This window comes from Petromyzon marinus, unplaced genomic scaffold (genome assembly GCF_048934315.1).
Source record: "Petromyzon marinus isolate PM22_M1 ecotype Great Lakes invasive population unplaced genomic scaffold, UKy_Petmar_22M1.pri1.0 PM_G_Scaffold_39, whole genome shotgun sequence".
Taxonomy (NCBI): Eukaryota; Metazoa; Chordata; class Hyperoartia; order Petromyzontiformes; family Petromyzontidae; genus Petromyzon; species Petromyzon marinus.
The window spans coordinates 1,553,475-1,625,032 of record NW_027422972.1 but is presented as its reverse complement, the minus strand read 5'-3'; the positions used below and the strand labels follow the sequence as shown (position 1 = coordinate 1,625,032).

Here is a 71,558-nt window from a genome sequence, read left to right as displayed (position 1 = left end):
CCTGTGATGCTGAACCACAGGAGGCTCCCCCACGTGCTCTCCGTGGGCAGCACGATCACCACCATGCCCACGGCGGCCGTCTCCGCCACGGTGACCGCGTGCTGCCTCAGGGCGAAGGCCGCGGGCGTCTCGGGTGGCCGTGGAGCGGCGATCCACTCCACGTGGAGCGTGGCCGTCGACGACTTGGGCGGTCGCCCCCCGTCCGTGGCGTGGACCTGCGGGGCCGGCGACGCCGACATCGGCGAGTTCCGTTTCAGCGGTCGAATCGTCGCGGCGATAAGAGGCGAGGCGGGGGGGGGGGGGTCCTTGCGTCGAGTCGGGGTTACCTCGTCATGCGTGTCTGCGTGAGGAGGGAGAGGAGGAGGGAGAGGAGGAGGGAGAGGGGGAGTAGGGAGAGCAGGAGAGGAGGAGGTAGCATGTGGAGTGTGCCCAGCACCGTGATTGAGTTGGATGTCCCCGCAGGCTGCCGCCTGCTCTGGCTGTAGACGATTCCTCGCGCGCGGTCGATGGCAAAGTCTCCAACGTCGTGCCCCCCGCTGATGACGTAACGCAGATCCGCGTTGATGCCCCGGTCGGCGTCGGCGGCGTAGACACGGGCGACGGGCACCGCCGGGCCCGGGGTCGGCGCCGCCGCCGCCGCGACGACTTTGACTCGCGTGAGGTTCCTGGGGAAGCGCGGGGCGTTGTCGTTCTCGTCGGAGACGCTCAGCGTCACCGCCACCCTCGCTTCACGCGGGGGGACGCCGCCGTCCACGATGGACACCTGGCGCCGGCCGGCGGGAAGCACACACAGACACGCACAGACACGCACAGACACGCACGCACAGACACACACGCACAAACACACACAGACACGCACAGACACACACAGACACACACAGACACGCACAGACACACACAGACACGCACGCACAGACACACACACACAGACACACACAGACACACACAGACACAGACACACACAGACACGCACAGACACACACTGACACGCACAGACACGCACAGACATGCACAGACACACATGCACAGACACACACGCACAGACACACACAGACACGCACAGACACGCAAGCACAGACACACACAGACACGCACAGACACGCACGCACAGACACGCACATACAGACACGCACGCACAACAACAACCGCCATTCGGCCACTAAGTGGCAGTGATGTCACCATGACGCTTGTGCCAGGCTAGGTGCACGTTGAAGCCACGTGAAGTATCGAACGCCCGCTGGCCGGAGGTCACGGGGCAGACCCAGGTGCCACGGGTCGACTGAGATGACTGGCTGATGCACCAACTGTGTCCCCTACTGTACCACCACTACCACCACTACTACCACCACCACCACTACCACTACTACCACCACCATTATCACTACCACCACAACTACCACCACCACAACTACCACCACCACAGCCACTACTACCACTACCACCACCATCACTCCACCACCACCACCATCCCTACCACCACTACTACCACTACCACCACCACCACTACCATCATCATCACTACTACTACCACCACTACTACCACTACCACCACCCACCACTACCATCACCACTACTACTACCACCACCACAACTTCCACCACTACCAGCACAACTTCCACCACCACTACTACCACTACCACCACCATCACTACCACCACTACCAATGCCACCACCAACACGACTACCACCACCATTACTACTACCATTATCATCACCACCACCAATAGCACCAGCACTACTACCACCATCACCACTACTACCACCACCACCATCACTCCACCACTACCACTACTACCACCACCACTACTACCAGCATCACTACCACCACCGCCACTATTTCCACCACTACCACCACAACTTCCACCACCACTACTACCACTACCACCACCATCACGAACACCGCTACCAACACCACCACGACTACCACTAACACCACCACTACTACAACTACCACCACTACTACCACTACCATTATCACTACCACCACCACTACTACTACAACCACCACTACCACCACCACTACCACCAACACCACCACCACCACAACTACCACCCCCACCACAACCACCACCCTCACGGTGACTCTTACCTCCAGCTCGTGCTCCGCCTGCCTCTCTCTGTCCAGCGGCCTGCTGGTGGTGTGGATGACGCCTGTGACGAGTCGTTCACCAGAGGTGAACCACAACCCTCCCACGCCGGCCGGCACACGCACACGGTGGGGTGGGGGGCGTCAACGTGGAGACGGGGTGGGGGGGGTAGCTCGTCAGTTGACAACTTAAAGACGACATCACCACGTGATGTCAGGCTATGTTGGGTCACATCGTGCCAAATGGAAATGCGTCGATAGTAAATGTTGTTGGATTTGCTCTCTATACACTACAATACACTACAATACACGCTATACACTACGCTACACACTGCTATACACTACACTATACACTACTATACACTACACTATACACTACTATACATTACACTATACACTACAATACACTACTATACACTACAATATACACTACACTATACACTACGCTAAGCACTATTATACACTATACAATACACTCTACACTACTATACACTACACTATACACTTATAACTACGCGCTGTTGCGTAACCTGCATTGCCACCAGGGCAGTACAGCATTACCCCTGGGTACAACGGTTGGGGTCAGTCGAGGTGAAACAAATCGTGGCCAGGGTTTGGTACGAACCAATCAGACGGTTCCACGTGGGAATGTATGATTGGTTCTACCTGGCCACGAAGGAGTATAAGACGGGTGACCCAACGGACCTTGGGGAGTTCTCTCCCTGCACAAAGACAGAAGACTGGGCTGAAGCCTAGCTAGGACCCTGGACCAGCCTTCCAGCCCTTCTAAGGGCTAAGGCTCGGCAAACCCAGTGGTCAGGACCCACCGGGCCAGCGGTGGGTCAGATAGCCTCCCCTAGGTCCTAGCCGGAGGACTAGGATAGCGGTAGACGTGTGAGTCCCGCCAAGTCCGGAGGTTGTACCTCCTTAGGTATCAAGGAGGTTAGCGGTAGACGTGTGAGTCCCGCCAGGTCCAGAGGCTGTACCTCCCTAGGGTATCGGGTGAGGGGACCGAATATCCCTCTGTGTGTGTTAAGCGTTGTATAAGGAAATAATACAATAAACAGAGTGTGCCTCCTAAAGAAGTCTGCTCGTCCTTACAACACTAAACTACAATACACTACAATACACTATACACTACGCTATACACTACGCTATATACTATACACTGCACTATACACTACACGCTATACACTACTATACACTACGCTACACACAACACAACACACTACGCTACACACAACACAACACACTACACTACACACAACACTACACTATACACTACACTATATACTACACTGCTACACACTACACTATACACTACTATACACTACACTATACACTACACTATACACTACGCTACACACTGCTATACGCTACACACAACACTGTACACTACACTATACATTACTATACACTACACTACTATACACTATACTATACACTACACTATACACTACGCTATACACTATACACTACACTATACACTACGCTGCAAACTGCTATACGCTACACACAACACTGCACACTACACTATCGTTGTAAATGTTGTGGATTTGCTCTCCACCCCCAGCACCACCGCCCCCACCTGTGCTGGTGTTTATGTTGAAGAATCCCTGCGGGTCTCCGCAGACGATGTTGAACGTGAGGCCCCTGCCCCGCGCCTCCCCGGCGGTGTCGGCGGCGGTGTTGGCGGCGGCGTCGGCGTTGTCCGGGTCCCAGGCGTCAACTTGTGCTGCCGCGACGCCCCCTGGGGAGTTCTCCGCCACCTCGGCCCGGTACCACGGACGCGACGCCCGTGGGGGGTTGTCGTTCACGTCCTGGGGGGGGGCGGCGGGACGGGGGCGGGAGAGACGCACGGCATTCGCATCGTGTCGTTTTAAAACGCAGCGGTGCAAACGCACGCACTCACACGTGCGTGCGTGCGCGCAAGTGCGCACGGGTTCCCGTACCTGCACCTCCACGTAGACGTGCAGCGTGGCGAAGCGAGGGACGAGTCCGCGATCCGTAGCGCGCACCGCGAGCCAGTAGCTGCTCGCCGTCTCGCGATCCAGCGGCCGCGCCGTGACGATCGCCCCTGCCGGCGCGGGACACGGCGTCATTAGCCGCGAGGGTTTTTAGTTTTTTTAGTTTATTTATTTTGGTTATAGCCCTGTGAGCCATTCGGCGCTTGAATCGGGTGCAACCACAACAAACAAACAAAAACACGAACAAGAAAAACATCTTACAGTGACTATGTGTGACTGTGCAGGATGAGGGGGGGAGGGAGGAGGGAGGTAGCGGTGGTAGCTGTAGAAGTGGTGGTTGTAGTGATAGCAGTAGTGGGTGTGATCTACCGGTCTCCGGATGAACGCTGAAGACCCCCAGGTCGGACCCGTCCACGAGGGAGTACCGCACCTCCCCGTCGATCCCCCGGTCTTCGTCCGCGGCCGCGACGGTGACGACGACGGCCCCCGCGGGGGCGTCCTCCCGCACGGCGGCGGCCGCCGCGAACTCCGTGAACCGCGGGGCGTGGCGGTTCTCGTCCACGTCCGCCACCTCCACCGTCGCCCGGCAGACCGCCGGCGGCGGCCCCCCGGGGTCGCCGTCGCGCGCGGCCACCGTCAGGTCGTAGCGGCGTCGCCTCTCGAAGTCGAGCGGCCGCGCCAGACGCAGGGCCCCACTCGTCTCGTGCACCGCGAACGTGACGCCGTCCTCGTCCTCGCCCCGCAGGGAGTAGCGCGCCTCCCCGGCGGGGCCACCAGCGTCGAGCCAGCCGAGGACGGCCCCCACCGGGACGTCCTCGGGCACGCGGAGGCGGAGGGGGGCCGGCCCGCACGCGGGCGCGCGGGTCGCGGCGACGGCGACGCGCGGGGCGTGGGCGTTCGCCCGGCTCACGTTCACTACGACGCGCGCCGAGCCGCTCAGCCCGCCGCCGTCGACGGCCGTCACCTTGAACTCGTGCGGCCCCGCGTCGCCGGGCTCCGTCAGCCTCCTGGCGAGCGTCACCTCGCCGCTCGCCGGGTGCACGGCGAAGGCGTCCGAGCGCTGCTCCAGGGTGTAACTGAAGCGCCCGTTGGGGCCCTCGTCGGCGTCCGTGGCGGCGACGCGTAGGAGCGCGGCGCCCGCCGGCGCGTCGTCGGCGACGCCGGCGACGCCGAGAACAGCGGACTCAGGTCGTTGCGGTCCAGCACGTGGACGAAGACCTCGGCGGACGCCGCCCCGCGGCCGTTCTCGGAGAACGCTTTGACCCCTAGCGTGTAGCCGTGGCGCTCCTCGCGGTCCAATGGCACGCCCCTTGTGCGGACGCGCAGGAACCAAAAGTCGCCCACGACGAGCCCCTCCGCCTCGAACGCGGCCTCCTCGTCCCCGGACACGACGGCGTACCGGGCCCCGGGGGCCGAGCGGCCGACGTGGATCCCCATCTTGTCGTGGCTCTCCACGTACGTGGCGGGCGCGGAGTTCTCGTAGACGGTGGCATGGTAGGACGGCCTGGTGAAGCGCAGGGGCGACCCTGGCGGGCCGCGTTGCCCGGCGAGGCATCTCACGCACGGTGGCAGCAGCAGCAGGAGCAGCGGCAGCGGGAGGAGCGCCGAGGCCATCGTGTCGGGCGTCGGGCCCTGCGCCTGAGAGCCGCCGACGACACCGAGCCGCGGTCGGAGAGGCGGGCGCCGTCAAAGTCTCCGGGTTCGTTGGGCGCTCCCGATGGGGTGTCGGTCCTCCTCCTCCTCTAACGTGTCAGATCGAGACCAAACACAAACCAAACAATTTTTCTTTTTGCCAGGCAAGGCGCCCCGCTGAGTTACCGGATAGCGCTTTTTCAGAAGCGACCTGGCCATCGTAAACGATAGCTCGACAATGTGGCTCATCAGCATCGTCGTCATCATCACCATCACGTGGACATTTACAATTACAGCAGCAGACAAATACTCAAAAGGGACGTTTCTACAACCACCGCCATTCGCCACTAAGTGGCGGTGGCGTCACCACGACGCTTGTGCCAGGCCATGTGCACGTTGAGGCCACGTGAAGTGGCGAACGCCCGCGGGCAGGAGGTCACGGGGCAGACCCAGGTGCCACGGGTCGACTGACTGAGATGACTGAGATGACTGGCTGATGCACCACCTGTGCCCCCTACTGTGCCAACCTGCTGTGCTTTAGCCACCCGGCGCTCCGCTCGTTGTTGTGAGCGTCGCTCCTCCGCCCTCCGTTGTTGTTGGAGGGCGACTGCCTCCAACTGCCAAGTAGCGTCCTTCACGAGCCTCCTCCACAGAGGCCGATTATGACACCGCTGGTACCAGTCATCGGCATGTCCACTCAGCTCCACATCCTTCTGTACCACGTCATTCCATCTCTTCTCTAGCCCGTGCCGCGCCCGTTGAGCTCCCTCAATCCGGCTGAACAAAAGCTGTTTAGGCATGCGGTGACTGGACATGTGGGCTACATGACCCAGCCAACGCAGCCTTGCCTGCCGGAGGAGCTCACCGATGGGACTTTGTCCAAATCATTCAAGGGTTTGTAAGCTCCTTACAGAATTCAGCTTGGTTAAACCAGCATAAATTTTTCCAACCGGTGAAGATGCTCCATTAAGGGAGTTAACGTTTCGCAAGCATAAAAAAGGGAGGGAATGACCGTGGCCGAAAAGACCTGAAGCTTCGTGCGGAGCGACAGACCAGGTAGCTTCCACACAGCAGCGTTACGCAAACGATGAAAAGATATTGCCGCTCGACTGATTCGGAGACATCTGCTGTCAAACGGGAGCCGGTCATGAGCACACTGCCCAGGTATTGGAAACTCTCCACTCTCTCCACAACCGCCCCATCACCTCCTTCTGTTCGCCCCCTTATTGGTTACTCACAATACTCCTCTACACTACTGTAGAGCCAGACACTACTACAGAGTCACTACTGGATACTAACTTGATTAGGCGCTTTCGTGATTTTTAATTAACCGACCGTCTGTGTTGCTTTATATAGTTTACAAATTTTGCTAAACCCTGTTTGATTTAGTGTGATGTTCCGTCTCTCTGTATCCCTTGGTATATCTGTGTTAATTCTCCCTACTTAAGGTCTGTCTGCTGTTATGTTTCCTCTACCTGATGATGATTGCTTGTGTTGCGATCGAAACGTCGTATGCTATTATATAATTTTATTTTTTTATTACTTTTTTATTATTTCTACGTGAATTTACCGAAAAAAACAGTCACTACATACTACCCACCTGTATGTAGGGTGTGTAGGTATCTATGCCTACACAGGGATGTGTCCCCCTACCCCAATATATATTAAAATTACGGCCTTGCCACACACTACACATTCTTATAATTTCAAGACCACGCACTACACATAAAAAAAGACCACACACTACATCGATATATAAAAGGCAAAGTTGTGATTGTGTGTGTTGTCTGTTCAAAATGTTTAGCGTACTTTCCGACATGCAACAAACTTTAAATTTGCCATGTGGGTACTTTCCAGACTGTACACCGTGCTAACATTATACAAATACACTTTTGTTTCTTTGGGGGGTGGGGGTGCAATAATGCATTTAGATTTTGCACGGCAAGTGAGCTGTGACGTCACATGTGTGTTGTGGTTCGAGCAGCCAGCGACCCGGGTTCGATTCCCGCCCATGGCCACCACCGGTGACGATTATCTGAACCGGTCCTGGGCCTCCCCTAGGTCGACTCAGCCTCAAACGAGTAACTGCTGTGCGGTGTGTGAACATCGCTAGCACTGGGGAGACAAAGGCGGCCGGGCGTGGTGAATCCAAGTCCCGGGCGAAGCCGGGCAGTAGCAGCTAGTTGTCTGTATATATATAATAAAAGGGAAATGTGTGGATGTGTGTCTGTTCGAGATGTTTAGCATGCTTCCCAACATGCTATAAAAAACTAAAATTTGGCACGTGGGTAGCTCCCATATTCTAGATTTGAAGCTTTCGTGACTGCAAGGATCCATACTCTTTGGTTCTATTCGGTAAAGTCACGTAGGTAACAAAAATAAAATAACATAAATCACGACGTTTTGGCCACAACACCTGAAGAAGGCCACTTGTGTTGTGGCCGAAACGTCGTGATTTTTGTTATTTTTTGCCTACGTGACTTTACCGAATAGAACCAAAGAGTACGGCTCCCATATTGTACACAATGTCAAAACGTATAAAAATAAGACTTTTTGTATATTGGTCTGCAAGGCTGAACCCCTACCACGTGGCGTGCCCCACGCGGCGCGCTCCACCTCGACAGCTGTGAGCAGCGTGCCCCACGCGAGAGTTCAGGTGGCGTACGCCTCGCTCCTGGCCCATTAAGCCACTTGGCCTTCTTCTCCCGAGTTGCAATACTTGACATGGCACGCGCCACCTCTCAAAGTTTTCACTCTTTTGCGGATATCACCTAACTTCCTGGGACTCGTGAACCGATATAACAGCCTGCAGAGCGGCATTGAAAATCAGACAAATATCTTGTTGGATTCCGTTAGTGTTTTATAAGAGCAGGCCCCGTGCTTACGAGGCCTAGGGAGGCCATTTCATTGTCACGCAATTTGTGGAGGGGTTTTTTGTCTACTTGGGGGGGGGGGGGTGTGAACATTTTATCTCGCCGCGTCTGCAATAAGAGCCAGTAGCGTGTTGTCTGGAGCTTGGTGTCTGTCCTCACGCAACCCTCTAGGCTCAGAATCACCAGCGGCACTCAGCTGTTTAATATTACGACTAGGACTAAACTATCGATTTCCGTGAACGGGGACAACTTTGAGTCATTAATATATCAAGACCACACTTACAGCGTCAAGTGCAGTGGTAGTAGCAATGGTAGTAGTGGTGGTGGTAGTCATGGTGGTGGTAGTGGTGATAGTAGTGGTGGTAGTAGTGATAGTAATAGTAGTAATAGTAGTGGTAGTCGTGGTAGTAGCAGTGGTAGTAGTGGTGGTAGTAGTGGTGGTGGTGATAGTAGTGGTGATTGTAGTGATAGTAATAGTAGTGATAGTAATAGTAGTGGTAGTAGTCGTGGTAGTAGTGGTGGTAGTAGTGGTGGTGGTAGTCGTGGTGGTGGTGGTAGTAGTGGTGATAGTAGTGGTGATAGTAGTGATAGTAATAGTAGTGATAATAATAGTAGTGGTAGTAGTCGTGGTAGTAGTGGTGGTAGTGATAGTAGTGGTGATAGTAATAGTAGTGATAGTAGTGGTAGTCGTGGTAGTAGCAGTGGTAGTAGTGGTGGCAGTCGTGGTGGTGGTAGTTAGTGGTGGTAGTAGTTGTGGTAGTAGTGATAGTAATAGTAGTGATAGTAATAATAGTGGTAGTCGTGGTAGTAGCAGTGGTAGTAGTGGTGGTAGTTAGTGGAAGTGGTGGTAGTCGTGGTGGTGGTTGTGGTGATAATAGTGATGTTAGTAGTGATAGTAATAGATGTGGTAGTCGTGGTGGTGGTAGTTAGTGGTAACATAGTGGTAGTTAGTAGTAACATTGTAATAACATTGCCACTCGCCTGCAGGCTTGTGAGAGTGAACGGCGCGACGTGGAGCGAACAGCTGCACCAGCACGAGACGGAGGCAGCGGCACACTGAGGGGGAGGGGCAGCGCTGGGGGGAGGGGCAGCGCTAGGGGGGAGGGGCAGCGCTAGGGGGGAGGGGCAGCGCTGGGGGGAGGGGCAGCGCTAGGGGGGAGGGGCAAAGCGAGTGGGTGAGTGAGTGTGTGGCTGTTTGGCTGATTGGGTGAGTGGGTGGGTGAGTGAGCGGGTGGCTGATTGGGTGAGTGGGTGGGTCAGTGGGTGGGTGAGTGGGTGGCTGCTTGTGTGAGTGGGTGGGTGGGTGAGTGGGTGGCTGTTTGGCTGATTGGGTGGGTGAGTGGGTGGGTGAGTGAGCGGGTAACTGATTGGGTGAGTGGGTGGGTCATTGGGTGGGTGAGTGGGTGGCTGCTTGTGTGAGTGGGTGGGTGAGTGGGTGGGTGAGTGGGTGGCTGAATGGGTGAGTTGGTGGGTGAGTAAGTAGGTGGCTGATGGGCTGATTGTGTGAGTGGGTGGGTGAGTGAGTGGGTGGGTGGGTGAGTGAGTGGGTGAGTGAGTGAGTAGGTGGCTGATGGGCTGATTGGGTGAGTGGGTGGGTGAGTGAGTGGGTGGCTGATTGGGTGAGTGGGTGGGTCAGTGGGTGGGTGAGTGGGTGGGTGATTGGCTGATTAGGTGAGTGGGTGGGTCAGTGGGTGGGTGAGTGGGTGGGTGAGTGAGTGGGTGAGTGAGTAGGTGTCCGGCAAAACAGCCCCCTACCTCCTCGCGGTGCCGGACGGGCAACTCTGTCGTCGACAGTGCTGTGGGGAGAGGGCCAATTCCGATTGGCCCCTCCCCTCATGGCGTCTGTGACCACCACAGTGGCTAAACGGGGGCTCTGGACGGGTGCGAGGGGCTAGTAACCCCTCCACCTTCAAAACATTACCACGAAACCACGACTTAAATATGTAACTAATAAGCTTGTGCCGGAGGCCCCGGAGGGACAGGCGTCTATGACGTCTCCTGGCCAAACCCCAATTGGCGGAGCCAGGAGATTGAATCTCTACCCTCGGGGCTCCTCCAGAAACAACGAAAAGCCACTTCGTGTGGCCACGTGGAAGGTTCGAATGCTCACTGCAGAGGAGAGGCTGCCACTCCTCTGTCGGGAGCTGGACCGGTACCGCCTGGGTCTCTGTGGCATTCAGGAGGTCCGGTGGACCGGTTCTGGCTCCTGCCACCATGAGGGGTAGACAGTCCATGAGGGATGGGTGGTTACTTATGCCCCCACCGAAGACGAACATCCATGGAGGGATGCAGGCAAAGCCGATGAGTCAGATGCCTTCTATGACCTCCTGTCACAGGTGCTGGCTAAAGTGGCCCCTCGGGATACAGTCATCTTGTTGGGTGACTTCAATGCCCGAGTTGGTCATGATGCTGGCACCTGGTCTGGAGTGATTGGAGGGCATGGGCCAGATCAGCTCAATAACAATGGTAGGAGGCTGCTAGATTTTTGTGCAGCCCATGGGCTTGTAATTACCAACACGCTGTTCCGGCATTGGCGCATCCACACAACATCACGGATGCATGCCGAGTCCAAGCAAGAACATCTGCTGGACTACATAGTGACGGACCAGCGGATGCGAGCCCATGTCCTTGACACCAGGACCTACCGTGGAGCTGATCTGCCCTATGACCATAGACTAGTCATCTGTAAGATGCGCCTGTCATTCTTTCACTCCGGTAGTGGATGTACATCCAGGACCCCATTCCAATCTAAAGTGGCCTGGTCTCAGTTATCTGATGAAAGTTGCAAGCGAGAATTTCATCATGTCGAGGGTAAATGGGCGAGGTTTAGGACTGTGACTCATGCTGCTGCAATGGTTGCTTTGGGTACGCGGTGCAGACCTCCCCAGAGACCCTGGCTGACAGAGGTGTTCAGGATGGTTGAGAAAAAGCGACAGGCCCACTGTCATCGGCTACAGAATCCCACGTCAGAGAATGAGGAGGCTTACCGCAGCCTTCGCTCTGAGGTTCGGAGAGCCGTGAGGCGCTGCAAGGATGGGTGGTGGTCGCGGGTTGCAAAAATAACCTGCAGCGCCACACCTATTACCATCATTAGGGGAAAAAACGGTGGTCCAATCTCTGACCCCCAGGAAAAGGTTTGTAGATGTGCTGAGCATTTCTGTGAGGTCCTGGGGGAGGGGAAATCCCTCAGCCAGGAAAACATCGTGGCACAAAGTGGGGATGACCCTGCTGAAGCTGCAGTGCCTCAAATATTGGAAGACGTTACCCCGTGTGAGTGGCTGGCTGAGGTGCCATCTGTTGAGGAAGTACTGAGGGCGATCCGGAGTCTGAGACCAGGAAAGGCACTGGGTAGAGATGATCTCCCAAGCGAAATGCTGAGGGAGGGTGGCATTTGTGCACAGACTGCCCTATATGACATCATAACAACAGTCTGGACCTCTGGACAGGTTCCGCAAGATTGGAAGGATGCCCTGGTGGTCCCCCTCTTTAAGAAGGGGGACCGCACAGACTGTAACAACTACAGGGGCATCTCACTCCTCAGTGTGCTGGGAAAGGTCCTGGCAAGGATTATTCAACATCGCCTTGCCAGGCACGTTGAGGAGAGGCTTGCCGAGCCCCAATGCGGTTTCAGGAAAGGGCGGTCCTGCACAGATGCCATATTTTCTGTCCGTCTGCTACAGCAGAGGTGTAGGGAATTCCAATAAGACCTACATCTCTGCTTTATTGACCTGGTCAAGGCCTATGATACCATCAGTAGGCCTGGGCTCTGGGGTGTTCTTCGTGCTTTTGGAGTCCCTGACCCTCTGCTCACGATCATTAAGGACCTTCATGATGGTGAGTGGGCCCGGGTAAAACTACGTGGCCGGGAGTCAGAGCCATTCCCTGTACACTTTGGGGTGCGACAGGGATGTCCTCTGGCTCTTACATTATTTAACATCTATTTTGACCACGTAGTTCGTGAAGCCTTCAATAGCTGTACCGGGGGAATCTCCATTTGGTACAGATATAATCGGAGGCTGATCGATGTCCGGGTGCGATCAAGGGATGGCTACCTATTGCTCAACCACGTTATGTATGCCAATGATTTGGTAATAGCTGCTCATTCAAAGGAGGAGTTGGAGACGCTGCTGCTGGGACTGGAGCGTGCCACTAAGAGATGGGGCCTTACTATCAGCCCCACCAAAACCAAGCACCTGCCTGGGTATTTTGTACCATCGGACACTCCAACCCCACAACTCCCAATCGGTGATGGGGCAGTTGTGTTTCCCATACCTGGGCAGTGTGCTTACGACCGGCTCAGGTTTAACAGCAGAGGTCTCACTCCAAATAAGTTGAGCGGCAATATATTTACATCGGTTGCGTAATGCTGTGTGGAAGCTACCTGGTCTGTCGCTCCGCACGAAGCTTCAGGTCTTCTCGGCCACGGTCATTCCCTTCCTTCTCTACGCTTGCGAAACGTGGACCCCCCTAATGGAACATCTTCGCCGGTTAGAAACATTTAGGCTATCCTGCCTACGATCCATCCTGGATTTAACCAGGCTGGATTGTGTAAGGAGCTCACAAATCTTTGAAAGATCTGGGCAAGGTCCCATCGGTGAGCTTCTCCGGCAGGCAAGGCTGCGTTGGCTTGGTCATTTAGACCGCATGCACAGCCACCACATGCCGATACACCTTTTGTTCGGCCGGATCAAGGAGGCTAAACGGGCGCGGGACAGGCTAGAGAAGAGATGGAGTGATGTGGTACAGGAGGACGTCGAGCTGAGTGGACTTGCCGATGACTGGTACCAGCGGTGTCAAGTCTTTGTGGAGGAGGCTCGTGAAGGACGCTACTGGGCAGTTGGAGGCAGTCACCCTCCAACAACAATGGAGGGCGGAGGAGCGACGCTCACAACAGCGAGCGGAGCCCCGGGTGGCTAAAGCACAGCAGGTTGGCACAGTAGGGGGCACAGGTGGTGCATCAGCCAGTCATCTTAGTCAGTCGACCCGTGGCACCTGGGTCTGCCCCGTGACCTCCTGTCAGCGGGCGTTCGACACTTCACGTGGCCTCAAGGTGCACATGGCCTGGCACAAGCGTCGTGGTGACATCACCGCCACTTAGTGGCGAATGGCGGTTGTTGTTGTTTAGGTGGCTGTTTGGCTGATTGGGTGAGGTGTATAGTGTAGTGTATATTGTAGTGTATATTGTAGTGTATAGAGTAGTGTAGTGTATAGTGTCATGTATAGTGTAGTGCATAGTGTAGTGTATAGTGTAGTGTATATTGAAGTGTATAGAGTAGTGTATATTGTAGTGTATAGTGTACTGTATATTGTAGTGTAGTGTATATTAGGGTAGTGTAGTGCCTCCATAGAGCCCAATGTATTAGCTTACCGTCCATTCCCCTGTTAACGATAGGCTGTTGAAGGTACAGTAAAAATGTATGAATGCATCCATTAACCATGTTTCTTTTAATATTACCTGTTTATATCTTTATGTTTTAATATCTATTGTTTCAATATATGAAGTACAGTGGCACCTCGGTACACGTCGTTAATTTGTTTCAGAAGGTAGGAGGACTTATACCCAAAATGACGAATACCAAACGCATTTTTCCCATAAGAAATAAAGGGAATGGAACTAATCCGTTCCAGAGTAAAAGAAATGATATTTTATATGGCATATTATACATTAATGGGGTTGTATAAGATAATTTAGACACTACTTATTACTAAAATGCATACATAAATTAAAATAAATAAATATAAAAAATAAAATTTAACATCACTTTGCCTTGCTGAGAGGAGTTGATAGCCTACGAGGATGGTGGTGAGGAAGGGGAGGAATCAGTGACTCATCCCGACCCAGACAAGTTCGAGCAAGCGCATCGTACCTCAAGCAAGACGCCGTATCACAAGACGACGTATCACAAGACGTCGTATCACAAGCAAGACGTATCACAAGACGTCGTATCACAAGACGTATCACAAGCAAGATGTATCACAAGACGTCGTATCACAAGCAAGACGTATCACAAGACGTATCACAAGACGTTGTATCACAAGCAAGACGTATCACAAGCATGACGTATCTCAAGCAAGACGTATCACAAGCAAGACGTCATAAAGTCACGTAGATGAGTTATTTTATTTTATTTGAACCTATCAACGTGACCTGAAAGACCCAATAATACGTACACTAGCCTACTGTACACTACACTACCATGCTCCTCTACACTATCCACTACGCTACACACTACACCAGTGGTTCTTGACCTGTGGGTCATGCACCCCCTGGGGGGTGCGAGACATGGCCGGATGATTTTTTAAAGTGAAATCGTCAAACTCAAACGAAGCCACGGGGCAACGTAAGTAAGAACTTTGTTTGGTCAAGCCCCCTCCCCCTACGTTGTTATTAACATCGTCACATGTCTAACGATTTCAGAGCCAAAGGGGGTGGGTGCAAGGCTACAGTAAAGGTTCAAGAACCACTGCCCTTAGGTTACAACAGCAGCAGCAGCAGGAACTCTTGCACTGGGAAGTTCAGCATGCATACATACACGAGCACAGTTTTGTTTACCATCTTTTTAATAATTCCCTATAGCAAGAGACAGGCACGACTCTATTGTATACACGCACGTGGGGTGGTCACACGTGGGGGGGGGGGGGGGGGTGGTATAGTGTCCCCGGGTAGGCACTAGGCCTGAACGATTAAATCGATTTAAAATCAAACAATCGCAATTTGAAACAATGCGATTAGCAAAATTGCAAAGGTTGCGATTTTTTTGCGCTTTGACGAGTCCTATTACTTTCTTAATGGAATTGTTTTGTTATTATAACTTCATTTCACTTAACAATCGTTCTACGTTTCATCGTTCCATTCCAATTAAAACGTTTTAAATGAATACACGTCGGACTTGCGATTCACATCTTTTAAGTTCTCATCCTTGCATTAGAATATATATAGAGAGAGCAGTTGATATTGTTGATGGTATCACGTGCTAATGCTCCATCACGTGTTTTACATCTATTACACAGTGAATATTGAACTGAAGCTTCACTTGACAATGAGGCGCGTGTCGCACAAACGACTCGCCCCACGATATTCTCCCTCGCGGGCGCCCCTTGGGTTGTCGGCTTCCCTGCCTCTGTGCTGGAAAGAAGTCGAGCAATAAACGATGCCAAAATATGCCATAGGGGCACGGTTAATGCCGAACCATCCTGAATCTGCAGACTCCTCGCAATCTAACAAGGCATCCGTTAAACAAACTAAAAAAGAGGCGTTGTCCACGATTAAATTAGTTTTTTTTATTCGTCGGAAGTTACAACCGCACGGCTCAAAGTGTTGGCTCAACGCGCATCCTCTTCGCTTAGATTGCGTTTCGAGCTGAAGAGAGTGAATCTTCAGCGGCGCACTGCGTGAGAATCCTAAAACACAATCAACAATCCCACGACGGCTGGGCAAAAACAACCGTGACTTTCTAAACTAGATCCCCGCTCGCTGGCAAACGACCGTGACGATTGTCTGAACCGGTCATCCCTGGGCCTCCCCCCCAGGTTGACTCGGGTTCAAATGGGTACCTGGCGCGTTGTGCAAAACATCAACACTGGGGAGACAAAGGCGGACGTGCGTGGTTTGCTGGCTACCTACCACCTCGTGCCCGATGCCAGCCTTCACAACACGAGGTGCCGCTGGCTAACGCCGCTTGCTCCAACGGTCGGCTAAAGGCTAGACGGGGTATTTCTGTCTTTTTAGTTCAACCGAGTTCAATGCGCTGTCAAATAATGAATAGTTAAACAATGGACAAAGAGCTTTCGTGAACGGCGCGCAAGCGATAAGTGACACGGGCCACCACCAGGGTTGTACCAATAATCCACGCCGAACGGAATTCCTTTCGGGCCACGAGCGTCTCCTCGTTATCACTTCGAGCGTAGACCTCTAAGACTGTGTGGGTGGAGTGGGGGGTGGGGTGGGGGGTGGAGTGGGGGGGTGGAGTGGGGGGTGGAGTGGGAGGGTGGGGTGGGGGGTTGGGGTGGGGTTGTGGGGGGTGGGGTGGGGGGTGGAGTGGGGGGTGGAGTGGGGGGTGGGGGGTGGAGTGGGGGGTGGAGTGGGGGGTGGGGTAGGGGGTGGAGTGGGGGGTGGAGTGGGGGGTAAAGTGGGGGGTGGGGTGGGGGGTAGAGTGGGGGGTGGAGTGGGGGGTGGAGTGGGGGGTAGAGTGGGGGGTGGGGTGGGGGGTCAGGTGGGGGGTGGGGTGGGGGGTGGAGTGGGGGGTGGAGTGGGGGGTGGGGTAGGGGGTGGAGTGGGGGGTGGAGTGGTGGGTGGAGTGGGGGGTAGAGTGGGGGGTGGAGTGGGGGGTAGAGTGGGGGGTAGAATGGGGGGTAGAGTAGGGGGTGGGGTAGGGGGTGGAGTGGGGGGTAGAGTGGGGGGTAGAGTGGGGGGTGGAGTGTGGGGTAGAGTGGGGGGTAGAGTGGGGGGTGGAGTGGGGGGTAGAGTGGGGGGTAGAGTGGGGGGTGGAGTGGGGGGTAGAGTGGGGGGTAGAATGGGGGGTAGAGTAGGGGGTGGGGTAGGGGGTGGAGTGGGGGGTAGAGTGGGGGGTAGAGTGGGGGGTGGAGTGTGGGGTAGAGTGGGGGGTGGAGTGGGGGGTAGAGTGGGGGGTAGAGTGGGGGGTGGGGTAGGGGGTGGAGTGGGGGTGGAGTTGGGGGTGGGGGGTGGAGTGGGGGGTGGAGTGTGGGGTGGAGTGGGGGGTGGGGTAGGGGGTAGAGTGGGGGGTAGAGTGTGGGGTAGAGTGTGGGGTAGAGTGGAGGGTGGAGTGTGGGGTAGAGTGGGGGGTAGAGTGGGGGGTGGAGTGGGGGGTGGGGTGGGGCACCACAGTGCCAGCTGTCCCGGCACACCCGGCTGGTCACTGCTGTGCTCGTTACGCCGCTGCCGCTCCACCGGCCGCTCCGGCACCTCGCGGCTCCGCCTCGGCCAGGGGCTGCCCCCGCTCGGGAGTTGTCGCTGCACGGCCCGCCAGCGCTTCCCTCCTCCGCCGCAGGTCCTCGTGCGCCACACGCGAGAGCCGGGGGTGGGGAACGAATTCAGGGGCCGAGGCGCAGGAATGGGTTTGTCGCTGGTAGGAACCTCCTGGTGGTTACTACACCGGCAGCAGCAGCGGCACACAGGAGATTGTTGTTGTGTCCGTCCGTCTGTCGTACATCCACAAATGGGAGGGGTGGAGAGGGGAGGGTGGGGAGGGTGGGGTGGGGAGGGTGGGGAGGGTGGGGACGGGCTGGGTGGAGGGGGTGGGGAGGGGCTGGGTGGGGAGGGAGGGAGGGGATGGGTGAGGGTGGGAGGGGTGGGCCTGGTTGGGGAGGGGCTGGTCACCCCGTGGTGCCCTTATAAACTCAACCCAACGTTCCCTACCGGCTCCCTCCGGCAGGAATGTGTTCTCACGCCGATGTCGGCGCGGCGGCCTCTGCCCGGGGGGGGTCACGTGCCGGCAAAGGCGACTTCGCCTGACCCCATCCCCCCTACCCCGCCGTGAAGGAGCGGACCGCCTGCGTGCCCTCGGCCGCTACGCAGGAGGTCGTGGGGTTCCATCCTGACCCCGACGCCTGCTACTGCGTGCGTATTTGGGAGTTGGCGTGCGTCTCTCTCGACGTCGATTTCCCCCCCGGGTTCCTCCGGGTTTTTCACCCTCCGCATTTTGTAATCGACGTCGCACGTTCGGAGAGCACTCGGCCTACCGCGGAACATTTTCCACGCGGTGATAATAATGAGCCACTTCCGCTTGGGCTATCGTCATTTGTGATTGCCAGGCAGCTTACGATGCGGCTCAGTGAGCCTTACCTGGTAAAATAAAATAAAAAGTTGATCGTTGAAATAGTTGAAATCAGAATAATGATTTATACTGGAGGAATCCGATGAGCTGCGGAGTGAATTTTCACAGATGTCCAGCAGGGGCGGATAAAAACGTTAGAGTAACAAACAGCAAAACAAATGACCCAATCGCATGCAAATGAAACTAAACCATCCCCATCTCACCAGGCAAAGCCCACTGATGTATTCACTTATATTTTTTGTTACAAGTGACACTGGCCACGAATGACAGCTCGACAAAGCGGCCCATCGTTTGCACATTCGGGAGCACCAAATTAATCTCCCAAAGTCTCAACGCATGTTTCTTCATGTGGAGGGATAAAACCGGAGGAGCTGGAGGAAGAATTTCACACGACCGCGTCAGGGTCGGGATCTAACACCCGACCTGCATACCAGGCGCAGGAGTTTACATCATCTCGGAGCCGCCCTCCGCAGAGAGAAGGGCGGCAAGCGAGCCGTGGCCAGAGGAGAAGAGGAAGGCCCTAAGTGGGGGCACGAGTTCATCTTCTTTGGTTCTTTCGGTAAGGTCACGTAGAATGAGAATAAAATAATAAAATAACAATAAAATTCTCACGACGAAACGTCACGACGAAACGTTGTGTTATTTTATTATTTTAGTCTCACTCTACGTGACCTTACCGAAAGAACCAAAGAAGATCAATCCTTGCAGTCACGAAAGCTTTAAATCGAAATTTGGAGGCAAGAGGTCCAGCGGCACGGATGGTTCACGATGGATTTCTTTGGTGGTGGGGCCAGTTGGGTCACCGCGTAAGTAAAATGTCGTGCCGCACACCCTCCTCCACCCGACGCGGCCGATGAAAACGGCCGTCACGTGGCGAACTGCAAGCGTTGCCATATTACGGCTTTGACAGCACCGCCGGGTGCTTCTTGCGGGAGAGCGATCCGCACGCGACGTTTGACCACACGGGACGGACGTTTTGCTGGTGGCTGCCGGCACAGATGGCTTCTTCACATCAGCGTGCGTTGCAGGGACGCCTCTCTAAGCGGGAATGCCGTGTAAACCCCAACCCACAATGCCTTGCGAGGTGCGGCCACTCACCAGTGTGTGCCTGGAGTGAATCTACCACCACAGCGACAGGAGATAAACCCCCTGGCGCAGATCAAATAAGACACGCGCGCAGAGCGTGAATATTTCCCTCTCCTGCCCACTTCACACTCTTTCGTTCTTTCGGCAAACTCGCGTGGGGAGAAATAAAAGAAAAACAATTTTGATTTCTTTTAAATTTGTGTTACTTATTTTATTTTATTTCTAACTACGTCACTTTACCCTACACCCCCCCCCCCCCTCTCTCTATCTCTCCCCCCTTGCTCCTCCTCCCCCCCTCTCTTACCTACATGGCCTCTTGTCATGGCAGCCCTTCTGCCCACCTCAGCAACTGTCTCCTTGCTGTGGTTGTCTCCACCTGGTGACGTACAGCTTCGTGTTGCGCCCATAAACGTCGCGGATTAAAATTTAGATTTAAAGCTTTCGTGACTGCAAGGATTCATCTCCTTTGGTTCTTTCGGTAAAGTCACCACGTAGAATGAGAATAAAATAATAAAATAACACGATAAAATTCTCACGACGTTTCGAAGAAGGCCACTTGTGCTGTGGCCGAAACGTCGTGAGTATTTTATTGTGTTAGTTTATTATTTTATTCTCATTCTACGTGGTGACTTTACCGAAAGAACCAAAGAAGACGTCGCGGATTTAATTTATTTTATTCCCGCGGGGACTTTACCGACGGAAGCAAAGAGCACGTGGTACCTATTGGTCCCATGTTGTAGTTGCTCACTACCAGCTGTAAATGCTCCGATAGCGACCCTTTGTCTTTGTACTTTTGTCCTCTTGATGTGCTCTGGGGGTACGACTCTAAGTGTAGGGTGTGGGCCAATCAGTTTCAAAGACAATGCGAATGTGATCGGAGCGTGTTTTGTTTACATGTTCAACACAAACACTCTCTCTGTGTCTGTGCGTGTGGTTAATGCAGATTGTATTCGGTTTCTATTTTTGGTGTTTGAACATCTTAACGCATTTTATTTTTCGATTTAAAGCTTTCGTGGATGCAGGGATTAATATTCTTGGTTTTCACACCCGATGATAATGATGATTGCTTGTGTTGCAGTTTGAGTGTGATGGGGGTGTGAGTGTGATGGGGGTGTGAGTGTGATGGTAGTGTGAGTGTGATGGGGGTGTGAGTGTGATGGGGGTGTGAGTGTGATGGGGGTGTGAGTGTGATGGGGGTGTGAGTGTGATGGGGGTGTGAGTGTGATGGGGGTGTGAGTGTGATGGGGGTGTGAGTGTGATGGGGGTGTGAGTGTGATGGGAGTGTGAGTGTGAAGTGGGTGTCAATGCGATGGGGTGTGAGTGTGATGGGAGTGTGAGTGTGATGGGGGTGTCAGTGTGAGTGTGATGGAGGTGTGAGTGTGATGGGGGTGTGAGTGTGATGGGGTGTGAGTGTGATGGGGGTGTGAGTGTGATGGGGGTGTGAGTGTGATGGGGGTGTGAGTGTGATGGGGGTGTGAGTGTGATGGGGGCGTCAGTGTGACGGGGGTGTGAGTGTGATGGGGGTGTCAGTGTGATGGGGGTGTGAGTGTGATGGGGGTGTGAGTGTGATGGGAGTGTGAGTGTGATGGGGGTGTGAGTGTGATGGGGGTGTGAGTGTGATGGGGGTGTGAGTGTGATGGGGGTGTGAGTGTGATGGGGTGAGTGTGACGGGGGTGTGAGTGTGACGGGGGTGTGAGTGTGATGGGGGTGTGAGTGCAATGGAGTTACCGGAGCTCACACTCTGTGTTGCAGCCCTGACTGAGTGGCTCGGGCCGCCGTAGGTGATGGCAGCGCTGCTCCGAGGCCACGAGGCGATGGCTCTCCCATACGCACGACACCTCCCTGTGCTGCTCCCCTGCACGCGGGGGGGGGGGGGGGGGGGCGCCTCGTTACCCCCGTCGCCAGCTCACCGGCGGCGATCCCCAATTTGAAATCGATTTCAAAACGCGCCGAAACATTTGACACCGCAAAACCAAACGTGCGCTAAGTGAGGTTTCAGATAACGGCCATTTTCCCGTCGCTCTCTTGCTACGTGCCACGAAGACGGGCCATCGACCCAGGTGGGCCACTGACCACCGTGCAACGTGGCATCACGAAATAATATTCCACGAGGGAGGGTTGCGGCTCACACGTGCACGTGTGGGCCTCCCCCCCTCTCTCTCCGTGTCGCTACGCCGACCACGTGACCGATCGCGCCGCGGCCAACGGTGGACGAACGCCGCCCCTCGGCAACGTGGACCCGGGGCGAACCTCGTACTCCCTGCGACGAGGGCGGCAAGACGCTCCCCCCCGCCGCCCCCCCCCAGCTCGGCCGCGGTGCCACTGCCTGGGGGCTTGTCCGGGCACACCCCTCGACGGGACTCGCGAAAGGGCGTCGGGAGGGTCGGGCTTGTTTCACGCAAAATGCCGATCTCGTCGGGGACCGCAAACCGCCGCCCGAAACTTCTGGGGCGGCGTCGCGAGCGGCGGCGGCGGCTTTGCGCTGACCGTCAAACGGAGCCAGGATGTGCGTTCGTGCCGGAGGAATCCGATGAGCCGCGAAGCTCTTTTTCACTGGACGTTCGAGAGTTGCGCAGATGCCTAAAAACAAAGGCGGTCACCGCATCGCGCGCTTTCAGGAGCGCTCCTGCGGCCGTCTGGAAAGCTCTTCCTTCTGATATCAGGAAGCCACCGGAGCTATGCACGAGATTGACAAATTCATTTTTTAGTAAAACTGCTTCCCGTGTTTCAGTTTGTTGTCCTTCCGCCGATCGTTCGATGAGCACGGTTGGCTCCAAACGGTGCGAAAGACGTTCAACATTCACAAATAAAGACAAAGATCCCCATATAGCCTTAACAGCCCGTTGAGACAAGTGGTGTTAGCGAGCAGCACCTATGAAGGCTGGAACGGCACACGTGGGGGGGAGGGTGGCCAGCAACACGCCCGGGCACCTTTGTCTCCCCAGTGGCGATGTTTACACACCGCACCGGGTACTCATTTGAGGCCGAGTCTATCTAGGGGAGGCCCAGGACCGGCTCAGATAATCGTCGCCGGTGTTGGCCGTGAGCGAGAATCGAACCCGGGTCGCCGGGTTCATAGCGAGGCGTGCCAACCGCTGCACCACCGCTCCCCACAACACAACACACAAAGTGACACACACACACACGTACACACACGTACACACACAACAACAACCGCCATTCGCCACTAAGTGGCGGTGACGTCACCACGACGCTTGTGCCAGGCTATGTGAACCCTGAGGCCACGTGAAGTATCGAACGCCCGCTGGCAGGAGGTCACGGGGCAGACCCAGGTGCCACGGGTCGACTGACTGAGATGACTGGCTGATGCACCACCTGTGCCCCCTACTGTGCCAACCTGCTGTGCTTTAGCCACCCGGCGCTCCGCTCGTTGTTCTGAGCGTCGCTCCTCCACCCTCCGTTGTTGTTGGAGGGCGACTGCCTCCAACTGCCCAGTAGCATCCTTCACGAGCCTCCTCCACAGAGGCCGATCTTGACACCGCTGGTACCAGTCATCGGCAAGTCCACTCAGCTCCACGTCCTCCTGTACCACATCACTCCATCTCTTCTCTAGCCCGTGCCGCGCCCGCTTAGCCCCCTCAATCCGGCCAAACAAAAGCTGTTTCGGCATGCGGTGGCTGGGCATGCGGGCTACATGACCCAGCCATCGCAGCCTTGCCTGCCGGAGGAGCTCACCGATGGGACCCTGCCCAGATCTTTCAAGGATTTGTGAGCTCCTCACACAATCCAGTCTGGTTAAACCCAGGATGGATCGTAGGCAAGCCAGCCTAAATGTTTCTAACCGGCGAAGATGTTCCATTAGGGGGGTCCACGTTTCGCAAGCGTAGAGAAGGGAGGGAATGACCGTGGCCGAGAAGACCTGAAGCTTAGTGCGGAGCGACAGACCAGGTAGCTTTCACACAGCGTTACGCAACCGATGAAAAGATATTGCCGCTCGACTGATTCGGAGTGAGACCTCTGCTGTTAAACTGGAGCCAGTCATAAGCACACTGCCCAGGTATGGGAAACTCTTCACTCTCTCCACAACCTCCCCATCACCGATTGGGAGTTGTGGGGGCGGAGTGTCCGATGGTACAAAATACCCAGGCAGGTGCTTAGTTTTGGTGGGGCTGATGGTAAGGCCCCACCTCTTAGTGGCACGCTCCAGTCTCAGCAGCAGCGTCTCCAACTCCTCCTCTGACTGAGCAGCTATTACCAAATCATCAGCATACATAACGTGGTTGAGCAATAGGGAGCCATCCCTTGACCGCACCCGGGCATCGATTAGCCTCCCATTATATCTGTACCATATGGAGATTCCCCTGGTACAGCTATTGGAGGCTTCACGAACTACGTGGTCAAAATAGATGTTAAATAATGTGGGAGCCAGAGGACATCCCTGTCGCACCCCAAGGTGTACAGGGAATGGCTCTGACTCCCGGCCACGTAGTACACACACACACACACGTAAACACACACGTACACACACGTACACACACACGCGTATACACACACACGTACACACACGTACACACACACGTACACACACACGTACACTTACACACACACGTACACACACGTACACACACATACACGTACACACACACGTACACTTACACACACACACATACACACACACGTACACACGTACAATTAGTCTTACACACACACATACACACACAAAAAACAAAGATCCCCCATATAGCCTTAACAGACTGTAGGGGCAAGTGCTGTTAGCGAGCACCTATGAAGGCCGGTAACGGTACACGAGGGGGTGGGAGGCCAGCACCACGCCCGACCGCCTTTGTCTCCCCAGTGGCAATGTTTTTTATCAAGCGCACCAGGTACACATTTGAGGCTTAGTCGACCTAGGGGAGGCCCAGGACCGGTTCAGATAATCGTCACTGGTGTTGGCCGTGAGCGGGAATCGAACCCGGGTCGCCAGGTTCATAGCGCAGCGCGCTAACCGCTACACTACCGCTCCCCACACGTACACACATACACGTACACACACACACGTACACAACAACAATCGCCATTCGCCACTAAGTGGCGGTGACGTCACCACGACGCTTGTGCCAGGCCATGTGCACCTTGAGGCCACATGAAGTGTCGAACGCCCGCTGGCAGGAGGTCACGGGGCAGACCCAAATGCCACGGGTCGACTAAGATGACTGAGATGACTGGCTGATGCACCACCTGTGCCCCCTACTGTGCCAACCTGCTGTGCTTTATCCACCCAGCGCTCCGCTCGTTGTTGTGAGCGTCGCCCCTACGCCCTCCGTTGTTGTTGGAGGGCGACTGCCTCCAACTGCCCAGTAGCGTCCTTCACGAGCCTCCTCCACAGAGGCCGATCTTGACACCGCTGGTACCGGTCATCGGCAAGTCCACTCAGCTCCACGTCCTCCTGTACCACATCACTCCATCTCTTCTCTAGCCCGTGCCTCGCCCGTTTAGCCCACTCGATCCGGTGGCTGGGCTACATGACCCAGCCAACGAATCCTTGCCCGCCGGAGGAGCTCACCGATGGGACCTTGCCCAGATCTTTCAAGGATTTGTGAGCTCCTCACACAATCCAGCCTGGTTAAACCCAGGATGGATCGTAGGCAGGCCAGCCTAAATGTTTCAACCGGCGAAGATGTTCCATTAAGGGGGTCCACGTTTCGCAAGCGTAGAGAAGGGAGGGAATGACCATGGCCGAGAAGACCTGAAGCTTCGTGCTGAGCGACAGACCAGGAAGCTTCCACACAGCGTTACGCAACCGATGAAAATATATTGCCGCTCGACTGATTCGGAGTGAGACCTCTGCTGTTAAACTGGAGCCGGTCATAAGCACACTGCCCAGGTATGGGAAACTCTCCACTCTATCCACAACTGCCCCATCACTGATTGGGAGTTGTGGGGGTGGAGTGTCCGATAGTACAAAATACCCAGGCAGGTGCTTAGTTTTGGTGGGGCTGATGGTAAGGCCCAACCTCTTAGTACACTCACACGGACACACAGACACACACACACTAGTACACTCACTCTGTGACACTCTCTGACACTCATTAACACTCTCTCACACTCATTAACACTGTGACACTCTCTCACACTCATTAACACTCTGTCACACTCTCTCACACTCATTAACACTCTGTCACACTCTCTCACACTCGTTACCACTCTGTGACTCTCTCACACTCATTAACACTCTGTGAAACACTCTCACACTCATTAACACTCTGTGACACTCTCTCACACTCATTGACACTCTGTGACACACTCTCTCACACTCATTAACACTCTGTCACACTCTGTCACCCTCTCTCACACTCTGTGACACGCTCTCACACTCATTAACACTCTGTCACACTCTCTCACACTAATTAACACTCTGTGACACTCTCTCTCACACTCATTAACACTCTGTGACACACTCACACTCATTAACACTCTGTGACACACTCTCTCACACTCATTAACACTCTGTGACACACTCTCTCACACTCGCTGACCTTGGCGGGGATGGAGAGGCGTTCTCGTGCGTGCGAGAAGACACAAAGTGGGCAGCGAGTTGACGCCGAGACCCAGCACACAGAGGAGGCCTCCCCAGAGACCCAGCACACAGAGAAGGCCTCCCCAGAGACCCAGCACACAGAGGAGGCCTCCCCAGAGACCCAGCACACAGAGGAGGCCTCCCCAGCGCATCGCTCACTCCAGCAGCAGCAGCAGTGGCGGTGGTGGTGTAGGTGGTGGTGAAGGTGGTGGAGGTGGTGATGGTGATGGTGGTGGTGAAGGTGGTGGTGGTGAAGGTGGTGAAGGTGGTGGTGAAGGTGCCGGGCAGGGAGCAGCAGCAGCAGGAGGGGGTGGGGTGCCCCACGCTCGTCTCCTCCTCCTCCACCACCAACAGCCTCTCTTCTCAGCAGCAGGAGGAGGAGGAGCCATGTCTCAACTTTCTCGATTTGCACCAAGCGCACTAATAATGATGATGATGTTGGCGTGTAGTTTGTGGACGCGGCTTTGCTGTCTGTGTGTTGTATGTTATATGTATGTTATACGTGTGTTGTATGTGTGTTGTATGTATGCTGTATGTATGTTATATGTATGTTGTATATATATGGAGATGTTGACATCGCACAGTACGTAGCCAAGCGTTTGGTGGAGTCAGCTGGACGACTGGGTGAGTGAGAAGGTGGCTAATTGGCTGATAGGTTGAGTGAGGGGGTGGCTAATTGGCTGAGTGGGTGAGTGAGGGTGGCTAATTGGCTGAGAGGTTGAGTGAGGGGGTGGCTGATTGGCTGAGAGGGTGAGTGAGGGGGTGGTTGATTGGGTGAGTGTGTGAGTGAGGGGGTGGCTGATTGGCTGAGAGGGTGAGTGAGGGGGTGGCTGATTGGCTGAGAGGGTGAGTGTGTGAGTAATTGTGAATGAGTGGGTGAGTGAGTGGGTGTGTGAATGAGTGGGTGAGTGAGTGGGTGTGTGAGTGAGTGGGTGAGTAATTATGTGAATGAGTGGGTGGGTAACTGAGTGATTGGATGGGTAAGTGGGTGAATGGGTGAGTGAGTGGGTGGGTGTGTGAATGTGTGGGTAAGTGGGTGAATGAGTGAGTGAGTGTGTGAGTGAGTGGGTAGGTGAGTGAATGGGTGAGTGGGTGTGTGAGTGAGTGGGTAAGTGAGTGAGTGGGTGAGTGAGTGGGTGAGTAATTGTGTGAATGAGTGGGTGGGTGAGTGAGTCGGTGAGTGTGTGAGTGGGTGAGTGAGTGGGTAATTGTGAATGAATGGGTGGGTGAGTGGGTGGGTGAGTGGGTGGGTGACTGAGTGATTGGGTGGGTGGGTGAGTGAGTGGGTGGGTAACTGAGTGATTGGGGTGGGTAAGTGGGTGGGTGACTGAGTGATTGGGTGGGTAAGTGGGGGAGTGAGTGGGTGAGTGAACAAGTGAGGAACATATTTCAGTCTCAACTGCCAACAACCTCAACATTTTCAATCCCCTAGGAGGTGGTGTTGGTGATGGAGGAGTGTAGGTGGTGGAGGTGGAGGGGGTAAGAGGCCTCCATACTCGTACATCGCTCGCATAGCGATGGCGATTGTCATCCCGGCCGAGGGGCGCCTGACAGCGAGGGACATCCGTCGCTTCATTACAGAGAACTTCCCCTTCTATCAGAACAATAAGAAGTGGGGAAACTCTGTCCGTCGCTGCCTCACGTTTGAAGACTGCTTTGTTAAAGTGCCCAGAAGGCCGGGTCGGCCGGGCAGAAGCAATCACTGGGTCGTGGACCCGGTGGCTGCGGACATCTTTGATGACGGCTCGTATCAGCGCAGGAGGAAGAGGTTCAAACGGTGCGGTGTGGGGTGAGTGGGCGAATGACTGGATGGGTAGATGAGTGGGTGGGTAGGTGAGTGGGTGGGTAGGTGAGTGGGTGGGTAGGTGAGTGAGTGGGTGAGTGAGTGGGTAGGTGAGTGGGTAGGTAGATGAGTGGATGGGTGAGTGGGTAGGTGAGTGGGTGGGTAGGTGAGTGAGTGGACGAATGACTGGATGGGTAGATGAGTTGGTGGGTAGGTGAGTGGATGGGTAGGTGAGTGAGTGGGTAGGTGAGTGGGTGGGTAGGTGAGTGGGTGGGTAGGTGAGTGGGTAGGTGAGTGAGTCGGTAGGTGAGTGGGTAGGTGAGTGGATGGGTAGGTGAGTGGGTGGGTAGGTGAGTGGGCGAATGACTGGATGGGTAGATGAGTGGGTGGGTAATTGAGTGAAAGGGTGGGTGGATCGGTCGGCGGATGAGTGGAAGGGTGGGTGTGGATGTGTACTGTAGTGCATCTGCCAATTGTCTCAGTCAATCCATGGCATCTGGGTCTGTCCCGTGACCTGTCAGCGAACTTGGCCTAAGCTCCGTGGTGATCTCACAGGTGGTCGGGGCATTTAAACTGGAGCATGATGTGTTTATTTTGTTCCCCATTGAATGTGGAGATTTTACGTGGTAACAACTTCTTTAAACACCACCGAGGCGTCGTTAAGCGTCTCTTTCAAACCGTGATAGTTTGCGAACGGTAGTTTCCCTTATCTCCAGATATATAAAAGGCAAAGTTGTGATTATGTGTCTGTTCAAAATGTTTAGCGTACTTCCCGACATGCAACAAACTTTAAATTTGCCATGTGGGTACTTTCCAGACTGTACACCGTGCAAACATAAAAATACACTTTTAGCTTCTATTTTATGGGGGGGGGGGGGGGGGGGAGCTCAATAATGCATTTATTTTTTGCACGGCAAGTGAGCTGTGACATCAAATCTGTCACGTGACCCGCGCACGTGGAAGCGTAACACATTGTAGTGTAGCGGTTAGCGTTGTCTGTGTGTGTCTGTGTGTCTGTGTGTGTGTCTGTGTGTGTCTGTGTGTGGGGGGGGGAGCGGTAGTGTAGCGGTTAGCGCTACGCTGCGCTACGAACCCGGCGACCCGAGTTCGATTCCCGCTCACGGCCACCACCGGTGACGATTATTTCAACCGGTCCTGGGCCTCCCCTAGGTCGACTCAGCCTCAAACGAGTAAATGTTGTGGTGTGAACATCGGCAGACAAAGGCGGCCGGGTGTGGTGAATCCAAGTCCCGGGCGAAGCCGGGTAGTTAAAGCTCGTGCTGTTATATTCACAATCAGATGTTTTTATTTCGACTCGAGGAAAATCGGTGAAATCGGAAGCCAACGATAGGCCCCAGTTGTGGGCCCTTCTTAACCTGGTAACAAAATATTATTCTTCGTCAGTGATGTCCTCACCTAAGCGTGTGAGACGAGACGGACGCACAAAACTCGTCTCCCGTTGCTGTACATCACTCACAGAGCACCACAGCGCCCCCCCCAGATCCACAACAGCGTTCGCCCCGCAAGACTCTGGCACCTTCTCCCTGCCTCAGCTGGACCATCAACAACGGCAACATTTGTGTCAACAACAGCAGCAACAGCTAACTTGGCGCCTTTATGATTACGTCTTCAGCACGGCAGCAGCAGCACGGAACAACTTCAGGGCATGACTCAGTCGCAACTCGCGTTTAAAATCGTCACGCAAGACGGCTCTCCGCGAGACGTCGCGGGCACACGGCGCGTTACTTTTTTCCCCGAATAAAACTCGGGACAACGTGAATGCGTGGAAACGAGAAACGATGTCAGAACGCAACGGGGCATCACAAATCGTAAAGATTTTTGCGAGAGCGAGAAAGAAAAGCTTCCTTCTAGACGTCGCCGCCGCGCGCCAACGACGGCACCAGCGTGAGCAGAAGCGCCGTGGGCCAAGCGGCACCGGGGCAGCAAGACGCCTTGCTGGTGGCGGACGCCCGCCCCGCTGACGTTGTCGCCGCTGACGTCGCTGCAAAGGGGCAAGCGGAGAAACGAGACGTCAGTCGCCATCGCTACGATGAGAGCCATGTACGAGTACCGGGGGGCCTCTTACAACCCTCCGCCTCCTCCTCCATTTCCACCACCATCACCACCAACACCACCAACACCACCACCACCAACACCACCACTACCACCACCAACACCACCACCAACACCACCACCCCCACCACCAACAACACCAACACCACCACCACCACCAACACCACCAACACCATCACCAACACCACCAACACCACCGCCACCCCCACCACCACCAACACCACCAACACCACCAACACCACCAATACCACCAAAACCACCACCGCCACCACCTCCTAGGGGATGGAAGATTTGTTGGAGGTTGTTGGTAGTTGAGACTGAAACCTCTTCCTCACTTGTTCACTCAGCCACTCACCCACCCACCCAATCACTCATTCAGAGAGACGATCCATCACACTACGTTAAAACTATTTGGTAAATTAAAACGCCGACTGTCACATCATCGACGTCGGGTGCCCGATTGTAACTCCTCTGCGGTGAGCGGTGCACCACCACCACCACCACCGCCACCCCCCGCGTGTCAACAACGCTCTTTGCCAAAACAGCAAACCCCTGCCCAGAGTTACGATGCTGAGAATCTTTTGTATTGTCAAAGCGTTAGTTTATCTCCGTTTGACCGGAACTTTGTTGACTGCCCTCGATGTGTGCACCTCCGTGAGTCTATGGGAGCCTTTAACATTGAAGTCTATGGGAGCCTTTAACAGTGAAGTCTATGGGAGCCTTTAACAGTGAAGTCTATGAGAGCCTTTAACAGTGAAGTCTATGGGAGCCTTTAACAGTGAAGTCCATGGGAGCCTTTAACAGTGAAGTCTATGGGAGCCTTTAACAGTGAAGTCTATGGGAGCCTTTAACAGTGAAGTCTATGGGAGCCTTTAACAGTGAAGTCTATGGGAGCCTTTAACAGTGAAGTCTATGGGAGCCTTTAACAGTGAAGTCTATGGGAGCCTTTAACAGTGAAGTCTATGGGAGCCTTTAACATTGAAGTCTATGGGAGCTTTTAACATTGAAGTCTATGGGAGCCTTTAACATTGAAGTCTATGGGAGCCTTTAACATTGAAGTCTTTGGGAGCCTTTAACATTGAAGTCTATGGGAGCCTTTAACATTGAAGTCTATGGGAGCCTTTAACATTGAATCCAAGCATGAATGAAGCAAGCACTTGGGAACCCGAGCAGCCAATGGAGATTCGCGGGGTGGCCGAAACCCAGTTTTTTGAAAACCCAGGAATTTCCGCGCCGCCGACCTCATTGGGCTGACTACGGCCATTTGCATCGTCAGGGTGGTCAGACGATCCAAGCCGCCGCCCTCCCGCGTACCTGGCGAGGTAGCTAACAGCTCGTTGTCGTCATCCTCGCCCTCGTCAGCACCGCCGTCACGGCCGCTACCGGCATTGAGGGCCGATGGCGAGGACGTAGAGGCCTCCTTGCCATCGTCCTGGCCCTCCTCCTCGTCCTCCTCCTCGTCCTCCTCCTCACCGCCCGGCGCCACTGTGGAGGTGGTTGTGGGGGTGATGGTGGTGGTAGTTAATGGTGGCGGCGGTGGTGGCGGCGGCGGGTGTAGTGGTCTACGCCGCGCTACACCGCGCTACGAACCCAGCGAACCCAAGTTCGATTCCCGCTCACGGCCACCAACACGCGGTGACGATTATCTGAACCGGTCTTGGGCCTCCCGTAAGGTCGACTCAGCCTCAAACGAGCACCCGGCGCGGTGTGTGACGAACATCGCCAGCACCGGGGAGACAAAGGCGGTCGGGCGTGGCGCCGGCCACCCACCCCCTCGTGCGCCGTGCCGGCCTTCACAGGCGCCGCTCGCTAACGGCGCTCGCCCCCGCGGCCTGTTGAGGCTACACGGCGGGGGATCTTCGTCTTCGACGGCGGCGGTTAACGGCTCGGCGCCGGATCGGAGAGGGATTCCGGCCGGCGGGTTTGTTGCCGGCGGCGACTTTGCTCACCTTCGACGGAGAGGTGCGCCCGCAGCTGGTCTGTGTTGAGGTTGTTGGTGGCGAAGCAGGTGTAAGTGTCCGTGTCCTCGCGCCGCAAGTCCACGATGTGAAGGGTGCCATTCTCGAAGATCTGGAAGCGCTCGCCCTCAACATTCAAGCTCCGGTAGTTCCTGAACCTGGCGGTGCGCGGGAAGGCGTGGGGGGGGGGCAGGCGGGGGGCGTGAACCGTTGAGGTTTGACGGCGATGCCGTCGGGGGATTTGAGATCCGGGGTCGGCGGCTTCGGGAGACGCGGAGGCGAACGTCCCGGGGGACGTTGGGGCGGCGAGGTTCACGCGGCCCTCCGCCGCGTTGAGTGCCCCTCTCGCTCTCTCGCTCTGAGCCACGTCCGCGTGGCGGCCATCGACAGTCGCCCTACCCTGCCCCCGCGCGCGCAAAATTATAAATGTTAGCCTATGGGAGCCTTTAACATTGAAGCCTATGCGAGCCTTTGACATTGAAGTCTATGGGAGCCTTTGACATTGAAGTCTATGGGAGCCTTTAACATTGAAGTCTATGGGGGCCTTTAACATTGAAGCCTATGGGAGCCTTTAACATTGAAGTCTATGGGAGCCTTTAACATTGAAGTCTATGGGAGCCTTTAACATTGAAGTCTATGGGAGCCTTTAACATTGAAGTCTATGGGAGTCTTTAACATTGAAGTCTATGGGAGCCTTTAACATTGAAGCATATGGGAGCCTTTAACATTGAAGCCTATGGGAGCCTTTAACATTGAAGCCTATGGGAGCCTTTAACATTGAAGCCTATGGGAGCCTTTAACATTGAAGTCTATGGGAGCCTTTAACATTGAAGCCTATGGGAGCCTTTAACATTGAAGCCTATGCGAGCCTTTGACATTGAAGTCTATGGGAGCCTTTGACATTGAAGTCTTTGAGAGCCTTTAACATTGAAGTCTATGGGGGCCTTTAACATTGAAGCCTATGGGAGCCTTTAACATTGAAGTCTATGGGTGCCTTTAACATTGAAGTCTATGGGAGCCTTTAACATTGAAGTCTATGGGAGCCTTTAGCATTGAAGTCTATGGGAGTGTTCTATGTTGAACTTCTTTCGCTCCGTACGTGGTCAGCCATGCAAACCCGCTGGCGGCATTCACAAAACAGACTCGGCTCTCGTGCCTCTGATTAGCACGGTTGGCCACGTAGGGTGCGAAAGAAGTTCAGGGCACATACACATACAGAGAGACCCACAGACACCCAGATCCACGGAGGCACAGATTAGCATGGTTGGCCACGTAGGGTGCGAAAGAAGTTCAGGGCACGTACAGCCCTCGCGACAGGGAGCTTCGAGGCGCGTCGTCAGGGCCGTCGTTTGCGACATGGCCGGGTAGCTTCTGAAAAACAGCTGCACGGCTCGGTGGGCATCAGGCGGTGAAATAAACAAAAAGAGTCTCCAGCGAGCGGAGAGCGAGAGGAGAGGCGGAGAGGGACGGACGCTCAGGCGCAGCGTTCGGTCTCACCACAGGATGGTGGCGGGCGGCCACACCGAGCACTCCATGTACACCGCCTCTCCCTCTCTCGCCCTGTACATCCTGTCTGGCTCCGACAGCATCGACGGGGGGTTGGCTGTGTGAGGCGGTGGTGGGGGGGGGGGCAGATACAGCGAGCGGGCAGAGGTCGCTCCCGAGGGTGGGGGGGGTCGCTCCGGGCTGAGCAAGTACTTGCAGTGCTGCACCTTAACAAACTGCGTACTCAACTGGGCCCTGTACGTGTGTGTGTGTGATGTCGCAACCATGCACCTTTCCGTCGTGTTTCAGGAGGTTGCTGCTTTGCTGCATACACCTGATGTGAGCTTCTTTGGTACCGTACGTGGCCAGAGATGATAACCGCAGCTGCGGGCGAAAATACAGCAGAGTGTTAATAGGGTCTCTGTGTGAGTAGTGTGTGGATCTCTGTGTGAGTAGTGTGTGGGTATCTGTGTGAGTAGTGTGTGGGTCTCTGTGTGAGTAGTCTGTGGGTCTCTGTGTGAGTAGTATGTGGGTCTCTGTGTGAGTAGTGTGTGGGTCTCTGTGTGAGTAGTCTGTGGGTCTCTGTGTGAGTAGTCTATGGGTATCTCTGTGAGTAGTGTGTGGGTCTCTGTGTGAGTAGTCTGTGGGTCTCTGTGTGAGAAGTCTGTGGGTATCTCTGTGAGTAGTGTGTGGGTCTCTGTGTGAGTAGTCTGTGGGTCTCTCTGTTAGTAGTGCGTGGGTCTCTGTGTGAGTAGTCTGTGGGTCTCTGTGTGATAGACTGTGGGTCTCTGTGTGAGTAGTGTGTGGGTCTCTGTGTGAGTAGTGTGTGGGTCTCTGTGTGAGTAGTGTGTGGGTCTCTGTGTGTGAGTAGTGTGTGGGTCTCTCTGTGAGTAGTGTGTGGTTCTCTCTGTGTGAGTAGTGTGTGGGTCTCTCTGTGTGAGTAGTGTGTGGGTCTCTCTGTGTGAGTAGTGTGTGAGTCTCTCTCTGAGTAGTGTGTAGGTCTCTCTGTGAGTAGTGTGTGGCTCTCTGTGTGAGTAGTGTGTGGGTCTCTGAGTGAGTAGTCTGCGGGTCTCTGTGTGAGTAGTGTGTGTGTCTCTGTGTGAGTAGTGTGTGGGTATCTCTGAGTAGTGTGTGGGTCTCTCTATGAGTAGTGTGTACGTCTCTCTGTGAGTAGTCTGTGGGTCTCTGAGTGAGTAGTCTGTGGGTCTCTGTGTGAGTAGTGTGTGGGTATCTCTGAGTAGTGTGTGGGTCTCTCTATGAGTAGTGTGTACGTCTCTCTGTGAGTAGTCTGTGGGTCTCTGAGTGAGTAGTCTGTGGGTCTCTGTGTGAGTAGTGTGTGGGTCTCTGAGTGAGTAGTGTCTGGGTCTCTATGTGAGTAGTCTGTGGGTCTCTGTGTGAGTAGTGTGTGGGTCTCTGAGTGAGTAGTGTCTGGGTCTCTATGTGAGTAGTGTGAGGGTCTCTGTGTGAGTAGTGTGTGGGTCTCTGAGTGAGTAGTGTGTGGGTATCTCTGTGAGTAGTGTGTGGGTCTCTCTGAGTAGTGTGTGGGTCTCTCTGTGAGTAGTCTGTGGGTCTCTGAGTGAGTAGTCTGTGGGTCTCTGTGTGAGTAGTGTGTGGGTCTCTGAGTGAGTAGTCTCTGGGTCTCTATGTGAGTAGTGTGAGGGTCTCTGTGTGAGTAGTCTGTGGGTCTCTGTGTGAGTAGTCTGTGGGTCCCTGTGTGAGTAGTGTGTGAGTCTCTCTCTGAGTAGTGTGTGGGTCTCTCTGTGAGTAGTGTGTGGCTCTCTGTGTGAGTAGTGTGTTGGTCTCTGAGTGAGTAGTCTGCGGGTCTCTGTGTGAGTAGTGTGTGGGTCTCTGTGTGAGTAGTGTGTGGGTCTCTGAGTGAGTAGTGTCTGGGTCTCTATGTGAGTAGTGTGAGGGTCTCTGTGTGAGTAGTGTGTGGGTCTCTGAGTGAGTAGTGTGTGGGTCTCTCTGTGAGTAGTGTGTGTGTCTCTGTGTGAGTAGTGTGTGGGTATCTCTGAGTAGTGTGTGGGTCTCTCTATGAGTAGTGTGTGGGTCTCTCTGTGAGTAGTCTGTGGGTCTCTGAGTGAATAGTCTGTGGGTCTCTGTGTGAGTAGTGTGTGGGTCTCTGAGTGAGTAGTGTCTGGGTCTCTATGTGAGTAGTCTGTGGGTCTCTGTGTGAGTAGTGTGTGGGTCTCTGAGTGAGTAGTGTCTGGGTCTCTATGTGAGTAGTGTGAGGGTCTCTGTGTGAGTAGTGTGTGGGTCTCTCTGTGAGTAGTGTGTGTGTCTCTGTGTGAGTAGTGTGTGGGTATCTCTGTGAGTAGTGTGTGGGTCTCTCTGTGAGTAGTGTGTGGGTCTCTCTGTGAGTAGTCTGTGGGTCTCTGAGTGAGTAGTCTGTGGGTTTCTGTGTGAGCAGTGTGTGGGTCTCTGAGTGAGTAGTCTCTGGGTCTCTATGTGGGTAGTGTGAGGGTCTCTGTGTGAGTAGTGTGGGTCTCTGAGTGAGTAGTGTGTGGGTCTCTATGTGAGTAGTGTGAGGGTCTCTGTGTGAGTAGTGTGGGTCTCTGAGTGAGTAGTGTGTGGGTCTCTGAGTGAGTAGCCTGTGGGTCTCTGTGTGAGTAGTGTGTGGGTCTCTGAGTGAGTAGTGTCTGGGTCTCTATGTGAGTAATGTGAGGGTCTCTGTGTGAGTAGTGTGTGGGTCTCTGAGTGAGTAGTGTGTGGGTCTCTCTGTGAGTAGTGTGTTGGTCTCTGTGTGAGTAGTGTGTGGGTCTCTCTGTGAGTAGTGTGTGGGTCTCTCTGTGAGTAGTCTGTGGGTCTCTGCGTGAGTAGTCTGTGTGTCTCTGTGTGAGACCCACAGATACCCACACACTACTCACAGAGAGACCCACACACTACTCACACAGATACCCACACACTACTCACACAGATACCCACACACTACTCACAGAGAGACCCACACACTACTCACACAGATACCCACAAGTGTTTCGAGTACTCGGCCCCGCTTGAATGTCAAAGTGCTTCGTTGAAGCCATCATTTGCAGGAGCCGGGGCGCTTCTGAAAAAAAAAGAGCCACGAAGCTCAGTGGGCATTGCCTGGTGAAGTCAAAAGAGTCGAGTTTAGTCGATGGCCTTTAGCGGGAGTAGCGTTGAGAGGGGGCATCGTCTCAAGTGGGGTAGCGGCGCTGTTTGCTACTCACGGTCAAGGGGCAGGGCGAAGGGGTTGTGACGGTCGCCCAGCACAACGACCAGCAAGGCCACTAAATGGGTGGTGGTGGAGAAAGTCTCCATGGGGGGGGGGGGGGGGGGTGGCAGATGGTCGGCCTGGCGGCTTCCTTCACTTGGCTAGGAGGGGTGAAGGGGAGGGAGTGGGAGGAGCAGTGGGAATGATATTTATTTAGACTGCAAGAGGAGGAATCCAAAGCGCTACGAAGCTCTTTTTGTCACAGATGTCCAGCTGTGGCACTGGGTCAGAACATGACAACAAACACAAAACAAAAACACGGCGTGAGTGTAGAGTTACAGGAAGAGTAAAACAAATCACTTTAAAAATATATATACTAATAAAAGTAACCAATGTTTCATGTTGCCACGTGAAGCACACCACCGTGCTACATAGCTCTTTTCAAGAAGAGACCTGGCCCATAAATGGTGGGCTGATATCAAGTGGACATTCAGGGCAAAATACTCTAAACGCGTGGCGTTTCTGAATGTGGAGGGGAAAAAACCGGAGGATTCGGGGAGAGAAATCCACGCGGCCGCGGGGCGCGAGAAACGTCAACTCCAAAGATAGAGCAGGGAGTGTCAGGGTCGGTATCAAACCCCACGACCTCCTGTACACCAGGTGACAACCATGCCGGGTTAAAGACCTCCTCCTTCACAAGGGACAATTGGATGCATGCCTAAGGCTCCCTCACTGATGGACATGTTCCTCCTGCGTTGAGAAAAATGTTTAGGTTCTCATCGTTTTGCAGAGGCTGCATTTTTTGCCACCGCAGAAAACGAACGTTGGGGGAAACGCCTCCTCGCATTGGACTCGTTGTTTTTTTTGCTAAAGTCACGTAGGTAAAAAAAAATCTATAAAATAAATAAATGAAAAAAACAACAATTAAAATCACGACGTTTCGGAGGCAGCAGCACAAGCTTCCGTCTTGAGGTGGAAACCGTCACGGCAAAATTGCTGCATCAGGTGAAGAGAACTCTAAGACACCCGAGATTGTATACAGGTTAAGGGGGGGGGGGGGAGATAAGAAGGGCCGTGGGGGGGGCTAAGTTAAGCCGCCTTCTGTTATGCTGCAGGGGGTTGGGGACGGAGAGATGGCCGTGTGCAGGTTGAAGAGCGTTACACACGTGAACCAGAGGCAGGAGGCAGTAGTTAAGCTGACAAACTGGTTGCCTTGCAGAGCATACTGCTGTAAACTATAAGGCTGCTAAAGTTTAACTTGGGTTTAACTTTATTTTTTTTTACCCCCGCGACTTTACCGAAAAAAATCCAAAGAGTATGAATCCTTGCACATCGCGAAAGCTTCAAATCTAGCGCCTCACATCGTGTTAGTTTGGCACCGATGTTCGTGCTGATGTTTTAAACTAGATCAATAAAACAACATTGATTACAGCCCCAGCTCAGGTTTTTTTTCCCATCAATGAAACATCCCCTGAAGTGAGAGCACCTTCCAGGATATAAACCAACACTGCCGCACGTCTGTCCAAGAGCTGTGTAAAAAAAACAATTGAGTTGAAAAAAATGTCAAGCCGACAGGGAAAGGGGCTCCTGGCAACTGTGACCGCCAGCCAGGTCGATGTATTGGTAATGAGAATGTGCAATTTTTTTGTCCTTGGAAACACAGACTATGAATAAAATGAGATATTCTTAGCTCTTTCGGTAAAGTCACGTTGAAGGTAAACAACAAAATAATAAAATATATATAAAACAATAAAATTTCTCACGTTTCGACCATAACACAAACGGTCGTCATCAGGTCGAAACGTCGTGAGAATTTTTATTGTTTTATATATATTTTATTGCTTTATTGTTTCCTTTCAACTCTGACTTTACCGAAAGAGCTAAGAATATGAATTACTGCAGTCACGAAAGCTTCACATCAAGATTCAAAACGAGATACTCGCAGAGTTTACGCTTCTGAATGTGCACTTGTTCAAGCGATTCACTCGGTCTAAGAGGCAGACGCACGGTAAATTATTGGGCGGCACTTTGTAAGCTCCTAAGGTAGACAAAGCGAGCTTGAACACGACACACTCGAGTGAAGTCTTTGAGCGACGCATAGTTCATAGTTCATTTATTTGGTATAGCCCTGTGAGCCATTCGGCTCTTGAATCGGGTGCAACCGCAACAAACAAAAAACATGAACAAGAAAACATCTTAAAGTGATTATGTGACTGTGCAAACAGAAAATATAGGAAAAAAATATCAAAATATTCCTGAAATAGCACCGTACACCAATGCTGTGTGCAAAAATCCCAGTGGGATGCAAGTCAAATAACAACAACAACCACAAGACAACTAAGATTAAAGCCATCAGTCTAACTCCGTACTACAATAAACAAAAACATGGCCAAAACAAAAAAAAACTTTTCGAAATCACCAAAATAAAAGCCATAAATCCAATGTAACAGTGATCATAGGGACTGTGACCGAATTTTTAACAATAAACTACATAAAAAAATTATAACACCAAAATCTAGAGCCATAATTTAGGCCACTGAACAGCAGTGGCAGCTAGGGTTGTACAACTCCTCTAGAGCACATTGACACGCGTGCATTGCAAATAATTCAAGTTTAAAACACGCAGCAAAGATTCGTTACAAAAGCCGAGCGGCAGCCTTCACGCATCCTTGGGAAGCTTGCTAACCCACAACATAACCTAGAGACCATCTTCCAGGTCTCTATGGAGGCCATCGCATGACAGCGGCATCTGTAGCCGGCCAAAGTGCCGCCTCGGTCGGCTGGGCAATCTAGCCGAGACCGGTGACACTCCCGGAATAGGCCTCAACACGGCACTCACCAGCGCAACGCTGCGTAGGTGTCTGGGGGGGGGGGTCTTGAGCTATATCCTCCTTCGTGGTGAGGTTACAAACAAAACAATGTCCTCGTGTGGTCGTGGTGGAGGAGGAGATTCGACGTCCCGTGCCTTGAATCACGGGCAGGCGACTCGGCAGGGCTGCTATCACGTGAGGCCTTAGCAGGGCGCTTTTATAAATCGTAGTGCGGATAGGCGAACACGCAGTGCGAGCGAGGCTCAGATTCTGTAGAACTGATAAACACTGCCCATAGACTCAGCACTGCCCATAGACTCAGCACTGCCCATAGACTCAGCACTGCCCAGAGACTCACCACTGCCCATAGACTCAACACTGCCCATAGACTCAACACTGCACCATAGACTCAACACTGCACCATAATAGACTCAGCACTGCCCATAGACTCAACACTGCCCGTAGACTCAACACTGCCCGTAGACTCAACACTGCCCATATACTCAACACTGCACCATAGACTCAACACTGCCCGTAGACTCAACACTGCCCGTAGACTCAACACTGCCCATATACTCAACACTGCACCATAGACTCAACACTGCCCGTAGACTCAACACTGCCCATAGACTCAACACTGCCCATAGACTCAACACTGCCCATAGACTCAACACTGCCCATAGACTCAACACTGCCCCATAGACTCACCACTGTGATCTCTACATTGGGTCAAACTTAACATCTCTTAAAGTTCGACGGCTTGTGCACCAGATCTTATTTATTCACGATGTACTTACAAAAAATTCCGCAGACTACCTACTGGATCTCCTCTCTGTTTCAAAGAACAAATTTGACCTCAGGTCTTCACTCATTTACCAGCTTCACATTCCCTATTGCCGTACAAAAACTGGAGGAAGGGCCTTTGCTATTCATGACCCCAGGGTCTGGAATGCTATTGCCAATAAACTGCAACTTGAATCACTACCTATGAGATCTTCACTCAAAACTGCTCTAGAGGAGTTGTACACCCCTAGCTGCCACTGCTATTCAGTGGCCTAAAATATGGCTCTAGATTTTGGCGTTATAATTTATGTATATAGTTTATTGTTAAAAATTCGGTCACACTCCCTATGATCACTGTTACATTGCATTTATGGCTTTTATTGTGGTGATTTCGAAAAGTTTTTTTGGTTTAGGTCATGTTAATGTTTATTGTAGTACGGAGTTAGACTGATGGCCTTAATCTTAGTTATCTACATAATGACACCTTGCCGATATTAACTATGTTAACCTATTTGCATTTTTTATTTTTCAATTATATCTTAAAGCTATTTTATATTCGATATTTATTCAATTTTACATACTTCAGCCCCTTGGTGTTAGACTTTTAACCCTTATTATTATAGTAAGACTTGTTTAAAACTTATTTAAGATTTTAGATTCCTATATGTTGAATGTATGCACCATCCTGCCAAAGTAAATTCCGTGTCGGTGTGAACTTTCATGGCGAATAAAACCCTTTCTGATTCTGATTCTATTGTGGTTATTGTTGTTGTTATTTGACTTGCATCCCACTGGGATTTTTGCACACAGAGTTGGTGTACGGTGCTATTTCAGGAATATTTTGATATTTTTTCCTGTATTTTCTGTTTGCACAGTCACATAATCATTTTAAGATGTTTTCTTGTTCATGTTTTTTGTTTGTTGCGGTTGCACCCGATTCAAGAGCCGAATGGCTCACAGGGCTATACCAAATAAATAAACAAATGAACTGCAATGAACTAATATCGAAATGTACATTAGCATAATTTATTCATACTCTATTTTTTTATTTACGGAGAAGCTCATTGTGGGAGGAGCGTGTCCCGTTCCCCGGAAGTGACGTCATGTCACCTGCTGCCGCGTGACGTCACGAGATAACAGGAAGCTATCACTTCCTGCACTGAAATCCGAGGTGAGAAATTCTCATTGCGATTGTGGTTGTTGTGGTGGTGGTTGTGGTGGTTGTTGTGGTGGTTGTTGTTGTTTACCAAGGTAGAGCCTCGCTCTCTCTCGTAGGGATGTCAATTGAGTAGCAGCGAGCATGGGAATCGATGTCCAGGTTGGAACTTTACAGCGCGGGGCCTAGCCACGCGGGGCCTTGCCTCCTGCCCTCGCCTGATTGCGTTTACTTTAATTATCTCGCTTAAGTTTAATTTGTCTTCACCCGGCTCGCCACTTTGTAACTTTGTTTTATTGTAAATATTCACGCAGTTTTTTTTTTCACCAGGCCAAGCCCGCTTGAGCTGCTATACCGCTCTTGTTATCAGAAGCGACCTGCCCACAACAACACAAGGTGAGGCTTTGTCAACGTGTGTGAATGTTTTGACTTAAAACTTTGGTGACTGCAGGAATTAATATTCTTGTTTCTTTCGGTAAAGTTACGTAGATAGAAAATAAAATAAAATAAAAAAATTAAAATAAAGCAAAAAACCCACGACGTTTCGATCGCAACACAAGTGGTCTTTATCTTATTGAATTTAATCTGTTATTTTTATTTTCTATCTACGTGACTTTACTGAAAGAACCAACAATACGTGTGTCAATGTCTATCGGTCAAAGACGCTAAACGGAGTGACACACAAACTCCAAATATACAGCAGGCGTCAGGGTCGGGATCGAACCCACGACTTCCTGTATACCGGGTGAGGTAGTTAACATCTCACCACGGAGAGAGACACGCAAACTCCAGTTAGCCTCGGATATGTTCGTTGATCCTCAATTAATTACTTGGTGGAGTGAGGAAGCATTCATGCCAAGCAGATGAAGGTGGCCAGGCGTGATTCTAGACACGTCACCACCTGTTTACCCAGTGACAGTGTACAGTTTGTGTTTGCAGTAACGTCTATTAACTCTGTTGAACACGGAGGTTATATCATAACAGTAGTTTACTTTTGTTTTCCTCTGAAACTCTTTGTAAGAATGGAAACAGGAAGTTAACACAGCACACACATTCAGCTGAAGTCGGAACTGTTCATCCCAGCATTTAAGAACATCTGAGCCTGGATTCGCACCTCTAAGCTGCGATTGAACATTAATTTATTAATTTCTGCATAACACAAATAGTATTGTTTTCAACACCCTTTGCTATGTCAGCTGAATTTAGCTCTCATAAATATTCCTTTTGTAGCCAGACAGCCGAAATTGTGTACTCGGAGTTTTGGGTGAACATTCATTTTGAAGATACGAGGGCTTCCAGGCATGTTTATGACCATTTGCCCTCTCATTGTGTGCCATAACAGCCCGTGTGATGAATTTGGGAAACGTTTTACTACATCATGAATATATGAATATAGACGTGTAAGTCACATGTGACTATATATGCATTTCTCTGTGCCTCGATACTGACGTGTAGATGGTGTGGGTATTATTTTTTTCTGTCTGCAGCTGACGCCTCCTCTGACGCTTCCTCTGCAGAATTGGTCTGATGGAGCAAATGTACTCAGCGCAGCTCGGTATGACAAGGCAACAATGCGACTGGCGTGCATACAGCACGGATCGGACTGGAAATTTGACACAGCACCAGAGAACACACACAGGAGAGAAACCCTTCAAGTGCAGTGTGTGTAACAAGGCATTTGAACGGTCATTTGCTCTTAAAATACACCAGAGAACACACACGGGAGAGAAACCCTTCAAGTGCACTGTGTGTGGGAAGGCGTTTGCGCGTTCATCTACTCTTGTAATACACCAGAGAACACACACGGGAGAGAAACCCTTCAAGTGCAGTGTGTGTGGGAAGGCGTTTCCACATTCATCTACTCTTGTAGAACACCAGAGAACACACACGGGAGAGAAACCCTTCAAGTGCAGTGTGTGCGTGAAGGCGTTTGCACAGTCATGTGCTCTTGTAAAGCACCAGAGAACACACACAGGAGAGAAACCCTTCAGGTGCAGTGTGTGTGGGAAGACATTTTCAGATTTATCTACTCTTAAAACACACCAGAGAACACACACGGGAGAGAAACCTTTCAGATGCACGATCTGTGGGATGGCGTTTACACAGTCATGTAATCTTGTAACACACCAGAGAACACACACGGGAGAGAAACCCTTCCAGTGCAGTGTTTGTGGGAAGGCATTTTCACGGTCATCTTCTCTTAAAAAACACCAGAGAACACACACGTGAGAGAAACCCTTCAAGTGCAGTGTGTGTGGGAAGACATTTTCAGATTCATGTAATCTTGTAATACACCAGAGAACACACACGGGAGAGAAACCCTTCACGTGCAGTGTGTGCGTGAAGGCGTTTGCACAGTTAGCTGATCTTGTAAAACACCAGAGAACACACACAGAAGAGAAACCCTTCAAGTGTACTCTGTGCGGGAAGCCGTTTGCAGATTCATCAACTCTTCGAAGACACCAGAGAACACAAAAGCATCAGAAGATCCACAAGGAGTGGAGTCTGAAATCAGCTTGTGAAAGTCAAAGTGCCGCAATGAGCCCATCCCTCATGAAACAAGAAGCGGACGAAAATCCCAGCTTGGACACTTTTAAAGGTATCAAGGTGAAATATGAAGAGGTGATGGTGAAATGTGAAGAAGTGATGAGCGAAGAAGTGAAGGTAAAATGTGAAGATGAAGATTCAACTCCAAAATGGGAACTTCACATCGTGAAGCAGGAGGAGAATTCTGACTGAGTCAGAGTGAGGCAACTCCCAGCAGTTTGTGGAAGTGGAGGTGTGGGTGGACTTGCTCCTAGATAATACAAAGTCAAGCGGAGACCCGGTAGATGTGTAAGCCAGAGACGATGTCGCTACAATAGATGCACCTTTGTCACAGGCCTTTAATGACAAGAACGTGAAGTTGAACACTTTGTGGGCCCGTGGGTTGGGTAGATCTCTAACCAGGAGCAAGAGCCAATAAGCTCCCAAGCATTCACTATGTTATCATAATAATTGCTTTTACATGGTGCTTGCTTAATCGCCTCAGCAACTCGGAGTTTTGTATCTCATCTCACGCTCGAAGAGCATCCCCAAGTAGCAGCTGCCCCTGTGTGGTACAAGGTGGTGTCCCTGCACCGGCCTGCATGTGGACAAGAGCCTGTCATCTTCTTTGGTTCTTTCGGTAAAGTCACGTAGAATAAGAATAAAATAATAACATAAAACAATAAAATTCTCACGACGTTTCGGCCACAACACAAGTGGCCTTCGACAGGTGAAAGGAACAAACCTGTCGGGACGACAGAGCTACAATGAACGCTGCTAAGATTCTACGTGACTTTACCGAAAGAACCAAAGAAGATGAATCCTTGCAGTCACGAAAGCTTTAAATCGAAAAAAAGAGCCTGTTAGTAGGGGGCGATGATTGATGTGTCATCTCAGTTGTGTAGTTTGTAGGTAATGTTTAGAATTTGCTACATTTTCACTCAGACACCAGCATGCAATGGCCTACTCGTTTTGAATGACACAATAAAAGCTTTTTGTTAATACGATGTAACGTGATGCAGTATATTTCACTGCAGTAATCCAATTTTGTTAATATGCCTGTCAATAATTTAGAATGTATACTTGTCTGGTTTTGTGCATACTTGCAACATTTGATCCATAAGGGTCAAACAATGATTAAGTGATGTTAGGACAAAGTGTGTGTGTGTTTGAAAGTAACCTGTACAGAGAACTCAGGTGGGACCCGTTGTTCTTGTGATACAGGTCAAACGGTGTTTTTGTGTTCCACGAAGCATCTGGAGCAACTCATTGTCTTTGAAATAGGTAGCACGCTCGGATCATTCATCAGTTACAAGGCATACCACTTGAAAGTTACACTATAGGAGGAGGTACATTCTCTACAACACGAATTGTAGTTTTGTCTTACGTGTTGATGTAGATTTTGTCTAACTAGGACTAGAAATGCTCCTTGCTGATTGACGTCTGGATGTTCTTTACCTATCGGTTGAAGCAAACCCCACTGCTGTTGAGACGCTGTGCACCAATAAGGGTCCAACACGTTGACGGCCTTCAGGCCAGGAAAGTCACAACATTTGCACACGAAGGACGCATTCACGCAAGCACCCCATGCTCCGTTTTGAAGTTTTAAAATGAAACATCTTTGAATTGTGTTGTGTTTTGATTTAGATTATTTCTTCATTAAAAGTTAATTTTACATCCGGAAGTCTTCGTTGAGAAGGACATTTCGTGTGAATTTTCTCTCGTCGTTAAGTAGACGGCCTTGCCGGGGGTTCGGTTCGATGCGGACTTTCACCTGTTTGGGATTGCGGGATGGAGATAAGGCGACACGGAGCTGCTGGTCGTCTGCAGATCGATTCCAACGTAATTGAACGTCTGTCCCTGCGCCTCCGTCATTTGCAGGGGGCGCTGTAAACCTACACGCGCCCCCTGCATGAAAACAACAGAAAGTGCAGCGTTCATCACGGATAAAGTTGTGCGCTTATTTTTTAAATGTTATTCTTTTATAAGGTGATGTTGATATCGAAAACTGACACATAGCTGGCATGCCATAAATAGGAAATTAACTCTGCTTATTCGAATCAATGTATTCATATATGTTGATGAACTGTTTTCAAGCAGATTTTGTGTCTCTAACGGCGACTATAGGGACCACGTGATTGTTTAAAAATGTCTCTGATTATAACTATAATTGCCTACAATTCGTCATGTGTAGCTTATTTAGACTATAATTTATTCACTACCCAAACTGTATTGACTTGAAAACATAGAGCTGATATTTATTCTTGGTTCTTTCGGTAAAGTCACGTAGAAGGGAAACAATAAAATAACAAAAATATAAAACAATTACATTATCATGACAATTCGACTGCAACACAAGCAATCATCATCAGGTGTCACACACAGGCACACACACAGAGACACAGGCACACACAGATACAGGCACACAGTGTGTACACACACAGTGTGCACATACACAGTGTACACACACAGTCTGTACATACACAGTATACACACAGAAACAGTGTGTACACACAGAAACAGTGTGTACACACAGTAATGTCCACGTTGTAGTTGCTGAGCTCACGCACCCAAGAGGTCTCTGTTGAAGAGATGGAGCAATGGAAAATGAATCTAAATCAACTTAAACTCCATTCCCGCTCTGTGACGTCACCACTCAGCATGACCTCATCGCTGTGAAACGCCAGGGGGAGGTGTGCCTCGCTAGTGACGTCATGTCACCAAGGTATTCACCCCACCCCCGTCCACCGCGCCCTTGAGCGTGACGTCACCTCTGCTTGGTCACTGCCGATTCTGTTCCGGTACAATCCTTATTTGGGCAAAGCTACGCCCAGTGACTGGTGGCTCATTAACATAATGTTTCTGTTAAAGCCGTCGCGAGTTTATTGCGACGGGTTTAGCGCCCACGCTCCCATTGCTCGACATATGGGCCGACGTCATTAACATAATTTATTCAGTTACAGAGCCGCACGTGGGAGGGAAGTGACGTCATACTACTTCCTGCTGTCGCGAGGCAACAGGAAGCTGCCGTGTGCGCGCTTGCACTGAAATCCGAGGTGAGAAATTATCATCGTTGTGGTGGTGGTGGTTGTGGTGGTTGTTGTTGTTGTTGTTTACCAAGGTAGAGCCTCGCTCTCTCTCGTAGGGATGTCAGTTGAGTAGCAGCGAGCATGGGAATCGATGTCCAGGTTGGAACTTTACAACGCGGGGCCTAGCCACGCGGGGCCTTGCCTCCTGCCCTCGCCTGATTGCGTTCACTTTAATTATCTCGCTTAAGTTTAATTTGTCTTCGCCCGGCTCGCCACTTTGTATCTTTGTTTTATTGTAAATATTCACGCAGTTTTTATTTTCTTTTGTTAGCAGGCCAAGCCCGCTTGAGCTGCTATACCGCTCTTGTTATCAGAAGCGACCTGCCCACAACAACACAAGGTGAGGCTTTGTCAACGTGTGTGAATGTTTTGACTTAAAACTTTGGTGACTGCAGGAATTAATATTCTTGGTTCTTTCGGTAAAGTCACGTAGATAGAAAATAAAATAAAAATAACAGATAATAATTTTTCTTTTCTTAAATGAAGCAAAAAACCCCACAACGTTTCTATGGCAACATTAATGTTGATGCGAGGGCTTACAGGAATATTTATGACATTTGCCCTCTCATTGCGTGCCATGACAGTGCTGTTTGCACAGTCACACACAGTCACTGTAGGATGTTTTTCTTGGTCGTGTTTTTGTTTTGTTGCTTGTTGTGGTTGCACCCGATTCAAGAGCCGAATGGCTCACGGGACTATAACCAAAAAACTGAAACCGCGTGATGAATTTGGGAAAGTTTTTCACTGCATCTCCAAATATATATAAAAGGCAAAGTTGTGATTGTGTGTGTTGTCTGTTCAAAATGTTTAGCGTACTTCCCGACATGCAACAAACTGGAAGTTTGCCATGTGGGTACTTTCCAGACTGTACACCGTGCAAACATTATACAAATACACTTTTGTGTTGTTTTAAGGGGGACGGGGGAGCTCAATAATGTATAGATTTTTTGCACGGCAAGTGAGCTGTGACGTCACACCTGTCACGTGCCCCTCGCACGTGGAAGCGTCACGCATTGTAGTGTAGCGGTTAGCGTTGTCTGTGTGTGTCTGTGTGTGTGTGTCTGTGTGTGTGTCTGTGTGTGTGTGGCCCGTGATCACAAATCTCTATTTAACTCCATCAAAAAAGTAACCTGCAGCGCCACACCTATTACCATCATTAGGGGAAAAAACGGTGATCCAATCTCCGACCCCCAGGAACAGGTTTGCAGATTTGCTGAGCATTTCTGTGAGGTCCTGGGGGAGGGAAAATCCCTCAGCCAGGAAAACATCGTGGCACAAAATGAGGATGACCCTGCTGAGGCTGCGGTGCCTCAAATATTCGAAGAAGTCACCCCCTGTGAGTGGCTGGCTGAGGTGCCATCTGTTGAGGAAGTACTGAAGGCGATCCGGAGTCTGAGACCAGGAAAGGCAGCGGGCAGAGATGATCTCCCAAGCGAAATGCTGAGGGAGGGCGGCGTTTGTGCACAGACTGCCCTATATGACATCATAACAACAGTCTGGACCACTGGACGGGTTCCGCAGGATTGGAAGGATGCCCTGGTGGTCCCTCTTTTTAAGAAGGGGGACCGCACAGACTGTAACAACTACAGGGGCATCTCACTCCTCAGTGTGCCGGGAAAGGTCCTGGCAAGGATTATTCAGCATCGCCTTGCCAGGCATGCTGAGGAGAGGCTTGCGGAGCCCCAATGCGGTTTCAGGATAGGGCGGTCCTGCACAGATGCCATATTTTCTGTCCGTCTGCTACAGCAGAGGTGTAGGGAATTCCAACAAGACCTACATCTCTGCTTTATTGACCTGGTCAAGACCTATGATACCATCAGTAGGCCTGGGCTCTGGGTCGTTCTTCGTGCTTTTGGAGTACCTGACCCTCTGCTCACGATCATTAAGGACCTTCATGATGGTGAGCGGGCCCGGGTAAAACTACGTGGCCGGGAGTCAGAGCCATTCCCTGTACACCTTGGGGTGCGACAGGGATGTCCTCTGGCTCCCACATTATTTAACATCTATTTTGACCACGTAGTTCGTGAAGCCTTCAATAGCTGTACCGGGGGAATCTCCATATGGTACAGATATAATGGGAGGCTGATCGATGCCCGGGTGCGGTCAAGGAATGGCTCCCTATTGCTCAACCACGTTATGTATGCTGATGATTTGGTAATAGCTGCTCAGTCAGAGGAGGAGTTGGAGACGCTGCTGCTGAGATTGGAGCGTGCCACTAAGAGGTGGGGCCTTACCATCAGCCCCACCAAAACTAAGCACCTGCCTGGGTATTTTGTACCATCGGACACTCCACCCCCACAACTCCCGATCGGTGATGGGCCAGTTGTGGAGAGAGTGGAGAGTTTCCCATACCTGGGCAGTGTGCTTATGACTGGCTCCAGTTTAACAGCAGAGGTCTCACTCCGAATCAGTCGAGCGGCAATATCTTTTCATCGGTTGCGTAACGCTCTGTGGAAGCTACCTGGTCTGTCGCTCCGCACTAAGCTTCAGGTCTTCTCGGCCACGGTCATTTTCTCCCTTCTCTACGCTTGCGAAACGTGGACCCCCCTAATGGAACATCTTCGCCAGTTAGAAACATTTAGGCTGGCCTGCCTACGATCCATCCTGGGTTTAACCAGACTGGATTGTGTGAGGAGCTCACAAATCCTTGAAAGATCTGGGCAAGGTCCCATCGGTGAGCTCCTCCGGCGGGCAAGGCTGCGATGGCTGGGTCATGTAGCCCGCATGCCCAGCCACCGCATGCCAAAACAGCTTTTGTTCAGCCGGATTGAGGCGGCAAAGCGGGCGCGGCACGGGCTAGAGAAGAGATGGAGTGATGTGGTACAGGAGGACGTGGAGCTGAGTGGACTTGCCGATGACTGGTACCAGCGGTGTCAAGATCGGCCTCTGTGGAGGAGGCTCATGAAGGATGCTACTGGGCAGTTGGAGGTAGTCGCCCTCCAACAACAACGGAGGGCGGAGGAGCGACGCTCACAACAACGAGCGGAGCGCCGGGTGGCTAAAGCACAGCAGGTTGGCACAGTAGGGGGCACAGGTGGTGCATCAGCCAGTCATCTCAGTCAGTCGACCCGTGGCACCTGGGTCTGCCCCGTGACCTCCTGCCAGCGGGCGTTCGACACTTCACGTGTCCTCAGGGTGCACATAGCCTGGCACAAGCGTCGTGGTGACGTCACCGCCACTTAGTGGCGAATGGCGGTTGTTGTTGTTGTGTGTGTCTGTGTGTTTGTGTCTGTGTGTGTGTCTGTGTGTCTGTGTGTGTGTGTGTCTGTCTGTGTGTGTGTGTCTTTGTGTGTCTGTCTGTGTGTGTCTGTGTGTGTCTGTGTGTGTGTCTGTGTGTGTGTGGAAGCGTAACGCATTGTAGTGTAGTGGTTAGCGCTATGCCGCGCTACGAACCCGGTGACCCGAGTTCGATTCCCGCTCACGGCCACCACCGGCGACGATTATTTGAACCACTTCTGGGCCTCCCCTAGGTCGACTCAGCCTCAAACGAGTAACTGTTGCGATGTAAACATCGCCACTGGGGAGACAAAGGCGGCCGGACGTGGTGGATCCAAGTCACGGGCGAAGCCGGGTAGTATAGCTAGTCGTGAATATATGAATGAATATAGACGTGTAAGTCACGTGTGACTGTATATATTAATTCCTCCATGGCTCGATACTGACGTGTAGATGGTGTGGATATTCTTATTTTCTGTCTGCAGCTGACGCTGGTCTGATGGAGCAAAGGCACTCAGCGCAGCTCGGTACGACAAGTCAACAATGCGACCAGCGTGCATACAGCACGGATCGGACTGGAAATTTGACACAGCACCAGAGAACTCGCACAGGAGAGAAACCCTTCAAGTGCACTGTGTGTGACAAGGCATTTGCATGGCCATCTGTTCTTGAGACCCACCAGAGAACACACACAAGAGAGAAACCCTTCAAGTGCACTGTGTGTGGGAAGGCATTTTCACAGTCATCTGCTCTTAAAATTCACCAGAGAACACACACAGGAGAGAAACCCTTCAAGTGCACTGTGTGTGGGAAGGCATTTTCACAGTCATCTGCTCTTAAAATTCACCAGAGAACACACACGGGAGAGAAACCCTTCAGGTGCAGTGTGTGTGGGAAGACATTTTCAGATTCATTTGCTCTTAAAACACACCAGAGAACACACATGGGAGAGAAACCCTTCAAGTGCAGTGTGTGTGGCAAGGCATTTTCAGATTCATCTACTCTTAAAACACACCAGAGAACACACACGGGAGAGAAACCCTTCAGGTGCAGTGTGTGTGGGAAGACATTTTCAGATTCATCTAATCTTAAAATGCACCAGAGAACACACACGGGAGAGAAACCCTTCAGGTGCAGTGTGTGTCGGAAGACATTTTCAGGTTCATTTGCTCTTAAAACACACCAGAGAACACACACGGGAGAGAAACCCTTCAAGTGCTGTGTGTGTGGGAAGGCATTTTCAGATTCATCTCATATTCAAAGACACCAGAGAACACACACGGGAGAGAAACCCTTCAAGTGCAGTGTGTGTGGCAAGGCATTTTCAGATTCATCTACTCTTAAAACACACCAGAGAACACACACGGGAGAGAAACCCTTCAGGTGCAGTGTGTGTGGGAAGACATTTTCAGATTCATCTAATCTTAAAATGCACCAGAGAACACACACGGGAGAGAAACCCTTCAGGTGCAGTGTGTGTCGGAAGACATTTTCAGGTTCATTTGCTCTTAAAACACACCAGAGAACACACACGGGAGAGAAACCCTTCAAGTGCTGTGTGTGTGGGAAGGCATTTTCAGATTCATCTCATCTTCAAAGACACCAGAGAACACACACGGGAGAGAAACCCTTCAAGTGCACTGTGTGCGTGAAGACATTTTCAGATTCATTTGCTCTTAAAAGACACCAGAGAACACACACGGGAGAGAAACCCTTCAAGTGCAGTGTGTGTGGAAAGTCATTTTCACAGTCATCTTCTCTTAAAAAACACCAGAGAACACACGGGAGAGAAACCCTTCAAATGCACTGTATGTGGGAAGACATTTTCAGATTCATCTGCTCTTAAACCACACCAGAGAACACACACGGGAGAGAAACCCTTCAGGTGCAGTGTGTGTGGGAAAGCATTTTCAGATTCATCTACTCTTAAAAAACACCAGAGAACACACACGGGAGAGAAACCCTTCAAGTGCACTGTGTGTGGGAAGACATTTTCAGATTCATCTGCTCTTAAATCACACCAGAGAACACACACGGGAGAGAAACCCTTCAGGCGCAGTGTGTGTGGGAAAGCATTTTCAGATTCATCTACTCTTAAAAACACCAGAGAACACACACGGGAGAGAAACCCTTCAGGTGCAGTGTGTGTGGGAAGGCATTTTCACAGTCATCTGCTCTTAAAACACACCAGAGAACACACACGGGAGAGAAACCCTTCAAGTGCAGTGTGTGTGGGAAGACATTTTCAGATTCATCAAATCTTCAAGTACACCAGAGAACACAGAAGCATCAGATGATCCATAAGGAGTGCAGTCTGAAATCAGCTTGTGAAAGTCAAAGTGCCGCAATGAGCCCATCCCTCATGAAACACGAACCGGAAGAAAATCCCAGCTTGAACACTTTTAAAGGTATCGAGGTGAAATATGAAGAGGTGATGGTGAAATGTGAAGAGGTGATGGTGAAATGTGAAGAGGTGATGGTGAAGAGGGAAGAGGTGATGGTGAAGAGGGAAGAAGTGATGGTCAAGAGCGAAGAAGTGAAGGTAAAATGTGAAGATGATTCAACTCCAAAATCGGACCTTCACATCGATGGAGGCAACGTAAAGCAGGAGGAGAATTCTGACTGTGAGGCAGAGCGAGGCAACTCCCAGCAGTTTGTGGAAGTGGAGGTGTGGGTGGACTTCCTCCGAGACAATACAAAGTCAAGTGGAGACCCGGTAGATGTGTAAGCTTGAGATGATGTCGCTCCAATAGATGCACCTTTGTCACAGGCCTTTAATGACAAGAACGTGACGTTGGACACTCAGTTGCTAGGTTCAACCTGCAGAGTAAGTGCGGCCAGTCTTTGTGGACCTGTCTGTTGGGTAGATCTTTAACCAGGAGCGAGAGACAATACGCCCCCCAGCATTCACTGTTATAATTGCATTTACACGGTGCTTGCTTTATCGCCTCAGCAACTCGGAGTTTTGTGTCGTACCTCGTCTGAAACACTCGAAGAACATCCCCAAGTAGCAGCTGCCCCTGTGTGGCACAGGGTGGTGGCCCTGCACCGGCCTGCATGTGGACAAGAGCCTGTCAGTAGGGGGCGATGATTGATGCGTCATCTCAGTTGTGTAGTTTGTAGGCAATCTTGATTTCGAAGCTTTCGTGACTGTAGGAATCCACACTCTTGAGTTCTTTCGGTAAAGTCACCACGTGGGTAGAAACATAACAGGTCACGGCGTTTAGATCACAACACAAGCAATCGTCATCAGGTCGGACAACCACAGCAAGAGAAACTGCTGAAGTAGTAGGCACCTACTCCAGCAGTTTCTTCTTGTTGCTGCTGTGCTTGTCCCACCTGATGACGATTGCTTGTGTTGCCATCGAAACGCCGTGATCTATTATTTGTAGTGTAATGTTTAGAATTTGCTACATTTTGACCCAGGCGCCAGCATGCAACGGCCTACTCGTTTGGAATGACGCAACAATACTACGGTGTACAAACACTGTTAAGCAGACGGTGCGTATTTGTAAAATAACTTCTTGTTAATACGATGTAACGTGATGCAGTCAATTTCGCTGCAGTAATTCAATGTTGTTAATATGCCCGTCAATGATTTAGAATGAATACTTGTCTGATTGTTCGCGTGCATGTAACATTTTGTCTGAGGGTCAAACATTGAATAAGTGATGTTAGGACAAAGTGTGTGTGTGTGTTTGGAAGTAACCTGTACAGAGAACTCGGGTGAGACCCGTTGTTCTTGTGATACAGGTCAAAGGGTGTTTTGTGTTTCACGAAGCGTCTGCCTCTGGAGCAACTCATCGTCTTTGAAATATGGAGCACGCTCGGATCATTCATCAGTTACAAGGCATACCACTTGAAAGTTACACGTATAGGAGGAGGTACATTCTCTACAACACGAATTGTAGTTTTGTCTTACGTGTTGACGTACGATTTTGTCTAACTTGGACTAGAAATGCACTTTGCTGATTCACGTCTGGATGTTCGTAACCATCGGTTGAAGCAAACCCCACTGCTGTTGTTGAGACGCTGTGCACCAATAAGGGTCCAACACGTTGACGGCCTTCAGGCCAGGAAAGTCACAACATTTGCACACGAAGGACGCATTCACGCAAGTACCCCATGCTCCGTTTTGAAGTTTTAAAATGAAACATCTTTGAATTGTGTTGTGTTTTGAATTAGATGATTTTATTTCTTCATTAAAAGCTTGTATCAATTTACATCTGGAAGACTTCATTGAAACGGACATTTTGTGTGAATTTTCTCTCGTCATTAAGTGGATGGCCTTGCCGGGGGTTCGGTTCAATGCAGACACAAACAGTGTACACACACACAGTGTACACACACAGAGTGTACACACACACAGTGTATACACACAGTATACACACAGTGCACACACACAGTGTGCACACACGCAGTGTACACACACAGTGTACACACAGTGTACACACATAGTGTACACACACAGTGTACACACACAATGTACACCCACACAATGTACACACACAGTGTACACACACACAGTGACACACACAGTGACACACAGTGACAGAGCGACACAGTGACACAGTGTATACACACAGTGTATACACACATAGTGTACACACACAGTGTATACACAGTGTACACACACAGTGTACACACACAGTGTACACACACACAGTGTATACACAATAATGTCCACGTTGTTGTAGCTGGGCTCACACACCCAAGGGAGGGAGCAATGGAAAATTAATCTAAATCAACTTAAACTACAACTCTGTGACGTCACCACTCTGCATTACCTCATCGGCGTGAAACGCCAGGGTGAGGTGTACCTCGCTAGGGACGTCATGTCACCAAGGTATTCACCCCTCCCGCGTCCACCGCGCTCTTGAGCGTGATGTCACCTCCGCTTGGGTCACTGCCGATATAGTTCCAGTGGCAATCCTTATTTGGGCACAGCTACGCCCAGTGACTGGTGGCTCATTAACATAATGTGTCCGTTAAAGCCGTAGCGAGTTTGTTGCGACGGGTTCAGCACCCACGCCCCCATCCCTCGACGTAGGGTCCAGCGTCATTAACATAATTTATTCCGTTAGAGAGCCGCTCGTGGGAGGGAAGTGACGTCATACTACTTCCTGCTGTCGCGAGGCAACAGGAAGCTGCCGTGTGCGCGCTTGCACTGAAATCCGAGGTGAGAAATTCTCATCGTTGTGGTGGTGGTGGTCGTTGTGGTGGTGGTTGTTGTTGTTGTTGTTTACCAAGGTAGAGCCTCGCTCTCTCTCGTAGGGATGTCAGTTGAGTAGCAGCGAGCATGGGAATCGATGTCCAGGTTGGAACTTTACAACGCGGGGCCTAGCCACGCGGGGCCTTGCCTCCTGCCCTCGCCTGATTGCATTCACTTTAATTATCTCGCTTAAGTTTAATTTGTCTTCACCCGGCTCGCCACTTTGTAACTTTGTTTTATTGTAAATATTCACGCAGTTTTTATTTTCATTTTTTTCACCAGGCCAAGTCCGCTGGAGCTGCTATACCGCTCTTGTTATCAGAAGCGACCTGCCCACAACAACACAAGGTGAGGCTTTGGCAACGTGTGTGAATGTTTTGACTTAAAACTTTGGTGACTGCAGGAATTAATATTCTTGGTTCTTTCGGTAAAGTCACGTAGATAGAAAATTAAATAAAAATAACGGATGCTAAATTAAATGAAAAAAATTTAAATGAAGCAAAAAACCCACGACGTTTTGATCGCAACACAAGTGGTCTTTATCTTATTGAATTTAATCTGTTATTTTTATTTTCTATCTACGTGACTTTACTGAAAAAATCAACAATACGTGCGTCAATGTATCTATCGGTCAAAGTCACTAAGCGCGTGTCGCTGTTGGCTCTGAATATGTGGAGGGGAACACCTTCACCATGGGGAGAGAGACACAGAGACACGGATAGCCTCGGCTATGTTGATTGATCCTCGATTCATTACTTGGTGGAGTGAGGAAGAATTAATGCTGAGCAGATGAAGGTGGCCAGGCATGGTTCTGGTCACACCACCACCTGTTTACTCATGGCAGTGTGTGACAGTGTCAAGTTTGTGTTTGCAGTAAAGTCTATTAACTCTACTGCACACGGAGGTTATATCAAAACAATAGTTTATTTTTGTTTTCCTCTGGAACTCTTTATAAGAATGGAAACAGGAGGTGAACACAGCACACACATTCAGCTGAAGTCGGAACTGTTCATCCCAGCATTCAAGGACATCTGAGCCTGGATTCACACCTCTAAGTTGCGATTGAACATTAATTTCTGCATAACACAAATAGTATTGTTTTCAACACCCTTTGCTATGTCAGCTGAATTTAGCTTTCATAAATTTTCCTTTTCTAGTCAGACAGCCGAAATTGTGTGCTTAGAGTTTTGAGTTAACATTCATCTTGATGATATGAAGGCTTCCAGGCATATTAATGACATTTTCCCTCTCATTGTGTGCCATAGCAGCCCGTGGAGAGAAACCCTTCAGGTGCACTCTGTGCGGGAAGGCGTTTGCAGATTCATCAAATTTGATGAATTTGGGAAACTTTTTCACTACATCTTGAATATATTAATAAGTATAGACGTGTAAGTCACGTGTGCATTCCTCTGTGCCTGACGTGTAGATGGTGTGGATATTATTTTTTTCTGTCTGCAGCAGACGCTTCCTCTGCAGAATTGGTCTGATGGAGCAAATGCAGTCAGCGCAGCTCGGTACGACAAGTCAACATTGCGACCAGCGTGCATACAGCACGGATCGGACTGGAAATTTGACACGGCACCAGAGAACTCGCACAGGAGAGAAACTCTTCAAATGTACTGTGTGTAACAAGGCATTTGCATGGCCATCAGTTCTTCAGACCCACCAGAGAACACACACAGGAGAGAAACCCTTCAAATGTACTGTGTGTGGGAAGGCATTTTCATGGTCATCTGCTCTTAAAACACACCAGAGAACACACACGGGAGTGAAACCCTTCAGGTGCACTCTGTGCGGAAAGGCGTTTGCACATTCACCACATCTTAAAGTACACCAGAGAACACACACAGGAGAGAAACCCTTCAAGTGCAGTGTGTGTGGGAAGACATTTTCAGATTCATGTAATCTTGTAATACACCAGAGAACACACACGGGAGAGAAACCCTTCAGGTGCACTCTGTGCGGGAAGGCGTTTGCACAGTCACCACATCTTAAAGTACACCAGAGAACACACACGGGAGAGAAACCCTTCAAGTGCAGTGTGTGCGTGAAGGCGTTTGCACAGTCATCTGATCTTGTAAAACACCAGAGAACACACACAGGAGAGAAACCCTTCAAGTGTACTCTGTGCGGGAAGCCGTTTACAGATTCATCAACTCTTCGTAGACACCAGAGAACACAAAAGCATCGGAAGATCCACAAGGAGCGGAGTTGGAGTCTGAAATCAGCTTGTGAAAGTCAAAGTTCCGCAATGAGCCCATCCCTCATAAAACAAGAACCGGACGAAAATCCCAGCTAAAGGTTCTCGAGGTGAAATATGAAGAGGTGATGGTGAAATGTGGAGAAGTGATGAGCGAAGAAGTGAAGGGAAAATGTGAAGATGAAGATTCAACTCCAAAATGGGACCTTCACATCGTGAAGCAGGAGGAGATTCTGACTGAGGCAGAGCGAGGCAACTCCCAGCAGTTTGTGGAAGTGGAGGTGTGGGTGGACTTCCTCCTAGACAATACAAAGTCAAGTGAAGACCCGGTAGATGTGTAAGCCAGAGACGATGTCACTACAATAGATGCACCTTTGTAAATAGGCCTTTAATGACAAGAATGTGAAGTTGAACACTTTATGGGCCCGTGGGTTGGGTAGATCTCTAATCAGGAGCAAGAGCTAATAAGCTCCCAAGCATTCACTATGTTATCATAATTGCTTTTACATGGTGCTTGCTTAATCGCCTCAGCAACTCGGAGTTTTGTGTCGTACCTCATCTGAAACACTCGAAGAGCATCCCCAAGTAGCAGCTGCCCCTGTGTGGCACAAGGTGCTGGCCCAGCACCGGCCTGCATGTCGACAAGAGCCTGTCAGTAGGGGACGATGATTGATGCGTCATCTCAGTTGTGTAGTTTGTAGGTAATGTTTAGAATTTGCTACATTTTCACTCAGACGCCAGCATGCAATGGCCTCGTTTTGAATGACACAATAGTATGTTTTACATACACTGTGAAGCAGACTATGCAACTTTTTTGTAAAAGCTTCTTGATAATACGATGTAACGTGATGCAGTATATTTCACTGCAGTAATCCAATTTTGTTAATATGCCTGTCAATAATTTAGAATGTATACTTGTCTGGTTTTGTGCATACTTGTAACATTTGATCTGTAAGGGTCAAACATTGAATAAGTGATGTTAGGACAAGGTGTGTGTGTGTGTGTTTGAAAGTAACCTGTACAGAGAACTCAGGTGAGACCCGTTGTTCTTGTGATGCAGATCAAAGGGTACTTTTGTGTTTCACGAAGCGTCGGCCTCTGAAGCAACTCATTGTCTTTGAAATAGGGAGCACGCTCGGATCATTCATCAGTTACTAGGCATTCCACTTACAAGTTACACTTATAGGAGGAGGTACATTCTCTGCAACACGAATTGTAGTTTTGTCTTACGTGTTGACGTAGATTTTGTCTAACTGGGACTAGAAATGCACCTTGCTGATTCACGTCTGGATGTTCGTAACCATCGGTTGAAGCAAACCCCACTGCTGTTGTTGAGACGCTGTGCACCATTTAATGGTCCAACACATTGACGGCCTTCAGGCCAGGAAAGTCACAACATTTGCACACGAAGGACGCATTCACGCAAGTTCTGAAGTTTTAAAATGAAACATCTTTGAATTGTGTTGTGTTTTGATTTAGATTATTTTATTTCTTCATTAAAAGTTAATTTTACATCTGGAAGACTTCGTTGAAAAGGACATTTTGTGTGAATTTTCTCTCATCGTTAAGTAGACGATGGCCTTGCCGGGGGTTCGGTTCGATGCGGACTTTCATCTGGTAGGGGATCGCGGGATCGAGATGAGGCGACACGGAGCTGCTGGTCGTCTGCAGATCGATTCCAACATAATCGAACGTCTGTCCCTGCGCGTCCGTCGTTCGCATGCAGGGGGCGCGTGTAGGTTTACACAGCCCCCTGCATGAAAACGACAAAGTGCAGCGTTCATCAAGGATAAAGTTGCGCGCTTATTTTTTAAATGTTATTCTTTTATAAGGTGATGTTGATATCGAAAACTGACACATAACTGGCATGCCATAAATAGGAAATTAACTCTGCTTATTTGAATCAATGTATTCATATATGTTGATAAACTGTTTTCAAGCAGATATTTTGTCTCTAACGGCGACTACAGGGACCACGTGATTGTTTAAAAATGTCTTTGATTATAACTATAATTACCTACAATTGGTCATGTGTAGCTTCTTTAGACTATAATTTATTCACTACCCAAAATGTATTTACTTGAAAATATAGAGCTGAATTTCGATTTAAAGCTTTCGTGACTGCAATGACTCATCTTCTTTGGTTCTTTCAGTAAAGTCACGTAGAATGAGAATAAAATAATAAATTGATAAAATAAAATAACACAATAATATTCTCACGACGTTTTGGCCACAACACAAGCGGCCTTCATCAGGTGAAGGGACGAGACTGTCTGGTAGGACAGCGCTGGAGTGAAAGAGCCACGTTCAGATCACAACCTTTAAGCTGTGAGAGGAAACAAAGCGCCTTGACAAAGGAATTAGCATATAATTTAGCATTGAAATGGCTGAGTGATTAGCTTGTGACTGGTCACAGAAATAGCTATGTTAAAAGTTAAAGCATACACATCCGCAGAGGCACCCCTTGATAAAGGAATTAGCATAGAATTTAGCATTGAAATAGCTAAGTTAAAGCATACACATCAGCAGAGGCACCCCTTGACAAAGGAATTAGCATAGAATTTAGCATTGAAATAGCTGAGTGATTAGCTTGTAACTGGTCACACCACCATCCATCCCAGAAGAACTCCCTCATCAAGACTCTATACCATAGAGCCCAATGCATTTCCGACCAGGAACACATTACCAGTGAACTCAAGCACGTACACCATGCTCTCAGGGCTAATGGTTACTCCGACTACACAAACCGCAAAGCCATCACTCCAGTCATGAAGAAGGATCCTCTTGTGGAGCCACTCAAAACCATCGCCTTACCCTACATTGCAGGGGTCACTAAAAAGATCTCCAAAATCCTGAATAAACACAAGATCCAGGTCCGATTCAACACAGTACATAAAATCCGTGATTTAGTTCCATCTGTAAAAGATGTTGTTCCAGACATACAGTATCCGGGCGTTTACAAACTAAAGTGCCTCTGTGGTAGTAGCTACATTGGAGAAACCAAACGACATATCTCGGACCGCATCCGTGAACATAAAGCAGACTTGAAACACGGTAGTACGAACTCCTCTGCCGTGGCAGATCACTGTTATAATTCAGTGGGCTCACATGACATTGACTTCTCCAAGACGGAGGTTCTTTGCAAACCAACCGGCTACCATGAGAGATTCGTTCATGGCCATTAACATATACAAGCACAGAGACAATTTCAACCGAGAAGATGGATTCTGGCTTAGTAACCATTGGAAAGATGTTTTAAACCATTTCTCTTCTTAATTAATTGTATTTTACGATGACCTTCAGACCGCAGCTCTTTCACCAGCATTGACTCTTAATACCTCTCACACCACGGTTAATGGTATGGTTTACAACATGGAGTATAATAGCGCCTCGCAGCTGTCTCTCTCCCCCTCCTCTGTTCTGACCATGGATGAACTCGTCCGTCTGAACGGGGCCCGTAGCTATCCGTGGTGCTAAAGTTGAGGGTAAGAATCCACCCATTTTTTCGCCATATAGCATTGTGATATATAACGGCTTATTGTTGGTAGCTTAGCTGATTGGAGAATATAGAGTTTATTGATAACATTAAGGTAATTTATATTTTAGTTTTTTATTGGTTCACTATATAGTACTGCGAATAGCTCAGATATGTAGGCCTTGACTTCAACATAGTCATTTCTGTGACCAGTCACTAGCTAATCACTCAGTTATTTCAATGCTAAATTCGCCTAGTTATTTCAATGCTAAATTCTCCTGTTTGATTTGTACTAAGTGCCTCGGTGAATGTGTATGCTCTGACTTTAACGTAGCTATTTCTGTGAGCAGTTACAAGCTAATCACTCAGCTATTTCAATGCTAAATTCTATGCTAATTCCTTTGTCAAGGGGTGCCTCTGCGGATGTGTATGCTTTAACTTAGCTATTTCAATGCTAAATTCTATGCTAATTCCTTTATCAAGGGGTGCCTCTGCAGATGTGTATGCTTTAACTTTTAACATAGCTATTTCTGTGACCAGTCACAAGCTAATCACTCAGCCATTTCAATGCTAAATTATATGCTAATTCCTTTGTCAAGGCGCTTTGTTTCCTCTCACAGCTTAAAGGTCGTGATCTGAACGTGGCTCTTTCACTCCAGCGCTGTCCTACCAGACAGTCTCGTCCCTTCACCTGATGAAGGCCGCTTGTGTTGTAGCCGAAACGTCGTGAGAATATTATTGTGTTATTTTATTTTATCAATTTATTATTTAATTCTCATTCTACGTGACTTTACCGAAAGAACCAAAGAAGATGAACATAGAGCTGATATTTATTCTTGGTTCTTTCGGTAAAGTCACGTAGAAGGGAACCAAAATAACAAAAATATAAAACAATTAAATTCTCACGACGTTTTGACTGCAACACAAGCAATCATCATCAGGTGTCACACACAGGCACACACGCAGAGACAGAGGCACACACAGAGATACAGGTACACACAGTGTGTACACACACACAGTGTACACACACAGTGTATACACATAGTGTACACACACACAGTGTGTACACACAGAAACAGTGTGTACACACTATAGTGTCCACGTTGTAGTTGCTGAGCTCACGCGCGCAAGGGGTTTCTGTTCAAGAGATGGAGCAATGGAAAATGAATCTAAACTTAAACTCCATCCCTGCTCTGTGACGTCACCACTCAGCATGACCTCATCGGTGTGAAACGCCAGGGGGAGGTGTGCCTCGCTAGTGACGTCATGTCACCAAGGTATTCACCCCACCCCCGTCCACCGCGCCCTTGAGCGTGACGTCACCTCTGCTTGGTCACTGCCGATATCTGTTCCGGTACAATCCTTATTTGAGCAAAGCTACGCTCAGTGACTGGCGGCTCATTAATATAATGAGTTCGTGAAAGCCGTCGCGAGTTGATTGGGACGGGTTCAGCACCCACGCCCCCATCCCTCGACATATGGCCCGGTTCATTAACATAATTTTATTCAGTTACGGAGCCGCTCGTGGGAGGGGAGTGTCTTGTACCCCGGATGTGACGTCATGTCACCTGCTGCCGCATGACGTCACGAGCTAACAGGAAGCGATCGCTTCGCTCTTGCACTGAAATCCGAGGTGATAAATTATTATCGTGTTGGTGGTCGTAGTTGTTGTGGTGGTGGTTGTTGTGGTGGTCGTTGTTTACCAAGGTAGAGCCTCTCTCTCGTAGGGATGTCAATTGAGTAGCAGCGAGCATGGGAATCGATGTCCAGGTTGGAACTTTACAACGCGGGGCCTAGCCACGCGGGGCCTTGCCTCCTGCCCTCGCCTGATTGCATTCACTTTAATTATCTCACTTAAGTTTAATTTGTCTTCACCCGGCTCGCCACTTTGTAACTTTGTTTTATTGTAAATATTCACGCAGTTTTTATTTTCTTTTGTTAGCAGGCCAAGCCCGCTTGAGCTGCTATACCGCTCTTGTTATCAGAAGCGACCTGCCCACAACAACACAAGGTGAGGCTTTGTCAACGTGTGTGAATGTTTTGACTTAAAACTTTGGTGACTGCAGGAATTAATATTCTTGGTTCTTTCGGTAAAGTCACGTAGATAGAAAATGAAATTAATATAACAGAAAATAATTTTTCTTTTTTTAAATGAAGCAAAAAACCCCACAACGTTTCTATGGCAACATTAATGTTGAAGATGCGAGGGCTTACAGGAATATTTATGACATTTGCCCTCTCATTGCGTGCCATGACAGTGCTGTTTGCACAGTCACACATAGTCACTGTAAGATGATTTTCTTAGTCGTGTTTTTGTTTTGTTGCTTGTTGTGGTTGCACCCGATTCAAGAGCCGAATGGCTCACGGGACTATAACCAAAATAAATCAAACTGAAAATCAAAAAACTGAAACCGCGTGATGAATTTGGGAAAGTTTTTCACTGCATCTCCAAATATATATAAAAAAGGCAAAGTTGTGATTGTGTGTCTGTTCAAAATGTTTAGCGTACTTCCCGACATGCAACAAACTGGAAATTTGCCATGTGGGTACTTTCCAGACTGTATACCATGCAAACAATATACAAATACACTTTTGTGTTTTTGTTGGGGGGGGGGAGCTCAATAATGTATAGATTTTTTGCACGGCCAATGAGCTGTGACGTCAAATCTGTCACGTGACCCTCGCATGTGGAAGAGTAACGCATTGTAGTGTAGTGGTTAGCGTTGTCTGTGTGTTTGTGTCTGTGTGTGTCTGTGTGTGTGTGTCTGTGTGTGTGTGTATGTGTGTCTGTGTGTGTGTATCTGTGTGTGTCTGTGTGTCTCTGTGTATCTGTGTGTGTGTGTCTGTGTGTGTGTCTGTATCTGTGTGTCTGTATCTGTGTGTGTATGTGTGTGTGTCTGTGTGTGTCTGTGTGTGTGTCTGTGTGTGTGTGTGGAAAAGTAACTCATTGTAGTGTAGCGGTTAGCGCTACGCTGCGCAACGAACCCGGCGACCCGATTCCCGCTCACGGCCACCACCGGTAATGATTATTTGAACCGCTTCTGGGCCTCCCCTAGGTCGACTCAGCCTCAAACGAGTAACTGCTGTGGTGGTGTGAACATCGCCACTGGGGAGACAAAGAAACCCTTCAAGTGCAGTGTGTGTGTGAAGGCATTTTCAGATTCATTTGCTCTTAAAACACCAGAGAACACACACGGGAGAGAAACCCTTCAAGTGGAGTGTGTGTGTGAAGGCATTTTCACGGTCATCTGCTCTTAAAACACACCAGAGAACACACACGGGAGAGAAACCCTTCTTGTGCAGTGTGTGTGGGAAGACATTTTCTGATTCATCTGCTCTTAAAAAACACCAGAGAACACACACGGGAGAGAAACCCTTCGGGTGCAATGTGTGTGTGAAGACATTTTCAGATTCATCTACTCTTAAAAAACACCAGAGAACACACACGGGAGAGAAACCCTTCAAGTGCAGTGTTTGTGGGAAGACATTTTCACGGACATCTGTTTTTAAAACACACCAGAGAACACACACGGGAGAGAAACCCTTGTGCAGTGTGTGTGGGAATACATTTTCAGATTCATCTACTCTTAAAAAACACCAGAGAACACACACGGGAGAGAAACCCTTCAAGTGCAGTGTTTCTGGGAAGACATTTTCACGGTCATCTGCTCTTAAAAAACACCAGAGAACACACGGGAGAGAAACCCTTCAAGTGCAGTGTGTGTGGGAAAGCATTTGCACATTAATCAAATCTTCAAGTACACCAGAGAACACAGACAGGAGAGAAACCCTTTAGGTACACTCTGTGTGGGATGATGTTTGCACAGTCATCACATCTTAAAGTACACCAGAGAACACACACGGGAGAGAAACCCTTCAGGTGCACTGCGGGAAGGTGTTTGCACATTCATAAAATCTTCAAGTACACCAGAGAACACAAAAGCATCAGAAGATCTGCAAGGAGTGGAATCTGAAATCAGCTTGTGAAAGTCAAAGTGCCACAATAAGCCCATCCCTCATGAAACAAGAACCGGACGAAAATCCCAGCTTGGACACTTTTAAAGGTTTCGAGGTGAAATATGAAGAGGTGATGGTGAAGAGGGAAGAAGTGATGGTGAAGAGGGAAGAAGTGAAGGTGAAATGTGAAGATGAAGATTCAACTCCAAAATGGGACCTTCACATCGATGGAGGCAACGTGAAGCAGGAGGAGAATTCTGACTGTGAGGCAACTCCCAGCAGTTTGTGGAAGTGGAGGTGTGGGTGGACTTCTTCCGAGACAATCCAAAGTCAAGTGGAGACCCGGTAGATGTGTAAGCCAGAGACGATGTCGCTACAATAGATGCACCTTTGTCACAGGCCTTTAATGACAAGAATGTGAAGTTGAACACTTTGTGGGCCCGTGGGTTGGGTAGATCTCTAACCAGGAGCAAGAGCCAATAAGCTCCCAAGCATTCACTATGTTATAATAATTGCTTTTACATGGTGCTTGCTTAATCGCCTCAGCAACTCGGAGTTTTGTGTCGTAACTCGCCTGAAACACTCAAAGAGCATCCCCAAGTGGCAGCTGCCCCTGTGTGGCACAAGGTGGTGGCCCTGCACCGGCCTGCATGTGGACAAGAGCCTGTCAGTAGGGGGCGATGATTGATGCATAATCTCAGTTGTGTAGTTTGTAGGTAATGTTTAGAATTTGCTACATTTTCACTCAGACGCCAGCATGCAATGGCCTACTCGTTTTGAATGACACAGTAGTATGTTTTACATACACTGTGAAGCAGACTGTGCATTTTTTTAAAAGTTTCTTGTTAATACGATGTAACGTGATGCAGTATATTTCACTGCAGTAATCCAATTTTGTTAATATGCCTGACAATAATTTAGAATGTATACTTGTCTGGTTTTGTGCATACTTGTAACATTTGATCTGTAAGGGTCAAACATTGAATAAGTGATGTTAGGACAAAGTGTGTGTGTGTGTGTGTTTGAAAGTAACCTGTACAGAGAACTCAGGTGAGACCCTTTGTTCTTGTGATACAGGTCAAACGGTGTTTTTGTGTTCCACGAAGCATCTGGAGCAACTCATTGTCTTTGAAATAGGTCGCACGCTCGGATCATTCATCAGTTACAAGGCATACCACTTGAAAGTTACACGTATAGGAGGAGGTACATTCTCTACAACACGAATTGTAGTTTTGTCTTACGTGTTGACGTATATTTTGTCTAACTGGGACTAGAAATGCACCTTGCTGATTGACGTCTGGATGTTCGTTACCTATCGGTTGAAGCAAACACCACTGCTGTTGTTGAGACGCTGTGCACCAATAAGGGTCCAACACATTGACGGCCTTCAGGCCAGGAAAGTCACAACATTTACGGCACACGAAGGACGCATTCACGCAAGTACCCCATGCTCCGTTTTGAAGTTTTAAAATGAAACATCTTTGAATTGTGTTATGTTTTGAATTGGATGATTTTACTTCTTCATTAAATGCTTGTATCAATTTACATCTGGAAGACTTCATTGAAAAGGGCATTTCGTGTTAATTTTCTCTCGTCGTTAAGTAGATGGCCTTGCCGGTGGTTCGGTTCGATGCGGACTTTCAACTGTTTGGGACCGCGGGATCGAGATAAGGCGACACGGAGCTGGCCGTGCGAGAAGACCGCTGTCTGCAGATCGATTCCAACGTAATCGAACGTCTGTCCCTGCGCCTCCGTCGTCCATGCAGGGGGTGCGTAGGTTTGCAGCGCCCCCTGCATGAAAACAACGGAAAGTGCAGCGCTCATCACATAGATAAAGTTGTGCGCTTATATTTAAAATGTTATTCTTTTATAAGGTGATGTTGAAATCGAAAAGTGTTTAGCCAGTTGATGATTTCAATCAGATTGATTCATTTATTATGCACTACATATCTGATCTTTTGTGGTCCTGTTGAGCTAAAGTTGGAAAATGTCCGTGACTATAACTTCGCTCAATATTGTAAACGTGTTTCTATTATTTAGTTATTGTTTAATACAAACTGCTTCAGATAATGGGTTTCAAGATGTACTTGAATGGCACGTTCGTTGTTCCGGTGTTTAATGGCTTGGACGTCATGGCAAATGGCTTCCATCGATGTGGAAGTCAATGGTGGATGATGATTTGACATTTCGGTGTTGATTTGGAGTAGATTGTTTAACAGTTGCATACCGGGTGGTGAAATGCTTTGCCGAGTACCTGAACTGTTTGACCAAGTGAATTCATGAAGAGTTCGATACGAGTTTGAGCGTTAATATTCTTGCGGAACGACAAAGGTCGAATATTTTAAAGATTCCTGATCGTACGTTTATTGCGACAATGTTCACGGGAAACACGTGTGGAGGAGAGTTCCGGGTGAAGTCTCCCCTTACCTGGCAACCATGGTGGCTGTCCTCTGATCACTCTCGCTCCGTCACAGCTACGAGCTGTAGGGACGGGACTCTCCACCCTGGCGCTGTTTTAATTCACAGCACAAAGCGGAGAGCCTCATCCCTGCAGTTCCCTCCTGTTGTGCCGCAGCATTTACCGCGTAACGAGGCAACGTTTTCATGAGCAGTGCGTTCCACTACGCACCCACACGAGCGAACCATGTGCAACAGTGTGCGTACATACAGACACGAACAAACACACGGGTGCACATACACACACGAGCGCTTACTTGCAAACACGGACGAGTGGAGATGCACGCAGTAGTGTGGTCACCACCTGACTAGCTTCACTAGTCACGTGATAACTAGTATACTAAACTATATACTACACTATACACTACACTATACACTGCACTATATACTACACTTCTATACACTACACTATACACTACACTACTATACACTACACTACTATACACTACACTATACACTACACTACTATACACTACGCTACTATACACTACACTATACACTACAGTAAACACTATTATACACTATACAATACACTATACACTACTATACACTATACACCACACTATACACTTATACACTACAATATACACTACACTATACACTACACTAAACACTTATACACTATACAATACACTATACACTACACTATACACTTATACACTACTATACACTACAATACACTATTATACACTACACTATTATACACTACACTATACACTTATACACTACAATATATACTACTATACACTACAATATGCACTATTATACACTACACTATACACTTATACACTACAATATATACTACTATACACTACAATATGCACTATTATACACTACACTATACACTTATACACTACAATATACACTACTATACACTACACTATTATACACTACACTATTATACACTACACACTTATACACTACAATATACACTACTATACACTACAATATACACTTATACACTACTAATTCAAAGCGTTCATCTTTGCTGATGTTGCTAGGTGGTAACTTAGCGTTTTTGAGGGTTGCAGCGATTTCAGATCTTGCTACGTCTGCAGAGATGTGACTCAAGCCCTTGAGTGCAACGTCGACATGGGCAATGATATCATTAACCGGTATGTGTCTCGGTGTGACAGCAAAGTTTAGACCTTTAGCTAAAACGAATATCAGACCATCAGAAATGGAACTGTTACTGCGATTAATTACGACTTTGTTGACGTCTATCTTTTCGGTGTGTGGATCCGATTTTTTGTTGGAGAGGTGATTTGAATGATCAATTAAAAGGAGATATTGTCGTCCTCTCAGCCGACAAGGGCAATGCCACTGTCATCATGGACAAAACAATATAACAACAAAATTCAAGAACTACTCAACGATGGCAGCTATACAAAAATAAAAAGAGATCCCACCAACAACCTGGTTACCAAAATGAACAAAATCATCTCTGATTCAATAGCATTAATTGATCAGACCAAACAGTTCTCGTTGAACCCCTCTGCTGCCAGACCACCAAGATTATATGGCCTTCCAAAGATACACAAAGAAGATACACCCCTTCGTCCCATCGTCTCTACTATCAATTCCCCCACCTATAAACTGGCACGTTTTCTTGCTGATATACTGCGACCTTTCACTGGAAAAACCACCTCTGCGGTACTAAATTCTACTCACCTGGTATCGACAATCAAAGGCATTTGCCTGTCCCCAGACGACCTGCTTGTCGTGATATACTGTAGTGTATAGTAGTGTATATTGAAGCTCTGTCGTCCTGACAGTTCTGTACCTTTCACCTGAAGACGGCCGCTTGCGTTGTGGCCGAAACGTCGTGAGAATTTTATTGTGTTATTTTATTATTTTATTCTCATTCTACGTGGCGGTGACTTACCGAAAGAACCAAAGGAGATGAGCTCGATTTATTTGGGGCGGATAAAGGCCACCGGCGCAGGCACTCTAGATCCCGGGGACGTGAATAACTCCACGCGCATTCAGGGCGTCCACATTGCCCTGTCAAGAGGCTGCAGGAGAGCGGGCGAAACAAAGAGCCCTGTGCTCGCCACGCGGACGGTCGCCCAGACAAACAACAAACTCTTCCAGGCTTCATCTTCTTTAGTTCTTTCGGTAAAGTCACCACGTAGAATGAGAATAAAATAATAAATTAATAAAATAAATTGACAATTAAATTCTCACGACGTTTCGGCCACAACAAAAGTGGCCTTCTTCAGGTGAAAGGAACATACCTGTCGGGACGACAGTTTCAATGAACATTGTGTTATTTTATTATTGAACCAGAAGCAATATATACATGAACCAGAAGCAATATACACATGAACCAGAAGCCATATATACATGAAACAGAAGCCATATATACATGAACCAGAACCCATATATACATGATCCAGAAGCCATATATACATTACCCAGAAGCCATATATGCATGAACCAGAAGCCATATATGCATGAACCAGAAGCCATATATACATGAACCAGAAGCTATATATACATGACCCAGAAGCCATATATACATGAACCAGAAGCCATATATATATGAACCAGAAGCCATATATACATGAACCAGAAGCCATATATATATGAACCAGAAGCCATATATACATGAACCAGAACCAATATATACATGATCCAGAAGCCATATATACATGACCCAGAAGCCATATATACATGAATCAGAAGCCATATATACATGACCCAGAAGCCATATATACATGAACCAGAAGCCATATATACATGAACCAGAAGCCATATATACATGGACCAGAAGCCATATATACATGAACCAGAAGCAATATATACATGAACCAGAAGCAATATACACATGAACCAGAAGCCATATATACATGAAACAGAAGCCATATATACATGATCCAGAAGCCATATATACATGATCCAGAAGCAATATATACATGAACCAGAAGCCATATATACATGAACCAGAAGCCATATATGCATGAACCAGAAGCCATATATACATGATCCAGAAGTCATATATACATGAACCAGCAGCCATATATACATGAACCAGAAGCCATATATATATGAACCAGAAGCCATATATACATGAACCAGAAGCCATATATACATGGACCAGAAGCCATATATACATGAACCAGAACCAATATATACATGATCCAGAAGCCATATATACATGACCCAGAAGCCATATATACATGAATCAGAAGCCATATATACATGACCCAGAAGCCATATATACATGAACCAGAAGCCATATATACATGAACCAGAAGCCATATATACATGGACCAGAAGCCATATATACATGAATCAAAGCCATATATACATGATCCGGAAGCTATATATACATGAACCAGAAGCCATATATACATGACCCAGAAGCCATATACATGATCCAGAAGCCATATATACATGATCCAGAAGCAATATATACATGAATCAGAAGCCATATATACATGAACCAGAAGCCATATATACATGAACCAGAAGCCATATATACATGATCCAGAAGCAATATATACATGAATCAGAAGCCATATATACATGAACCAGAAGCCATATATACATGAACCAGCAGCCATATAACGCAAGTTAAAACTAAAGTTGTACGCGTATTAGATCATATTGACGAGAGCAATTGTGAGCCCAAGTTACAGACAGACAGAGCTCAAGTATTAACACCCCCAACCTTAGCCGCAACAAATATATTTGTTTAATTCTCTACTTGACCTCCGCCCTTCCTCTCTTACCGATGTTTGGTTCTTCTAATCATATTTGCAGGTGTATGGAACCAGAACGCTTTTGGAACTCACAGGAATACCTCTGACGTATGAACAAATCAGCTCCAGAGCAGATTTGTGCTCCCAAAAGGAAATAATGAAAATGAGATGTGTGTGTGCTTGTCCAATCAAATTCCCCAGGAGTTTAAAAGCGAGAACTTTAAGTCATAGATCGATAGTCATTACAAGTGCAGTAGTAAACACAAGTTTAGAACACGGTGGCAGCCAATCATCCCACTGCTAATGTACCAAGGATAGGTTATATCACACACATATATAAGCATGCTAACCTTGGATGGTACATTACAACTAAACTATTACAACTATTTATTATTTTACCAGGTAAGGCCCAGTGAGCTATATAGTTCTATTTCAGAAGCGACCTTGCTATCTCAAATTAAAGCTCAACGAATTAAGATTGTACGTGCAAATTTGTAGCAGCCAAAAACTAAACATTAAT

The 71,558-nt window shown here is 49.6% G+C and overlaps 2 protein-coding genes across 6 annotated transcripts; one reads left to right on the top strand and one right to left on the bottom strand.

Annotated features, from left to right (window-relative positions):
• Nucleotides 1-29,042: 29,042 nt before the first annotated feature.
• On the bottom strand, nucleotides 29,043-39,481 carry LOC142916511 (uncharacterized). Of its 5 annotated transcripts, none has more exons than XM_076061648.1 (7): nucleotides 39,290-39,481; nucleotides 36,235-36,324; nucleotides 33,567-33,659; nucleotides 33,288-33,393; nucleotides 31,782-31,948; nucleotides 31,147-31,317; nucleotides 29,043-29,761 (listed from the first exon to the last, which is right to left on the bottom strand). In XM_076061648.1, exons 2-7 carry the CDS (start codon nucleotides 36,302-36,304, stop codon nucleotides 29,628-29,630), a joined length of 741 nt encoding a protein of 246 aa, XP_075917763.1. In that variant the 5' UTR covers nucleotides 36,305-36,324; nucleotides 39,290-39,481; the 3' UTR covers nucleotides 29,043-29,627. The 5 variants fall into 5 exon arrangements, with proteins under 5 accessions (XP_075917763.1, XP_075917760.1, XP_075917761.1 ...); XM_076061645.1 differs by lacking the exon at nucleotides 39,290-39,481 and adding an exon at nucleotides 36,467-36,569; XM_076061646.1 differs by lacking the exon at nucleotides 39,290-39,481 and adding an exon at nucleotides 36,467-36,569 and having other exon boundaries at nucleotides 36,247-36,324.
• Nucleotides 39,482-41,531: 2,050 nt separating this feature from the next.
• Nucleotides 41,532-45,409, top strand: LOC142916510 (uncharacterized). The gene is made up of 2 exons (XM_076061644.1): nucleotides 41,532-41,595; nucleotides 42,717-45,409. The coding sequence occupies exon 2, from the start codon at nucleotides 42,727-42,729 to the stop codon at nucleotides 43,426-43,428; it is 702 nt and encodes a 233-aa protein (XP_075917759.1). The 5' UTR covers nucleotides 41,532-41,595; nucleotides 42,717-42,726; the 3' UTR covers nucleotides 43,429-45,409.
• The last annotated feature ends 26,149 nt before the right edge of the window (nucleotides 45,410-71,558 follow it).

Bases quoted from the DNA above. Each gene is read 5' to 3' on its own strand.
- LOC142916511 (XM_076061645.1), bottom strand. From the start codon at position 36,557: ATGGAGACTTTCTCCACCACCACCCATTTAGTGGCCTTGCTGGTCGTT. The intron at 33,394-33,566 runs GTGCATGGTTGC...CGCCTCACACAG, and splicing joins TCCTGAAACACGACGGAAAG to CCAACCCCCCGTCGATGCTG. The intron at 31,949-33,287 runs GTGAGACCGAAC...GCGCACCGCCAG, and splicing joins CCGCCCGCCACCATCCTGTG to GTTCAGGAACTACCGGAGCT.
- LOC142916510 (XM_076061644.1), top strand. From the start codon at position 42,727: ATGGAGCAAATGTACTCAGCGCAGCTCGGTATGACAAGGCAACAATGC.